The following is a 72,089-nucleotide window of genomic DNA, read 5'->3' as shown; positions in this document are numbered from 1 at the left end:
TAGGATTTTTTTTTTTTTTGAAAGTCTCTGTCACCCAGGCTGGAGTGCAGTGGTGCAGTCTTGGCTGACTGCAGCCTCCACCTCCTGGGCCCAAGCAACCTTCCCACGGCAGCCTCCCAAGTAGCTGGGGCCACAGGTGCACACCACCACGTCCAGTTATTATTAGACAGGGTCTCCCTATGTTACCCAGGCTGTTCTCAAACTCTTGGGCTCAAGCGACCCTCCCACCCCGGCCACCCAAAGTGTTGGGATTATAGGCGTGAGTCACTGTGCCTGGCTGAAAGTATGTTTATATCTATATATGTTAGTACTTGTGCTGATTATTTTAAGTGTAAATGTCTTTTTTTTTTTTTTTTGAGATTGAGTCTCGCTGTCGCCCAGGCTGGAGTGCAGTGGCGTGATCTCGGCTCACTGCAGGCTCCGCCCCCGGGGTTCACGCCATTCTCCTGCCTCAGCCTCCCGAGTAGCTGGGACTACAGGCGCCCGCCACCTTGCCCGGCTAATTTTTTGTATTTTTAGTAGAGACAGGGTTTCACTGTGTTAGCCAGGATGGTCTCGATCTCCTGACCTCATGATCCGCCCGCCTTGGCCTCCCAAAGTGCTGGGATTACAGGCGTGAGCCACCGCGCCTGGCCTAACTGGAAATTTCTAAAGCACAGGGCTTCTGTCCCTTTGGCTGGTTTTGAATAACCCTGAGAACTCCACTATACATGAACACCTTCTTTATTATGAAACAAACATCAGCTACACTGGGTCTCAAGGTAACATAAGGATTTCCAAAATCAATTAAATGCTTAATTAACAACAAATGGTACTTGGTATAACATATTCCACAATAATAAAAATAATGTATCCAGGCACGGAGGCACATATCTGAAGTCCCAGCTACTTAAGCATCTGAGGCTGGAGGATGGCTTGAACTCACGAGTTTAAGACCAGCCTGGGTAACACAGTGAGACCCCCACCTCTAAAAATAATACTACTTTAAGAAGAAGAAGAATTTAGACAACACTGCAGTTTGTCATAATGAAATCTGATCTCTGACACTATTTGAGCCAGTCCTTCCACAGTGACAAAGAAAGAAAGGGACAGATAAATTCAGGGAACTGAAGCTGAAGAAACTTTATTTGTTTATGAATAACTAGATTAATCACAGTTCACCTAGGAAAGGCTCCCTCAGAGTCTGTCTGTATTTAGATAGGGGTTCATGCTAGAGTATGACTCATGGAAAGCCCCAGGGCCTCAGGAGAGTGAGCTGACTCAGATGTTGCTAGTGTTGGAATATGGGACAAGAACTGTTGTCCGATGGTACGTTATGAGACGGAATGTCACTGAACAATCTAAGTTAAGGTTATTTCATCAAAGAATAAAATAGAGGTAGGTTGAAAAGGAGAACAGAAGAAATAAGGCTTTGCTTCTTAAAGTGGCTTTTTCAATGATCCCTCTGAAGGTCCACTTTCTTTTGCTAGATAGTATTGTACTCACATTTCTTTTTCTTTGTTTTTTGTTTTGTATTGTTTTGTTTTTTGTTTTTTGAGATGGAGTCTCATTCTGTTGCCCAGGCTGGAGTACAGTGGCACAATCTCCACTCACTGCAACCTCCACCTCCTGGATTCAAGCAATTCTCCTGCCTCAGCCTCCCGAGTAGCTGGGATTACAGGCGCATGCCACCACGCCCGACTAATTTTTGTATTTTTAGTAGAGACAGGGTTTCACCATGTTGGCCAGGCTAGTCTCTAACTCCTGACCTCAGGTGATCCACCCTCCTTGGCCTCCCAAACTGTTGGGATTACAGGCGTGAGCCACTGTGCCTGGCCTCACATTTCGTTTATAGACGAAATAATATAAACTCCTGGGGCATAAACACAGCTCATTATCCTGAAACTCCAATAATCCATAGTGACAGCATGATAAAATAAACTAGACCTCAGTGCAGATGGTAAACATGGTGTGCTGCTTATTAAAACATAGGCTGTCGAGTCTAAACCCATCCTATTGTCATCGGCTTCCTGAGGCTGGGTGGCGTTTATCCTTTGCCAGCTGACTTTGTCTGAGGCTCTGCCATTAGGGGGCGGTAGAGAGGGGCTGTGAGGCTGGATGAGGGAGAAGAGAAAGGCTGCTTCCTGTTTGCGTCTTTCTCTGGGCAGTAGCAGTTTGTTCCAGTAGCAGACACTGATTCTAGTCGGCAGCTTTTCCAGCACTCCCAGAACAAGCTTTATTATGCCTTCCGAGCAACACCTGACAGGCACTGTCCTCGGAGGCTGAGTGTCAGCCCCTGGGGCCCCTCAAAGTTCCCGAGGCACCAGCATGGCCCGCTTTTCACAGGTCTAAATTTTCGCTCCATGGACTCTTCCTCCAAACTTCTATGTTTTAGTCATTTCATCCTCTTTTCTTTGATCTTCCAGCTTTAGGGGCTGTAGCTGCCACGAAGCAGTTGATACCTTAGTATTCCCTTTTTGCCTTTAGAATTCCTCAATACCTGGCTAACAATTGCTTCTATTAAATCCTCTCTTCTAAAAAGCTGGTGTGGTTCCTACCTCCAGCATGGACCCTGATGACACAGATGGTCTCCTCTGTCCTCAGGTACATGAACATTGAGATCAGCACTGGCTTGAATCTCAGGACACAGTTTCTTGACAAACATACTGGAATTAGAGGCAGGCTTAATGCAGGCATGTTTGTCACTTTTAGTCAATTTAAACTTCCATGAGTTTAGGCTGGTTGCAATGGCTCACACGTGTAATACTAACACTTTGGGAAGCTGAGGAAGGTGGATTGCTTGAGCTCAGGAGTTTGAGACCAGCTTAGTCAACATAGTGAGTCCCCACCTGTATTTAAAAAATTAAATTCAATTTTTAAAGTTATAAATAAACTTCCATGATTTAAAGAACTGTGTTCTCAATGTATTATAATTTTCTCTTTGAAAAGTCCTGAGCCAAGAAATCATTGAATTTCCTGATGTAGAAGAAGAATGTCATCCCAAAAAGCTGAGGTTATTTACCCAAATGTATACTGTGTATTAGTACCAAGGACAATAATTCTATATAGTTCTTTTACCTATACCATTTATAGAACCTCAGAAAAAAAGTCTCAGTGGAAAGTTTGACAATTATATTACTCTTGGGATAATTTGGACAAGTTCTCTTGCCAAAGACAATCAGAAAATCTGGGGAAATTATTTTTTCAATCTCCTTGAAGGTACCAAAAAGCTAACCAAGATAAGATTTAGTTAAGCCAAATCATGAATAAGACGGAAGCCTCATGGGTCTGGGAGGACAAAAATAGGTGTTCCAGGCTCATGAAGTGTGGAACACTCTGGTGAGCCCTTGGATCTTTAATTGAGACCCAGAAAGGATGAACACTAGAAGAAAAAAAAGTCAGTCCTCAAATAGATTTCTGCCCAGTTTCAAATAGGATGACACAAAAAATTCCAGTCCCTGAAACTGGATTCAGGTGATTCAAAAGTACTAGCACACTGAGGTACCTGGAAGAAGAAAAAAACTTCATATAAAACATTAAACAGGGGATTTGAAAAGGAATCAAATAGAAATTCTAAAACTGAAAAATACAAAACCAAAATTATGAGCTCAATGAATAGACATAACAGCAGTTTAGACAGAGCTGAAGAAAGTATCAGTGAAATGGAAGATAAACCAGAAGAAAATATATAGCATGAAACACAAATAATCAAAAGGATAGAAAATACAGAAGTGAGGATGAGAAAGAAAATAATCTCCTAAAGAAGGTTAGAGATGCAGGAAGAAATGAAAAATGACATAGAATTAAGTGGGTAAATCTAAAGTAAAGTTGACTATACCAAGGTCAGAGGGGGAATGAGAAGATATAGATCAAAGTTTACAAAGTAGCAGATATGTAGGATTGACAAGTTGAAAGATCTAATGTTCAACATGAAGACTATAGTTAATGGTGTACTGCATTCAGGATTCTTGCTAAATAAATAGATTATAGCTGCTCTTGCCACAGTGGGAGGAAATGTGTAACTATGTGAGATGATGGATATGTTAATTTGTTTCACTATGGTCACCATTTACTTTCTTCTCTCTCTGTTATATATGTACAAACCATCATATTATATACCTTAAATATATACAATAAAATTTATTTTAAAAATAACTGAACAAGACAACACTGTTAAAGTTTTGTAGTCTTTAAAATACGTATAGAATTACAATTCCCACCCCCTCCTCATTTTCATTTTTTATTTACTTTTATTTTTTATTTTTTGAGACAGAGTCTCACTCTGTCACCCAGGCTGGAGTACAGTGGTATGATCTTGGTTCACTGCAACCTCCGCCTCCTGGGTTCAAGCAATTCTCCTGCCTCAGCCTCCCAATTAGCTGGGATTACAGGTGCCCACCTTCACGTCCAGCTAATTTTTGTATTTTTAGTAGACATGGGGCTTCACCATGTTGGCCAGGTTGGTCTCCAACTCCTGACCTCAGGTGATCCGCCCATCTCTGCCTCCCAAAGTGCTAGGATTACAGGCGCGAGCCACTGTGCCTGGCCTCATTTTCAAAAGAAAATAAAAATAAAAAGAAGAAGGAAAAGAAAATTATGCCTAAAATATGACCTGATCAGAAATTCCTTCGGGTTGTCTTCCATGGGGAGAGCAAAGGCTTTCCTTTTTTATCTGCCAGTGACTCTTTAGCAGAGTTTAAGATTAGGTTCCAGAAAGTCTGGAAAATACTCAGAAAGCCAAGAAGTAGAGGTGGAGATCTTTCTTGCTCCCAAGGAATAGTAAAAAGAGTTGCTATTATTAAGTGCTTACTATATTTCAGGCACTGTTGTAAATGCATGGCAGATTTTATCTCATTCAATTCTTATTGTAGTCTGATGAAGTAAGGTTTAATTTTCACAGTCTGTTTTATAAATGAGGAAATGGAAACAAAGTGTTAGTAAATTATTAAAGTGACAGCTAGAGTGAGTGGGGACTAGAGTCTGAAGCATCTTGTACTGCTGCTATTCACAGATCCCCTTCCAACTTCACTCCTTACAATTCTTCACATACAATACCCCTAGTAGTTTCTGCAACCTCAGACTATTTAGCACCACTGCTTCAACTGGAAAAGGGGCTCTTGTCTGGGTTTTCAGAGGCCGTGGATTCTGATTCACGTTAGTTTTCACGTTAGGGAAACTGTGTGTGGGTCACTAGCATTGAGTAGCTGGAGGTTGCCAGCATCCAACTGATTGGTGGTCATCAGGGTGAATCCTAGAGGCATTTGAGACCAGTCATGGTGCCCAGAGTATCATTCTTCTTATGCTAAATACTGCCTTGGCAACAGAAAGAAGTCATTCTTCCCTCTTTTCATGGGATGATAAAAGCCAGAGAGAGAGAGACTAAACTTCCATATATTTTTGTAGCAGGGGATGAGGTCTTCTAATTTCGAAGCTGAACTCCATTGGCCTCTGTTTGGAGACAAGACCTGGGCTACTGATGTGTTCTCTCCTGTTTTGCATTCAAGTATCCTAGAGATGTGCCCTTTGCTGTGATACCAGTAGTCATTTGTGCACATATTTACTAATACTTATATCTCAGCCTGTTTTGCATTGATAGAATGCCTGAGGCTGGGTAATTTATAAAGAAAAGAGGTTTATTTGGCTCACGATTCTGGTGGCCGGGAGGTTCAAGAGTGAGCAGCTGCATCTGGGGAGGGCCTCAGGCTGCTTCAACTCATGGCAGAAAGCAGAAGGGGAGTGGGTGTGTGCAAAGAAATCACACAGCAAGAGAGGAGGCCAGAGAGTAACTGAAGAAGCCAGACTTTAACAACCTGCTCTCTCAGGAACTAATCCATTCCTGTGGGAGCCAGAACTCACTCCCTTCATGATGAATGGGGAGGAGGAGGCATTACTCTACTCATGAGAGATCTGGTCCCATGGCCCAAACACCTTCCACTATGCCCCACTTCCCAACACTGCCACATTGGCGATTGAATTTCAACATGAGTTTTAGCAGGGTCAAACCACATCCAAACTATAGCACCTTATATCAAAACTGAATTGAACTTTATTAAAAATCGAATGCAAGGAGGAAAGAATAGGATCTAAAAGTTTGGTGGGGCCCATTCCCTACCTCTATCCTTTAATTCAGTTGCTTGTTGTGTTTGCGGTTTTGCCTGAGGACACACAATTGCCCTGTCATGGCCCTCACCACTCAGGAACTTCCAGATTCCTTCATTCAGGTGGATCTGCCCTGCCAGGATGAGGCTGGCCTCTCTGTCTTAGTGCTCCCACAAAATCCTGTGACCTCAAAGAGATAGGGGAGGTCTTTACACTGAGGGCCACTGCCAAAAAAATTGTAATTTTGTTGGGCATTTTAAAATGCATTTTTTTTAGGAGTGAACATCTGGAAAGCTCTTTCCCCAGAAAGCTGCATGGCAAGAGCTATTCCTCCCACTAGGTCTTTGGCAAATGCCTGTCCTAACCACTCTATCAAAAATTATAAGCACCCCCCAACTCTCAGTGGTCTATACCTGACCTTGTTTTAGTTCTCTACACAGAACTGATCTTGGGATGACACATACAATATTATACTTGATTATTCCCATCTCCTGCCTTCATAAGGGAAGGATTTCTGTTTTGCTTACTGTCATAGTCGCATAGCACAGAGGAGTGCCTGGAACTCTGTAGAAACTCTGCAACTATTTGCTGAATGAATTATTGTATACTGCTCAGAAATTAACCCAATATTATGCTCATTGAGACACACATGCACACACACACACTTTGAAGTGCAAGGATGTTTGTGCCTCAGCATAGTTTGGATGTTCTGTATGTAGATATATTTTAGTCTTGGAAAATGCTGAAATACTAAGGGTTTATCCATGTAACTATGGAGTCTCACGCAGGATCACCTTACCTCATTGGAACAACGTGGTCCCTCTCACCATGGCCCTTTGCTTGAGGTGAAATGTATTCACCTTCTCTTTTTCTTTCCTCCAACAATCTATTTTTTCCTCCCTCACACACACAGTCCTTGACCTTTTACCCTTGGTGAAAGCACTGATTCAGCCTTTACAGAGGATCTGGGTGCAGTGAAAGAGAGGGATGGCCCACCTCTCAGTCTGGGAGGTGCAACCAGGATTGAGTCTGAAGGTGTTTCGGAGATGTGGGAAGGTCTGTGATCATGCCAGACACTCAGCATGGCACTGGACTTGGGTCCAAATGCCTTCACATTAGTCTGACCACAATTCACACAAAGGCTTTGAGGATCTAATTCTGCATTCAGAGATCAGCCTTGTTTATAAGGCAGCTCACAGTTCAATGAACGTCATTCTTCCCCAGAGAGGTGCGTTGGGCACAGACAACCAAGTTTGGCAGCGTGCATCTCTCAGAGCAATAAATATCTGACACACAAACAGATGACAGCGATGAAAATGGTGCTCTCTTTGGGAAAAGAGCCAGATAGCAAAAGGACAATTTCGGAAGTGGCCCATTATCTGCTGTGACCAACTTTGAGCCGACAAATACATCAGTTGTTGCTATACCTTTTTCTTCAAAATTCTACCTAGCAGGGACTAAAATGAGTTTTTCCTTAATAAGGAATCAAATTCCTTAAGAATTTAGGAAGATCTAGAGGAATCAAATTTCTCCAGATTCAATGTAGCTCTTGAGGGAATAACACTCTTCTCTTCATCACGTGTTTTCTCACTTATCCTTGAAACTTCACATCAAACCCTCAAAACCTGTAACAAACGTGTTTGCTCCTACTGCTGTTGGCGCCCTGGGTATCTGGGGTCCCAGCCCTAAGACATCCCTCTAGGCAGCAGAAACAAGGCTGCCCTGGTGACGTGGGGGCATGCACTTTGTCTGGGGTTTATGGTTCAATAAGCAGAAGTGACTCACTGAAATAAGAAAGTGGCTCGAACCCGACAGGGGTGCAATCAATATGGATATTTTGGGCTGCCCTTCATGCTTCAGCAAGTGTCCCGGATGCCTGTTATCGTCCTCTTTGTTCACCCTTATTGTCCGGACAACCTCACAATAGAAACTGCATACACTTCAGATCCAATCACAGTTTAATAAACCCACTCTTCCCCGCTAGCTCTTAGGAAAATGTATACACTGGCACAGAAAGGCCTGTCTGTTCAGCTCAGTGATAGGAGACGGGAAGGGAAAAAATGCAAAGCCATTTTGCTTATCGTCTCCTTTTGCTCCTGTTTCTCCAGGCACCCTCCGGCAATCTCAGCTGAAATCTGGCTTTAGAGCTACTTAAGCCAGGCTCCATTTCCTCCTGGTGACACATTCCTGATAGCCCTGCCCCGATGGCAGTCAAACACTGGAGGGCTATGGGCTCTCCGCTAGGCCAGTTGACTTCAGATCTCTACCTTTGTGTTCTCTCTTTCCTGCTTTCATTTATAGCCCTCTCTTTTCAGGCACACATACAAACACACATACACACGCACACACACACACACAGAGAGAGAGAGAGAGAGAGGAAACTTTTTAGGAATATTGCAAACTATTTAACTCCATGGTCAAAATTTTTTTCTTCCTGTCCTTTTTTTTTCTTGTTCTATTATTTCCATCCCCTTCCTGTGGTTTTGCTCCTGCCTGGATCTGCATTATGCCGAGTGCAGGGAACATTCTGTGCTCTATAGTCTGTCTCCAGCCTTTATGGCAGAGCTGTTTCCTGGCTTCCGATATCACTCGCTCCCCTCACCAGCAGAGCCCTTTGAACCTCTCGTTAGCATCTATCACTTTCCCGCTCATAACTTTGTGATTCTGCACACTTGGCGATCTCATCTTCTAAACTGTAAGCTTCCTAAGGGAGGGAGCAGGATTGTACTCATTTTTGAATCTCCAAGTACCTAGGAACATGCCTTGCTTTTGCAAATGGTTTTGATGAATGACCAAATGAACATCTACAATGAAACCTGTTCTCTTCCATTTAGCTCTTTCTGTTGTTCTTCAGCATCGTCACCAGTGGAACATATAAAACGCAAGGAGGTGAGATTTGTGCTTGTTTAGTATAAATGCGTTTGCTGGTTAAATATATATACATATATATTTATATGTATATACACGTATATATTTATATATATACAAGTATATATATTTATATATACACATATATATTTTTATATATATATACACACACATACATACATACATATATATATAGAGAGAGAGAGAGAGAAAGGCAGAGACAGAGAGAGAGATCTCCCTCTGTCACCCAAGCTGGAGTACAATGGCACTATCATAGCTGACTACAGCCTCAAATACCTGGGTTCAAGCCATCCTTCCACCTCAGCCTCCTAAGTAGCTGGGACTGCAGGTGTGCACCACCAGGCCAGTTAATTTTTTTATATTTTGTAGAGATGGGGGTCTCACTGTGCTGCCCAGGCTGGTCTTGAACTCTTGACCTCAAGCAGTCATCCCTCCTTGGCCTCCTAAAGCACTGAGATTACAGCTGTGAGCCACTGTGTCCTGCTGGTGAAATATCATTGTGCCTGACTGTGTTACCCAGTGGCTCCATGAACATGTTAGTCGCTGCTGACCTTGATGGGGGTAGCACTTGCAGGCCTCGTGGAGCCAGACACTAACCGTGGGCCCAGCAGAGCTGGCTCTTGGCTCCCCAACTACATGGGAAGCCACCTACACGACCCTGGATAAGGCTCCTGTCTGTCTTCAGTTTTGTCACTTGTAAAATAGGAATAACAACAGCTATCTCATGAAATAGGAGTGAAGATTAGAACTGAAATATACAGAGTACCTAGTACAGTTCTTGGCACAAAATTGGCCCCCAATAATCCAAATGCATTTTTACTTTACTTATTTGTGCTGTCTCCTTCCCCATGACCATGGGCAATGACAGCACTACCAAAATGCCAGAGAAAAGATACAGAAGAGAGGTAGAAATGGACAGAACTTCCCGCCTGCCTCCTTTTTGCCTCTGATATCCAAGTTTTGTTAATAGAAAGAAAATGTTGACTCTTCCAAAAAATGTAGGTGAATTCCTAAATCTTCAAATATAGACTTGAAGGTGCATTTTAGAATTGTCAGATAAAGTCACATGTTGAAGGGTTTTGTGGAAATATTTTCATTCATCAAACATCTTGCAGAAATAATAAGTACTCTGAGGAACTTCAAAGAAGGGAAAAGATACGGCCCCCTACTTTTGAGTTTGTATTAATAACACGTGGCCAAACTAGCTTTTCACTTCCCTGAAAGACTATGACCCAGCTCAAGCACTTGCTCTCAATGGCTACCTTTCTTGCTAGAAGGTTCCATGATTGCAGGTCAGCACTTGGGCCAGGGCTCTATTTCTCTTGGCTAAGCTTCCTATAGATAATCAGACCATTGGGTTTACATCATCCAAAATAGAACAAGGATCATTAATCCCTCCCACCAGAGAGTTTGTATCTGACTGGCTTTCTGCACAGCAGAGGATAATAAAAAAGAAAAGCAAAAAGGAAGGGAGACAGGAATGAAGAGAGAATGAATGCAATTTCTTTGTTCAAGCATCTATTAAGCACCTGCTACGTGGTAGACACTTCCTAGGGCAACACTTAGAGAGGTAAAAGAAAAATGAAGAGAGCTTGGCCAGAGAAAGCCAGGGAATGAAAGTCTTCCAAGAAGGAAGGGCCATTAGTTATGTGAATATGAATAAAGTTGCCACTGGATTCAATGGTAAGACAGTCACTGCTATTCTGGGGTAGAAGAATTTCAATTAAATGGTGGCAGCAGAAACAAAACTGTGATAGGACAATGAGACTCTCTGGTCCGCAGCTGTATTCCCACACCAGCACTGTGCCTGGCAATGTACTTGTTGACCGGCTGATGGTTGTGATGGTGACAGCATATGATTGAAATTCTCCCAGGTCACCAAGAAGTGTGCAGAGGCCAAAAATATATGTACTTGCTTTACCTAGCAGATGGAAACTGTGGTTTCAGCTGCAGCATTTTATTGAAACTCTTCTACCCTAGAATAGTGTAACTGCCCCATGGGGTCACCTTGCCCGCTGGTGGGTTCCAGGTTGGCATTTTATTAAGTAAATGTGACCTAGGGACAGAGCAGTAACTTTCACCAAAGGTAGCAGGCACAGGCAGAAAGGAAAGTTTCTCACAATAGCCTGCAGCACTGCTACATGATAACCTGACCCCGAATTGTCTCCCCAGGGGTAGGAAGTTTTCTGGAAAACCTAGGCAGCAATCAAGGATGGCTGCTCAAATTTCCTGCCCTTCTTTTCCTACCATCCCAGGAAAATTCCCACCAGGACACAGCATTTGGGGTAGGAGATTGATTCTGTGCTAATTAACAGTCCAAATTCACAAGCACCATGAGGTAAAGCTTAGGTACTCTTGGGCTTGTTCAAGGCCAAGTTCAGACTATGAGTAAACCAATTTAACTCTATGGCTAAACCCACCACGGCACCAGTGAACCAGAGTGACCTGCTGCTCAAACATTTTTCCATCAAAGCACATTTGCCACTTAAACTATTCAACCCCATGGAGGCTGAATTTTGTTTCTTTTTTTTCCAAGTGTCAAAAATACGTTACTCACTTAGAAGAGGACTGCCATTACAATCTCTAAGATTTCCTTGATTTAGGAAAAGCAGAAGGAATTAGCACAAGCAGGAAAGAGGCAAGAACAAGGGAGCGAAAGGCCACAGGAGGCAGGAAGGGCCATTTGTGGTTAAGCAGGTATCACATAAAGACGGTCCCGGACTTTGATAATTGAGTGCGTCTGTGATGTGTGAATGAGGCCCTACAGCCGGGGACTGCACTCCAGCTTTGGTTTTTGATCTCTGTCAGTAATGAGATGCCAGCAGCCCCTACTTCAAAGCCTTAACTGATACCGATAATCTCCTGAAAGACTCCCAGAATTTCAAGTGATCTCTCAAACTAAAGTTTGGAGGATTACATAGACAACAGCACAGATGATGGAAGAGGCATTGCTTGTTTGATATTTGCTCTTTGATTTCTTTTAAATGTTTTATTATCAGTTTCCCAAAGGGCTAGTCTGTAGTTTCCAAACCCTTAACGCTAAAGATTAGCATTGTCAGATTATCGCTGTCTGGCTACTGGGAAGACCACGGGATATCCATAAATTTTATCTTTCCTTTTTTTAAAAAAAATCCCAATTGTCTGTAAAAACACAGCCACTCCAGATTCAGTGACAAATGTCGTGCAGAGTAACACTATCCAGCCTGCAATGGAGACAGAGCTTTCCTGAAAAATCTGTAGCCACTCCAAGGTTACTCTCAGATTCTTTTGAGGTTTAATCTCTTTTCTGAAACAGTTGTGCCCTCATGGAGCGGGAGGAGTTGGGACAAAAGGCCACAGGCTATGAGAAACATGTTATAAAGCAGCACGAACATTTGTTTCTGGTACCCAATTATGCTTTAAGTTGAAAGCATATAATTTTCAAGACATGTTGTACCAAGAAACATATCTGGAGTATTTTATAGCAGACGACCTTACACTCTGGAAGCAAAATAGCAGGGCGAGGTCATGCCTCATGACCTGGTCTTCTGTTACCCTCAGGCATGAAAAAAAAAAAAGCAACATTTCAGTGCTCCAAGAAAACACATGCGACCCAGAGGTTAGAGGCAACCATGAATTCATCTGCTTAAAGAAAGGTATAAGAACTTTACACCCTCAATATACATAAAATTCACTCTAAAGGATTTCTCAAAGTTAGAATACCAAGAATCCTGCAATATGTCATATTCTGGTCTAAGGATGTGATACCTCTCAGCTCTATCAGGCCAGGGACCCAACCTCTCTGGTCCACAGCTGTATTCCCACACCAGCACCATGCCTGGCAATGTGCTTGTTGACCGGATGATGATTATGATGGTGACAGCATATGATTGAAGTTCTCCCAAGTCACCAAGAAGTGTGCAGAGGCCAAAAATACATGTCTTTGCTTTACCTAGTCAATAGAAACTGGTCTCAGCTTCAGCGACAGCATTCAGAATTCACAGAGGTTTGGTAACCTCACTGATCTGATATGGCTGCTGTGGCAGAGGTTGCTAACACTCACTAATATCCCCTTCCTGGGCCCACAGCTATACTGCACTTCTAGTCCCCTGGCATCTAGGCAGGGCCATGTGGCTGGTTCTCACCAATGGAGAGTGAGTGGGAGAGATGTAGGCCACTTCTTGCCTGAGGCAGCTTAAAAGCAAATGGGTCTTCTCTACCATCTCCCCCTTCCCCCATCTATAACTTAATGCTGAAGAAGATGAGGCCCTAGAATGGGAGAAAGCATAGAAGAAGCGTGACTGCCCATATGAAGCAGAACCCCACTGCATTGCACTGGACTGTGTTATGAGCAAGAAATAAGCATGCCCTAGGTTAGCTCTCGAGGGCTGTTTGTTACAGCATGTAGCTTACCCTGACTGATGCAGACAGTAAGTGGTGGTGGAGGTGTTGTCTGAATCTAGCTCTGTTTCTCTTGAAATCTGGGTTCTTCTGCATTGTCAATGGCCTTGCAGGTTAAAAAATACAACTGCAGAAACTCAGTCAACTTCAATGTCAATGTCACCTCTCCAGGTAGCTTTTCTGTTTCTCCTGTCTGGGTTGGGAACCTGTTCTCCTTGTCCTATTGCTCCTTGTGTACTTTTTTTTCTCTAGTCCTTGCCACATAAATGTTGAATGTATGTTTGATTCATATCTCAATCCACAGAGGCAACATAAGTCTAGCAAGCAGTAGTTTGCTCATTTAATGTTTATTTATCCATATCAAACTAAAGGGAATCATCTTGTTCCTTGAATTTTCTGCCTAACAAGGTGAAACAAAGCTAGTCAAAGTAAGACAAAGCAAAAAATAAGACTAGAAAAAGAAAACAAAATGAAACACTCTGAGTCTGATTCCATGGTGCTGAAGGTCCCACTACAATGCATTGGTCTACAAGTGTAGTTCAGTGAAATAAAGTTCAGTGTTTCTTTGAGGACTCAATAAATTGCTTGGATTTTGGTTCCCAAGCCCAGCTCTGATCTGGCTCTGGAGTCAGCTCACCTGGCTGTGTTGGACCTGGGCCCCACCGAGTTCTCTGAGTTAGCACCTGTCAAGAATGAAGGACTTGAACGTGCACCAAGATGACCCCGACACTCAGTCCAGGCTATTGGTACAAATGTGGAAAGAAGAGGAAATGTGTTCCGTTTGCCTTGTCTCAATGGCAGGACTTGAGGACCTGGTCCCCAACAGCTGGCCTTAGAGAGGGCCCAGCATGTCAACTCAGACCTCTGCTGGGTCCCAGCTTCCTCTCTGGCACTGAGAATATTTAAACACTGTCCCACAAGGTGCCTCTCTCTTTGTCTTCTGAGACATCTAGCTCACTTGTGGCCCTCATCCACAGCACTTCAGGGCCACGGATAGAGTGACACGGGTGTGGGTACACCACTGACAGAGGTGCGGTTTGTAAGACAGGCCCACTGTGGTCTAGACAACATTTCAAAACCATCTCAGAACATCATCGGGTGGGATATGGGAAAGAAGTCATCTGTTCTGTTGGGCACAGTGACAAGACAGCACATGTCTTTGCTGGTGCCATGGTGTAAGAACTTCAAGCTTTGATTTTATTTTATTTTTATTTTTTTGAGATGGAGTCTTGCTCTGTCACCAGACTGGAGTGCAGGGCACGATCTTGGCTCACTGCAACCTCTGCCTCCTGGGTTCAAGCGATTCTCCTGCCTCAGCTTCCCGAGTAGCTGGGATTACAGGCACGTGCCACCACGCCCAGCTAATTTTTGTATTTTTAGTAGAGATGGGGTTTCATATTGGCCAGGATGGTCTTGATCTCTTGACCTGGTGATCCACCAGCCTTGGCCTCCCAAAGTGCTGGGATTATAGGTGTGAGCCACCACGCCCAGCGCAAGCTTTGATTTTAAGTTGAGAAAAGAAAAAGACTTTTAAAAGTTTGGAATTGATTGCTCAATTGCCATTGTGCTGTTATAACAGTAATACCAGAAAGGAGAGATCAGTTATTGTTCTATTGTCTCCCTTTCTCTCTTCTCTTGTCCCTTCCATACCCCACACCTCTCCGATGAGCAAAGCCAGCTGATATTTACTGTGTTCTGAGGACAGATGAGAAATGTGGGTACAGCACACATCACACAGTTTCCTGTGCAGCCAGCAAGCTGAAGGACTGTTCCGGGAACTCTCCGTGCATCACTCGGTGGAGCTATTAGACTTAGTTCCTCTCAGGGCCTTTACATTCTTTGGGCTCTGTGATTTTGTAAGAGATTAGACCTGTTTCCAAGCAGGTTCTGTTTACCTGGGAGCTACTCTACCTTTCTTAAGTCCAGGAACTTCTCACTAAGACTTCCCCCACAACCCAACACAACACACACAGGAAGAGGAGCATCTAGAAAGAGGGACATGTTGCCTCTACTGACACCAGTAGTATTTGATACTCACAGGTGAAAGGAACGTAGCTCATGATCATCCCTAGATAATTCAGTCACATAATCTCCTGAATTTCTTTTTCCTCTACTTGGGGGTTCTAAGGGTGAAATGCATTCATGCGTGTAGAACAATGTGAATAGTGTCTGGGTAAATACAACATAAGCATTTGCTATGAATGCTATTATTGGTTGCATTTTAGATGAAGTAAAACCTTCTGGGTAACTAGTCCCGGGAAAGCTAACAGTAGGTTGCATTTAATGTTGAAACACTTACTCATAGTCATGCATGTAAAGAGGTTGTCCTGGAAAATTTGGGAGGTGGTAAAGATATTCTAGTGTCTTCCACTTCCCTCTCATCTTCTGCTGTAGATTTTCTGCTTCTTTATCCCCATCTGCCTTGTGCCCCTCACTACCTCCATGGCCTCCTAGACAACTCTTCTGGCGTGGACCTCACCGTGGAGCCCTAGGGCCCCAAATACCTTCTTCCCCTTCCAGTGAAACAACATCAGCCTGTCACATAGCTAACTTCAGCTAGTTCTTATCACTAATTTAAATAAACTCACCCTCAAGGTTTGCATGACTAATGGATTTAAAATGTTGGCCCTTTCAGGGAGGGCTGGGGTTGCAGTTTTTTTCTCCTCAGTTTGGCATCAAATCTCACCATTTATTCAGTCCAGAATTATTTACAGAGTGTCTACTATGTGTCAGGAACTGTTTTATGCACTGGAGATATGATAATAGGCAAGATGGGCCTTCCAGGAATTTCTATTGTATGGATGAGATAGACAGTAAACAAGTCAACAAATGAATAAATATAATTCAGCCAGTTATTTAGGATCTTACATGCTGCTCTCTTTCCAGCAGCCTCTAAAGCTATAGGGCTTGGTCTTGAATTGCTGTGGATAATTCACGTGAGAATATTTGAATGTTGAGAGTCAAGCGTTCAAAGCAGCAGCCAGGCAGAAGGAGAAAAAGAGATGTTTTCAGATACGTCATGAACAGGTTGCCCTCTGATTTGACCTTGTCCCTTCCTCCCACTGGTGCTGTGCCCAGCTCCAAACATACTGGATTCCTACTGCAGCCTATCAAATATTTACACTGACATTACAAATATATATATTATTTACTTTAGCTTCTATAAAATATTTACACGTCATGCTAAATATACACAATATATTATATTGCACTGTGTTTTTCCTGCTGCCAGTCAGAGAGACTGTCTGGAACTTTCCCAAAATCATGAGAAAAGACCAGGGCGAAGGGAGAATGCAGGGTGGGCATATTAGGAGAAAGAAGTTGTGTCTACCTGCATCCAGGGAAAGTGCTCCCCAGGGAAAAGCAGGACGTCGAAGATCTGTCCAAGAGAAAATAATTGTGCACTTTGTCCTCCATACTTTTCCTCTACATTTAGTTCCTGGTTCAAAATAAGCACTGAGACTGAGGTCAGGCAGAGTTCAAACAAACAGAAGCTCTCACTCACCTCTGACATTGGAGATACCAGTTAGATAGGTCCATTGGATCAAATCCCAGGGCAAGGAGCTCAGAACCCCTTGTAGGGGCTCACAGAATGGTCCACAGAATGCTTTAGAAAATCTTGGCAGCCCTGCTCAGGTGCCCAACACATCACTGTGCTTCCCACCCATAGGAGGGGCCACCCATACCCACTGTCCATCTCACACCACAGGTGAGGTTAAACCATGGTGGCTGTGAAGCTGATGCCTCTGAAATAGACTCTTTTTCAATTACATTATAACACTGAATGTGTATTCCTGCACAAAATACCTCTCAACCTGATCTTGCATCTCCTTTTCTGCTTCCTGATGATCTGAGTGCCTGGCAGACAAGACTGTCTTCAAAGTCTTCGCTCATTCCACTTGTCCCTTTAAAAATGTCCCGATGGGTACATAGATGATCATCTTCAAGCTTTGTATCAGCGATATTTCCCTCTGCGTTGTGTCTTGAAGTCAAGGTCTGTTTCTCCTCCAAGCCTATTGTCTTCTTCAGGGTCCAAAAACATGATCTTGGCTTAATAACTTTATGATGGATCCAATGTTTATAACCAAAGGTGGACCTTGCTTAGTCAGGGCATAAATTGTATCATTTCAGAATCAGTAATGTTCCACGCTTCAGAATCTCCTGCCACAGGGGTCTAGATGAGCCCAAGGCAAAGAAGAAAAGGTCTTACCTTGTGGATGTCACTGATTCCATGTTCATCTGCTGCATCAGTGTTATGTTATTTATGCGAGATGCTGATGGAAGCCTCATCTCAGTCCATACAAGTCAAGATCTCTGTGGTTTTAATAACTTGGTAATGGCCACAGCCACCTTTTCCTGTAAAGATAATACCAATAATCTTGGCACACATAAAAAGAAACCAGTCAGCTTCCAAGCTCTCTGGATTTATTGTATGTCCTTATAAAAGGGGTTTCCCACAACATTCAGCCCTTTTTTGTCCTTTCAGCCTTCTACCATATAGGGCACAGTGTTCCTCCTTGCCTCTCAGGAGGATGCCACGTTGAAGGCGCCACCGTGGAAGCAGTGTCTGGGCTCTCACCAGACACCAAACCTGCTAATCCCCCAGCTTAGACTTCCCTAGTCTCCATAACCCTGATTTCCCGGTTTGCATAGTTGTCAGCAATAAGTTTATGCTTTTTATAAATTACCCAGTCTAAGATGTTTTGTTATGGCAGCATGAATAGACTAAAACAATATGCCTATCTTTTCCGTTACCAGTCTGTAAATTCCTCTATAGAATATAAAGCCTCTGTATTAGTGGTCTTATTTTTCTGGAAAGACTCTCCTAGAAATCAAAGAATCTACCTGTTGTTGTAACAATAACCCAATGTCTTAGACTATTCAGGCTACTATAACAAAATACCATAAAATGGGAAACTTTAAATAACAAAAATTTGTTTCTCACAGTTCTGGAGGCTGGAAAGTCCAAGAGCACGCGATCAGCAGATTCAATGTCTGGTGAAGACCTGCCTTCTGGTTTATAGAAACCAGAAGCCGGTGCCTTCTGGCTGTGTCCTCACATGGGGGAAGGAGCAAGCTAGTTCTGTGGGGTCTCTTATAAAGGCACTAATCCCATTCATCAGGGTTCCACCTTTATAATCGAGGCTTCGCCTTAGGGGTTAGGAATTTAACTCATGAATTTTCACACCATCACACTGCACCTTTGCATTTTCTCCACATTTAAAATGAACGTATAGAAACTTGGGAAGTTAGAAACTCATTATTTCTCCCAGATGTCAGGCCATCCTTATGCATTCATGGTAGCACTGCTAAGTTGTGGTTGTCTAACCCAGGCCAGCTGGAGTGGGAGCCCGGACAGGCCTGCGGTGCCCTCCTCTCATCTCTCCTCACCATCACCCTTAAACAGCTCTCCTTGTCCAGAACTCCACCCACACAGTAACCCAATCCCCTTAGTCCCTGTGACCTAGCCAGGTACTGACTCACCCTGCTAGGTGTTTAGGTGTTACTGCATTTCTCTGGGGACGGAGATTTTTATGGAAAACTCTGAAAGACTACAACAAGGCTCAAAAGAATAAATGGTTGAAAGTCAGAGGTGGTGACAATTCATTAGAGGACACAATTGGGGATAGATGGCCCTGCCACACTCTCCATATAGCCAGCCTCCTCTGGAGAGGGGGTGCCCAGTTGGACGAATGCCTCTGTCAGTGTGTCAATTGGAAAACAGAACTCGATTTCCCCATGGCCCCTGGGCTCCTGCCAAGGCCTTCAGATTTGCTGAAGAATGGCACCATTAACTAGTTACAGAGGCTGTCTGCTTCAGCGTGGGGGAAGGAAGGGATGGTGTCTGAGGCTTTTAGATTGGGGCCAGGATTGGAGAGAAGGAAGAATAAAAGAAGCAGATGCTGTCAAAATAGTTTATTGGCTTGATTCATTGGGTTCAGCAGCTGCCACAAAGAAAACAGATTCCTAGAGAACTACCAGCCAGACAGCGTGCTCTTTCAAGGGAGCTTGATGGAAAGAGAAGATAAGGCTTTGCTTTTAAGGTATTATGCTTACCTTAACTGGGATTCCTTTTAAAAATGGCTCTGAGTGTGTGTGTGTGGGGCGGCGAGGGGGGTGTGTGGCGGGAAGGAGTCAGGGATGCAACAATACCAGGACACTGGTATACAATGCTATCGCTTTTATGCACTCCTCCTTCCCCAAACTCACACCACCAAGAATTCGGCTAAGGATTGTGATTAAACAGAGCTTTTCTATGTCAGCCTCATTCATACTCAGCAACTTAATTCCAGAGATAAGGGTCCGAAACACACAGCACAAAGCTTCTGGAAACCACCCAGACATCACCCTTCCCCAGGAGTCCCACCCCAGCCCAAGGTTATGGGGCTGCAGTGTTCCCATTGCTGGGTGAAACAGGGTTTAAATGTCCACTAAGTGAACTGCTGCTAGAACAATTTGTCTTTTTTTTTTTTTAGATGGAGTCTCACTCTGTCGCCCAGGCTGGATTGCAGTGGCATGATCTCGGCTCACTGCAAGCTCTGCCTCCCGGATTCACGCCATTCTCCTGTCTCAGCCTCCCGAGTAGCTGGGGCTACAGGCACCCGCTACCACGCCTGGCTAATTTTTTCTATTTTTAGTAGAGACGGGGTTTCACCGTGTTAGCCAGGATGGTCTCGATCTCCTGACCTCGTGACCCGCCCGCCTCGGCCTCCTAAAGTGCTGGGATTACAGGCGTGAGCCACCACACCTGGCCTTGTCTTTTTCACTCTCTAAGTTCTTTTTATTTTCTTAATTAAGCTAAATAAAGAAGAGTGCATAAAATATAATGGATTATATAAAGAATGATAATAAAGCAACTCCAGGGTAATCACAACTTGGGTCAAGGAAGAAAACGTGGTCAGCTCCTGGGAAGGCCTCCTGTGGCTGCTCCATCCTGACCTCACAGCTTACATATCCAAGGGGAACCTGGCCATTCTGACCTCACAGCTCCTCCCACCCAAGGGACACCTGCCCCCTCCTGACCTCACAGCCCCTCTCCTACCCAGGGGAAACTGCCCTTCCTGACCTCACAGCTCCACACACCCAGGGGACACCTGCCCCCTCCTGACCTCACAGCTCCGATACCCTGCCCCTCCTGACCTCAGAGCTCCCTACCCTTTGACTTTGGATGGTGGCATTACCTAAATAGTGTCTCCAAAGTGCAGTGCATATCCTAGTGGGTAGCATTTGACATGGTTTTTGTTGGAACTGGGGCGAATATTTAAATTTGAATTATGTATTTATATGACTGTATATGAGGAGGAAATAATCCTCAAAACAGAGATTTTGTACATAATAGGCTAAAGAAGGTGGTTTTTTAAAAATTCAGAACGATTTAAAGAAAAGCATAAAGGCAATAAGGTCATGGCATGTATAAATATGGCAAAATTGTGAAGGTGGCACACAATGACCACTATGTGGAAATCCAATTTTTAAGGAATTCGAGCAAGACCCTGTCGGGGTCAGCAGCAACTTGAGAGTCATGCAAACCACTGTTCCCCCAACTTCCCTGATAAGACTTGCCTGTTATCTGCACTGATTCCTGGCTCCTCCCCTGGCCCACTAATCCCAAATCCTCAAGAGGGGGCCCAGGTATCCGAATGATTTGCAGGAATCTCAGGTGACTTGTGACCTGTACAGATGAGAAAGTTTACATGGGGTCCAATTCCTACAGTTTTAGATAAACCCTGACACTCGTTCATATCTAGACAGGAGCAAGTCCCAGAACCTGGATTCTGACTCAGGGGCAGAACCAGGGTCTTTTCCTCTGTGCTGGCTGAGCAGAGAGCTCTAGCTTCCAATGATCACTCTCCAAAAGGTTAGGACAGGAAAAGGCAGAGACCAGGGATGGAATCTGAAAGCCATAGTCACCTGAGGCTGAGAAAAGCAGAGTCCAAAAGAGGGGTGGACCAATGACCTTAGACATGTGAGACAGCAAGGAACCCAGGAGTGAGAATGGGCACACCTGGCTCTCCTTGATCGTGGCAGTGGGGGAACTTCATGGCAGTTTTGGAGGGCTCGGCTTCTGGCCTCCTTTCTCACTGTCTAGCTTAGTTGGAGTCCCTTCTAAGCCAGCACTGTGGTTCACACCTGCAGTCTCAGTGCTTTGGGAGGCTGAGGTGGAAGGATCAAGAAGAGGAGTTTGAGATCAGCCTGGGCAGCAAAGCGAGACCCCATCTCTAAAATATGTTAAGAAATTAGCTGCGTGTGGAGGTGTGCACCTGTAGTCCCAGCTGCTTGGGAAGCTGAGGCAGGAGGACCGCTTGAGCCCAGGAGTTTGAGGCGCAGTGAGCTATAATCACACCACTGCACTCCAGCCTGGGTGACAGAATGAGACCCTGTCTCTAAATAAATAAATAAATAAATAAAGCAGGGGAGTAAAGTCTCAGGGGGATTAGCTTCTGCTTTCACAACAGAACCAGGTAATGATGCAATTAATCTATTGACAAATTTTTATTAAATTTCTACTATGCTCAGTGAGGGGTGGTAGGGATGGGGGAGTGACAAGAAGAGAATGCCGTCCTTTTCTCAAAGGGCCCACTGCCTACCTGGGCACACAATGATGACCAGGACATGCCCCAGCCAGCTTCTGCCTGCATGCCTTCTTCCTCTGCAGGTGATTTAAAAGCAAGATAATTGCAGGCCCGAGTGCCGGATGTACACGAAAGAATTCAAGGGAGACTGAGAAAGATTTTAATAAGGTATGTGTTGGCGGAGGGGGTGGCTATGCCACCTTTATGGGAAATTGAGGGTGGCCCAACAACTGCAAGGCATCCTCAAGGATCCTGGCCATCTTCAAAGAAGGGCAGGAAGGGTATTCTGAAATCTCAGGCAGGAATTGGAATCCTGTAGCCAAGCACAAATGCTCCTGCCATCATCCAAGTTTGCAACCACGGTAATGAAAAGAATCATCTCTCATTATGTGAACGCTTCCCTTCTCTTACCTCATAAACTCAGCAGGTCCATGGGAAACTGGATTTGCAAGTTCAGTTATTTCCAAGTGATCCATGTATGACTCTGACTTTTTGGAAAGGCTGTGGTGTGTTTTTAATCCTGGGCTGGGCCTCCTGGTTTCTGTCCTTGTTTTCCTCCCTACCTGCACACACACACACACACACACACACACAGAGTTGAGTTAAAGTAAATATTGAGATGTCCTGCACTTTTCAAAAGAAGATATACAAGCAACTAGCAAACATATGACAAAATGCTCCACATCACTGGCCATCAAAGAAATAAAAATCAAAACCACAATGAGATACCATCTCACACCAGTCAGAATAGCTACTACTAAAAAGTGAAAAAAAACAACAGATGCTGTAGAGGCTGCAAACAAAAGGGAATGCTTATACACTGTTGGTGGGAGTACAAATGAATTCAGCCCCTGTGGAAAGCAGTTTGGAGATTTCTCAAAGAACAGCAATCCTATTATCCCATTATTTGGTATATATCCAAAAGAAAGCAAATCTTTCTACCAAAAAGACACATTCATTCACATGTTCATTGCAGTGCTATTCACAATAGCAAAGACATGGAATCAATCTAAGTGCCCATCAATGGGGGATTGAATAAAGAAAATATAATATGTGTACACCATGGAATATTATGCAGCCATGAAAAAGGATGAACTCATGTCCTTTGCAGCAACAGGGATGCAGCTGGAGGCCGTTATCCTAAGCCAACTGATGCAGAAACAAAACCACTGAATACTGCATGTCCTCACTTAGAAGTGGGAGATCAAGATTGAATACACATGGACACAAAGATGGCAACAATAGAAACTGGGGACTAATAGAGGGGGAGGAGGAGAAGAGGGCAAGGGTTGAAAAACTATTAGGTACTATGCTCAGTACCTGGGTGACAAGATCATTCATACCTCAGACCTTAGTATCACACAATATACCCAGGTAACAAACTTGCACATGTATCCCTTGCATCTAAAATAAAAGTTTAAAAAAGAGAGATGTGCCAGCGTGGTGGCTTACGCCTGTAATCCCAGCACGCCTGTAATCCCAGCACTTTGGGAGGCTGAGGCGGCAGATCACCTGAGGTCGGGAGTTCGAGATCAGCCCAACCAACATGGAGAAACCCCGTCTAACCAACGTGGAGAAACCAGCCTAACCAACGTGGAGAAACCCTGTCTCTACTAAAAATACAAAATTAGCCAGGTATAGTGGTGCATGCCTGTAATCCCAGCTACTTGGTAGGCTGAGGCAGGAGAATGGCTTGAACTGGGGAGGCGGAAGTTGCTGTGAACCGAGATCGTGCCATTGCACCCCAGCCTGGGCAACAAGGGCAAAACTCTGTCTCAAAAAAAAAAAAAAAGAGATGTCCTGGTAGGTGGAAGAAGTGATAAAACGGTAGCTTAATGTGGGGACGTGGGGATGGGTGAAAAAGATCGCATGAATGTGTGCGTGCGTGCGTGTGTGTGTGTGTGTGTGTGTGTGTGTGTGTGTGTGAATCTGTCTTCTTTAAAGGATGTCAGCCATTTTCAGGTTTCTCCATTGAGAGAGCCATCATTTTGAAGCAGATCTTCTTTGTCTGGAAAAGAAAAACCTTAGTGTCATGGCTGTAAGGTGAGTAGGTCTCCGTTCCCCTGGTGGGTGGTTGAAACTGGAACTATTTTATGGCTTAGGAAAGTCTGCCCCTTCCTGGAAGCTGAAAAGAGGATGGTGATTTAGAAAGGAACAGTTTCGATAGTGTAATTAGACAAAAATAAAGTCTTTTAGGAAATTGAAACAGAAATTTAAAAGATAAAGGAGAAAGGATTGAGGAAGATTTTGTGTTACCTGTTTGTTTCATTTGGGTGAGCTAGGACTATGTTATATGTTCAGAGGCCATGGAGAGCACAGCTGAAGGAGGAGATCTTCATCAGAGTGATGCCTTGAAAAGTGGAAGGCGAGATACAGAGCATAGACTGGTGCTTCACATATGATCTGGGAGAGGGATAAAGGACATTTGGTGAGAAAGCAACTACCACCACCCTCACAATGAGTAATGGCACATATTTATTTCACACTTATTATTTGATGGTCCTTGAGCTAAGTTCTTTGCATTTATTACTATTTCACTTAATCCTCAATAATTCTATGAAATAGACAATAATTTTGTTCCCATCTTCAGCTGCGGAAACTGGAACTCAAAGAGGTTAAGTAATTTGTTTCAAGCCACACAGCTGTAAATAACATCATCTGGATTCAAGTTGATGGCGCCAGACTCCACAGCCCCCAGTAGGTGATGGATCATGACTAGTATGAATTTAAAAAAAACGAATTTCTGCAGCAACAAAGGTGTCAGAGGTTGAACATCTTGACAGGATTGAAGAAGGAAGACCATGAAGGTCAGTAAGAGAGTAGACAAGAAGGATGGGGATGGGGATCAGATGGGTCATGGAAGATTATAGTTAAAGGTTCCAGTGGCAGAACAGTTCCAGGTGATGAGTATCCCATGTGGCTGTGGATAATGTTGGCCAAATGGGAAGGAAAGTGGTAGTTGTTGGAGCTGGAATAGGAGCAATCAAGGGTCTATGAGCCTAAGGTGTAGGATAGTGCATGGGACATTTCTCTTTCTGCATTATCTTTCTCCTTTGAGGTTGAGACAGAGTAGGGACTGTCCTAGAGGCCTGCAGGAATCCCCCACCTAGAAGGGAAATAAGGGAAAATCTTGAGTTCTTTCAAGGGAAATTCCAGGCACCTAGCTAGCCCTAAGAAGTAAATGAGCAACTTTGTAAGCAAGAAGGTAATAGTAGTTTAAAACAATAGCCAACAAAGTTAGAGTCACGGGTGTTTGGTTCCCTATTGAAACTAAAGATAACATCTTAACATATGCTTCTGAGTTGTTTTTCAGAAACCTGGAACCCCATCAGATGAATCCACTGGCACACAGACCTCAGATAAGGGGAGACTGAGGACTGAACGCTGACCACTGTCCTTTGTTCTAAATTTCTTCCTGAGGGTTCTAGAGGAAGTCACACCCATGAGCCAGAGCTAACATTCTTTATCTGCTGACTCCAATTTTTAAAACAAAGCCTCTTTTCCTTAAGCAGTTGCAAACCAGGAAACCTTTGAATCTACATATGTAGATTCAAGCCCCCACTGTAAGCCCCCACTTCAGGATAGTCCACCTTCTTAAGCCAAACCAACGTGTAACTTCCATGTCTTGATTAACAGTTTTGTCTGTAACCTCCGCTTTCCTGAAATTTACCCCTGCCTTTAAAATCCTTAGTTACAAGCCATCGAGGAGGTTGGGCCTTAAAGGTAAGCTAGCTGCCTGATTCTCCCTGCTTGGTGCCCTGCAAATAAATGCCCTCCTTTCTCCAGCTGCAAACCTCAGTGTGGATGTGTGGCCTCACTGCGCTGGGCTAGTGGACTCCAGTTCAGTTTCCTAACAAGGTGTTCAACTCTGCTAAGTTGATGAATTCAGAAGTTTCTGAAATTACTGAGGCACTTGGGGTACAGGAGGAGACAATGTATGAGATGTGCTGAAGAGTGATGAATAGGAGAAAACGACCAGGAAAACCACAGATTACAGCCGTGAGGGATCAAGAATGGTGGTGCGGCCAGGCACAGTGGCTCACGCCTGTAATCCCAGCACTTTGGGAGGCGGAAGCGAGCGGATCATGAGATCAGGAGTTCAAGACCATCCTGGCCAACAAGGTAAAACCCTGTCTCTACCAAAAATACAAAAATTAGCCAGGCATTGTGGCACACACTTGTGATCTCAGCTACTAGGGAGGCTGAGGCAGGAGAATCGCTTGAACCTGGGAGGTGGAGGTTGCAGTGAGCCGAGATTGTGCCACTGCACTCCAACATGGGTGACAGAGCAAGACTCCGTCTCAAAAAAAAAAAAAAAAAAAAAGAATGGTGGTGTGGGTGGATGCCCAAGAGTTTGAAAAGAATGGTGATTTCTATGTGATGGTGAAGGAATCATGGTTTGGAAGCTGATGGGGAGGGCAAAAAGAGACCTACTGGCCTCTGGGCTCTCAGGAGGATGAGTGCCTTCCCCGCGAGGTGTTTGCCAGGCAAGTGAGCCCTTAGAAGAGAGCCTTCCTTGTTCTATAAAATACAAAACTAGGGATAGAACACTCTTAAATGTTTGTTTCATAAAAGAAAAAAAGTCAATGATCCGCCCATCTGCTCTATCTGGAGCCACCGTGCTGGATGATAATAATAATGCAACGATCAATAAGAAATGCATGCTTCCTGCTCTCATGGGTGTCCAATTTAGCAAATGCATTCATTAAGCCAAAAAAATGACCAATGCAGCTATTTATTGTTGTGACAAGTGGTATGAGATAAACTTTAGTGTCAACTGTGGCTATGTATACAAAATATGAAGACTTAATCTGGCCTGACGGGTCATAGAAAGCTTCCTCATGGCATATGATTGTAGCAGAATGCCCTGATCTGCGGAAAGAAGATGATACAGTTTGAGTATTTGTCCCCTCCAAGTCCCAGGTTGAAATGTGACTCTCAATGCTGGAGGTGAAGCCTGGTGGGTGGTGTTAGGGTCATGGGGATAGATCCCTCATGAATGGCTTGGCACTGTCCTTGTGGTGATGAATGAGTTCTCACTCTATTAGTTACCATGAGATCTGTTTGTTAAAAAGACTCTGGCATCGGCCAGGTGCAGTGGCTCACGCCTGTAATCCCAGCACTTTGGGAGGCTGAGGTGAGCAGATCACCTGAGGTCAGGAGTTCGAGACCAGCCTGATCAACATGGAGAAACCCCATCTCTACTAAAAATACAAAATTAACCAGGTGTGGTGGCAGGCACCTGTATTCCCAGCTACTCGGGAGGCTGAGGCAGGAGAATCGCTTGAACCCGGGAAGCAGAGCCCGCAGTGAGCTGAGATAATGCCACTGCACTCCAGCCTGGGCGACACTGCTAGACTCCATCTCAAAAAATAAAAAATAAAAATAAAAAGAACCTGGCATCTACCCCTCTCTCTCTTGCTTCCTCTCTCGCCATGTGACATGACTTATCCCCCTTCACCTTCCACCTGAGTGGTAGCTACCTGTGGCCTCACCAGCAGCAGATGTTAGTGCCATGCTTCTTGTACAATCTCCAGAAATGTGAGCCAAATAAACCTCATTTCTTTATAAATTACCCAGACTCAGGTATTCCTTTATAGCAACACAAAATGGAAAATGCAGAAGAACATTCCAGAGAGGACACATATCTAGGAGGCAACTAGGAATACAATAGTTTGTCTATTATGGAGCTTAGAGTTACAAAGATGGAGAGAGATGTAGGGGGATAGGCATGGAGGGAGGCTGGGGCATGGGAGAGAAATAATAGAATAGTATGAATAGAAAAGTACAGGAGAAATGAGATAGCCAAAGGAGCTTATGTTCTTCTTGAACAAACATGGAAAAAATGTGGAGCTCAGAGAACATAGCTTGTCTAAGGATTCTAGGTAGGACCCTGGGGTCACCTGGCTTCAGGTGGTTCTGGAGGCCTAGTCTTTAAATGCAGAGCCCAGCAGAGGCTGAAACCAGGAATGGGATCCATGTCCTGGTCTGACTTTATCTTACCTTTCTTGGATCTATGCATTCCTGCTTCTGAAGACTTCCTCCTGACTCTTGTTGCTGATGTGGGATCATCACCTTTGGTCTGTCTGCAGAAACCCTGGACAATTCATCTATTTATTGAGAGAAGAAGTCAATATGCTTACTACAATTTAATGTAACAATTGTTTTGTTTACATGGTAGGTAGCCTCTAAGATGGTTTCAAGGGATCCATGCATCCTGGTACTGATACCCTTGATAATCCCCTCTCCTTGAGTAACTTGCTTCTAACCGATAGAATACAGCAATGTTGACAGGTTCTCACTTTAGTGATGAGGTTCCAAAAGATTAGGACTTCCCTCTTCCTAGCAGATTCTCTCTTGCCTTATTGGAGAGGCCCACATGGCAAAGAACTGAAGATGACTTCTAGCCAGAAGAAGGAACTGAATCCTGCCAACAGCCATAAAGGTGAACTTGGAAGCGGATCCTTCTCCACTTGAGACTTCAAATGAGACTGCAGTCCTGGGCGATATCTTGATTGCAGCCTTGTGAGAGACATGGAAGCAGAGGACCTTGCTAAGCCATGCCTGGATTCCTGACCCACAGAAACTAAGATAATAGGTGCTTTTAGCCACTAAGTTTGAGAATATTCTTCCCTTTTTTTTTTTTATGATGGAGTCTCACTGCAACCTCTGCCTCCTGGGTTCAAGTGATTCTCCTGCCTCAGCCTCCCTAGCAGCCGGGACTACAGGCACGCGCCACCATGCCCAGCTAATTTTTTTGTATTATTAGTAGAGACAGGGTTTCACCATGTTGGCCAGGCTGGTCTTGAACTCCTGACCTCAAATGATCTGCCCAGCTTGGCCTCCCAAAGTGTTGGGATTACAGGCGTGAGCCGCTGCACCCAGTCTGGAATATTATTCTTATACAGCAAGAGATAACTAGCAACAATTAAGTACTTAAAATACATTCATTATCTATAGGGCATTATTTGGAAATTAATGCATGTAAGCTTATAGTCCTGGATTAACAATATAAATAATTTGTACCCTGGAGGTTTTGATCCTGTGATGTGCTGTAACAGAAAACATTATATTTGGCTACCAGCATTCACTCACTTTCCTAACAATGCTCTGATTTTCTTAGGGATGAATCTATCCTCCATGGGGTGGAATAATGATAGCAAACTGCTTTTTCCATTATCCAAATCTGATTCCAGCTCCTTCCTCTCACCACCACTGTCCATACCAGCAACAAGAGTCTCTAGGACTTTAGACTTTGAGAATGAGGGCAGGAAAAGAAAATTTTGGAAGGCCATCTATTGTAGTGGTGACCTGCCCAGACATGTTAGACCATGAGATTATTGCTCTGGTGTCTGCTTCTTGTCCCTCTGGGGCTCTTTTGGTTTCTCTGTGCTCCCAATCTTAGGCCTTTAGTCCCTCATGGATTGTGGGAGCAAAATCTTCCTCATAAATTTCTTTTCACTGAAGTGAGCCAGCTTTGCCTTCTGTTGAGTCCCAAGAGATACATGCATACAATCTTTGGAATCTGGTAGGTGAACTTGTCTCTCACAAATGGCATACTAGTAGTCTTTTACTTGGTGGCAAGGTTACAGAAAAACTTTCTGGAGAATTCATCAAACAGCATCTTAGTGGGTTCTAATAGGATTCCATTGAAAGACATTCTTCTAGCAGAAAATTTTTGAGACAACCTCTCAGAAAAATTACTGCTGCCACAGTCAACTGGAAATTGAAAAACAGTCAACCAAAAGGCTATTTGGGTAATGAAATTTCACACAACCACTCTGGGTAATCCTTACACTGAATTGATTGGTAGTTTGAGCCATTGTAGGCCCAACTCACCCCACATTTGCAAGTGTTGCAGGAGACATTCTTTAACACCAGGGACAAGCAGATCCCAACATGGAAAAATGTCATTTGGAGTGGAACTGGGACAGGCCAGGTAGCAGCCTCCTTCTGGGACTGTATCACAGGTATAATGGTACTTTTTCAGGTTTCCATGGAATCTATGCCCCCTCATTCTGAAATCTGAGTGAAAAGATGTTTGTTTCTCCTACCCAAAATCAAACCTTTTAATTGCTTTTCTGCTACTCAGCCTCCTCTTTTTACAAGTACACAATATATTCACTGTTTTCAAGTGAGGATTGACAGTCTGGATTGCTAGAGGGGAGTGAGAAAAATGATCTATGAAAGTTCAGATCTGAATTATTGATTACCTTTAAAGATTATTTTCAAAATAATTTCATCAGTCCATTTAGATTGGCATAATAAAGTTACTGCCAATGAAAATGGCACTGGAAAATATGTTTGCTGCGGAGCACCTCAGCCAAGATCTCATACCCATACCCCAAACAAACTCAGAAGGCAGAGAAACCCATTCCTAGATGGACATATTACATAAACAGACACAGTCAATTTGCATCAAATTTTCCTTGTGGAGTTTAAATATCCATAGACCAAGTTTATGAGCACTGAATAGGGTTTTTGAAGCCATAGAAAAATGATTCTAGAATTGCATAGAATAATTTGGAGCCAATTTCTTGTCTAGAATGTGATTTGGAAAAGGAAAGGAGCTACAGGGATCATACTCTGGTTCCCAGAAAGAGTCTGAACACAGGAGTCTTATACTTGTGAAACTGAAACCTGGGAGAATCCAGAAGAACAATAAATGAAGTCTGAATCTCCTTTAAATAATCCATTTGAAAGGAGTTTAGTTACTTCCTAATTTTTTAAAGAAAAAAGCAGGGGGAAAGTCCATTGGCTGACTTGATTTTTGTTAGGTTTCCCCAGTATACCAGCAGCTGCAATAACAAATTTCCGTCTTTAGATTTTACAAAGATCTCATTCATTTGATCCTCACAAAAATTATGTAAGATAGTTAGATATTTTACGTACGTTGAGATGGACACTAAACAAGATAAACATGGTGCTATAAATACATAAAACAGATACTACCTTAGATGGAGCTGAGTATTAAGTGGAAAAATAAAGCATGCATACAGCTACCTTCTGTGTCCTCACATGATGGGGAGAGAGAGATAGAGCTAGAGACAGGATAGAGTTAGGGATGGAGAGATAGAGAGAGAGATGGAGGTGGAGACCGAGAGAGAGTGAGAACAGGCTGTGGTCTATCTACCTCCTCCTTTAAGAAAAGTAATGCCACTATGGGGGGCCCCATTCTCATGACCTCATTTAAAACTGATTACCTCCAGCCAGGCACGGTGGCTCACGACTGTAATCCCAGCACTTTGGGAGGCCGAGGTGGGTGGATCACAAGGTCAGGAGATCGAGACCATCCTGGCTAACACGGTGAAACCCCGTCTCTACTAAAAATACAAAAAATTAGCCAGGTGTGGTGGCGAGTGCCTGTAGTCCCAGTTACTCGGGAGGCTGAGGCAGGAGAATAGTGTGAACCTGGGAGGCAGAGCTTGCAGTGAGCTGAGATCGTGCCACTGCACTCCAGCCTGGGAAACAGTGAGACTCCGTCTCAAAAAAAAAAAAAAAAAAAAAAAAGCGCTAATTCCCTCCCAAAGGTCCGGCCTCTAAATTCCATCACATTGCAGATAGGAGCTCCAACATATAAATTGTGGGGGGACACTTTCAGTCCATAACACAGTTTAGAAGAAAGGGAGAGGAAATGGAATTGGGAAATGTAGTTTGATTACCTGGCTATTCTGAAGGCCTATGTAAGGTTAGTGATCACAATTTTCAAGTAAGAGATGTCAATATGCTGGTATTTTTCACCATCAATGTTTAGCTCAACAGGGGCGGGCACAGGTGGGAGAAGAGCTACATTCAACCATGTTTGTGGCTTAGCCAAGACAGTGGGACAAAGTGAGAGCTGGGAAAGAAATTTGGTGGTCCCCAAAAGGGAGTGATCATGGCAACTGATATGGAGTTCACACTGGGGATGGAAGGATGTGAAGATAAGAGGGTGAGAAGAGATATGAAAAGGTGATGGATCAGTGGAGTGTAGTTTCTATTGGAGCTGAAAATGGTTGGAGATAGGAAACTAGATGAAGTGGTCTGGAAGATGGGAGATGGCAGTTGGAAAGTGGGATGCCTGCAACTGAAATAATGGAGGGGTTTTAGTGAGTGGTTATGACATGGTCTGGGGACAAGAGCAGGGGAGAAGAGGTGGAACAGAAGAGGTGGAATGGAGAATAAGATGATTGCAAGAGATGAGCACAGAGGAATGAGAAGCCTCAGTGTGGAGAGACTCATCCATGGTGAATGTTCAGAAACATTATCTAAAACTTGGATTTTAGGTGAATGGAGGTGACAAACCTCTTCAATATCATACTGGAGCATGTTTTACAGGCCCACCTGTGAATCATTTCATTTTCTAAGAGAATGTACCTGGTACCGTTGTTTGACTTTATTATTTATCATCGATTAGGGTCCAGACACTGTAAGGTTACACATTAACTTGTAGAGTCTGTGCAGTAAAAGAGATAGCCCCAAAGATCATAGTTTTATGGCCTTGTAGGACATTAACTGGTTTTGTATCTAACCTAGCAATTCTATTCTAATTTTTTTCAAAATGTATAAAAATCACCAGTTTCTCAAAGTACTCTTAGAATCAGCTTTACCATCTTAGTGATTTCTTTGTCCATGAATTAATAATCTTTGATGTGTGTTCATTCAATATTTTTATGAGTCATGTTTTTAACTTTTCTTTTTCTTTTTTTTTGTGTGTGTGTGTGTGAGATGGAGTCTTGCTCTGTCTCCCAGGCTGGAGTGCAGTGGCACGATCTCGGCTCACTGCAACCTCCACCTTCTGGGTTCAAGCGATTCTCTTGTCTCAGCCTCCTGAATAGCTGGGACTATAGGCACCTGCCACCATGCCCGGCTAATTTTTGTATTTTTATTAGAGACGGGGTTTCACCATATTGATCAGGCTGGTCTCAAACCCCTGAGCTCAGGTGATCCACCTGCCTCCCAAAGTGCTGGGATTATAGACATGAGCCACTGTGCCTGGCCATGTTTTTAACTTTTCAAAAAATTATGGTTGGAGGAGTATTAAAATTGTCAACAATTAATGAGAGTAGTGATGGAGAAAGTAATGGTGAGTCAGGATCTAAAATTTTTAAAAAAAAATGAAAGGAGGCCGGGTGTGGTGGTTCACACCTGTAATCCCAGCACTTTGGGAGGCTGAGGCAGGCAAATTGCCTGAGGTCAGGGGTTCAAGACCAGCCTGGCCAACATGGTGAAACCTCATCTCTACTAAAAATACAAAAATTAGCCGGGCGTGGTGGCAGGTGCCTGTAATCCCAGCTACCTGGGAGGCTGAGGCAGGAGAATCGTTGAACCCAGGAAGCGGAGCTTGCAGTGACCCGAGATTGTGCCACTGCACTCCAGCCTGGGCGACAGAGCTAGAGTCAGTCTCAAAAAAAAAAAAAAAAAAGAAGGTAATAGTAAACTATGGGTTCATAGATAAATGCAGAATATATAGTAAGGTATGATACGATGGTAGTATGGTAGAATTCGGAGGTGGAGGATTTTGTGGAGGAGAGAATGAGAATAGATTAACAGTGGCAATGAGAGGCAAGGAGGATCTCTACGCTATCCCAAAGCCTAGTCGTATGCAGAGTGGACATCTACTTGAAAGGACTGCAGAAGAAGCTATGTACTCAGGGAAGTCAGGTTTCAGTAACAGTAGAAGGTGAAGGGACTACTCAGAGAGAGTTTGAGGATATGGTGGATTTTGCTGATTATGTACTGTGAGTTCCAGAGAGAATGTACAAACATACCACATACACTGTAGCGGAGTCCTCTCTTGGGGCAAGAACATATATGCATCCTTCATCTTTTCAGTTTAATTGGCCTCTGTTTTGGGCTGAATCATGTTTCTTCCTCATCCCAAAATTACATGTTAAAGTCCTAACACCCAGTACCTCAGGCTGTGACTGTATTTGGGAATAGAGTCTTTTTGTTCATTTGTAGTGCTGTAACAAAATACCATAAACAGCATAACTTATAAATAATAGAAATTTATTTCTCACAGTACCAGAGGCCAAGAAGTCCAAGATCGAGCCACTGGCAGGTCTAGGGTCTGGCGACAGCCTGTTCCCTGCTTCCAAAATGGCGTTTTGTTGCTGCGCCCACGTGGCAGAAGACAGGAGGGGAAAAGGAAGTAAGGCTGTGTCCTCACGTGGTAGAAAAGATGGAAGTCCCTTTAAAGGGGCCCCAATCCCATCTAGGAGAGCTCTGCCCTCATGACTTAATAACTTCCTAAAGGCTCTACCTCAATGCGATTCAGTTTCAACACATACATTTTGGGGGACACATTCAGACCATAGCAATTTTTAAAGGGGTAATTAAGATGAGACTACTAATGTGAGCCCTACAGTATGATAGGTGTCTTTTTTTTTTGAGAAGGAGTTTCGCTCTTGTCCCCCAGGCTGGAATGCAGTAGTGCGGTCTCCACCCACTGCAACCTCTGCCTCCCAGATTCAAGCAATTCTCCTGCCTCAGCCTCCCAACTAGCTGGGATTACAGGCGCCTGCCACCACACCCAGCTAATTTTTGTATTTTTAGTAGAGACGGGGTTTCACCATGTTTGCCAGGCTGGTCTCGAACTCCTGATCTCAGGTGATCCACCTGCCTTGGCATCCCAAAGTGCTGGGATTACAGGCATGAGCCACTACGCCAGGCTGATATGTGTCCTTGTAAGAAGAGACAATTTGGACATGGGCACAGAAGGAGAAAGGTGTGAACACACAGAGAGAAGAAGGCTGTCTACAAACCAAGGAGAAGTTCAGAAGAAGTGAATCTCAGATTCCAGAATGACAAGACAATAAAATTCTGTTGTTTAAGCCACCCAGTCTGTGATACTTTGGTAGAGCAGCCGTAGCAAACTAACACAGCCATCTCTTTTTGCTTTCCATGGTCAGGATGATCACTGTGGGAATTTGGTGAGGCGGATTTTTTTTTCATGGTGTAACCATTTTATCGAATAAGCTGAACTTAATAGGGGCAAAAAGAAAAAAAAAATGTATGATTTCTCACCTTTCTCCTCCCTTAAAGTCATCCCGAGGATTAGTTCTTAACTGTCTCTAGATGAAACCATAAATAGATCTTATGGCTTTTCCATGCCCTTGTAATCCTGTGATTAAAAGGATTTTAATCTCATTTCAGCAATTAAAATATTCAGACTTGCATAGTTTGGTGCAAAAGTAATTGCGGTTTTTGCCATGATGGCACCAACCTAATACATTCTAATAATCAAAACTCCGAATTTCCTCCAAAGCTAAAATGTTTTCCCTCCTGAAGTCTGCAGTGAAGGAGGTGGGTGTGGTTAGCTTTATTGCAGTTGATCTTCTATTCCTCCTTCTTCTCTCACCAGCTCTTTTCTGACCCTTTCCAGAGCTGGGTCAGTAGTGAGAGGATGAGGCTTTAGGGCGGTCTCATACACAGGCATCCTCTGGCAATGGGGCTCCCCAGGTGTCAGATGATGCTTTTATAATCTGCCCACAGAGCCTCCAGCTGAGAGCTTCCACCTGAGGTTCCTGCGGTGCAAGCCAGCCCCTGGGCCTTCGGACTTCCAGTCCTTTCCCAAGTCCCAGAAGAATTCCTTTCTTCAGCAGATTCCTCTCAAGATGTTTCCCAGTCCTCCCCTTCACATGGATCCCCTGGACCCATGGGGAAATGTAGGGGCTTTTATCATGCTGTTGATGGAAATAAACTCATATATCAATGAAAGCTTCTTTGTCAGTGCTGCTGGGCATTGCAGTTCTTCATGATTGACTAAGGGCGAGAATCAAATGCCAGCCCACTCAATTCCAGGGGACATTTGTCCAACTCCACAAGAGGTCCTCTTGAAGCCCTGCTCTCTCATTTGCTTAGATTTTAGGGGGAATACTCCTTCCTTTCCCCATGGCTGGGGGATCTGCAGTAGCACACCAGCACTTTTCTCTATAAGATCTTCCTCTCTCAGGCCAGGTGCGGTGGCTCACGCCTGTAATCCCAGCACTTTGAGAGGCCAAGGCTGGTGGATCACCCGAGATCAGCCAGTTTGAGACCACCCAGGCCAACATGGTGAAATCACGTCTCTACTAAAAATACAAAAATTAGCCAGGAATGGTGGCAGGTGCCTGTAATCCCAGCTACTTGGGAGGCTGAGGCAGGAAAATTGCTTGAACCCCAGAGGCAGAGGTTGCAGTGAGCTGAGATTGAACCACTGCACTCCAGCCTTGGCAACAGAGCAAGACTCCATCTCAAAAAAAAAAAAAAAAAAAAAAAAAAAAGATCTTCCTCTCTCAACCCTTTAGTTCTCCATCTTTCATAAGCTGGAGTATGGTTTTACCTAATGCAGTTTTACAATCTCCTAAGATATGGGGGACACATGACACCAATTCCATTGTTAAGAGCCTTCGTGACTTCCACAGTAGATCCACATTTAACATTCTCTTACTCGAACTCTATACTACATGCCTGGGTGTAAATGCCCAATCTGAGGGTCCAAATTGGATCTTAGCTTGTCATAGCTGCCTGGCAAGGCCAGTCATTTTTGTAACTGGCACTTCCCCAGGTTTCAAGAGCCTGCAGGTTCAAGAGAGAAACATAAACAATAATGACCCACAGCTCATTGACCCTGCCTCCACCTCTTCAGGTAGGGCCCTCTCCTGCTGAAGAGCCTCCTCAAACATTTGAGGGGCTGGTGTCTCCAAGAGGTCGGTATTTGTGAAAGAAAGCATGCCTGGTCCTGCCGGACCCCACACTGCCCTGCGGCTTCTTGGTAAGCATTTACTCAGTACAGCACTGTCTTAGTCCCTTTTCTGTTGCTTAAAACAGAATACCTGAAACTGTGTACTTTGAAAAAAATGGAATTTATTGCTTATCATTCTGAAGGGTGAGGAGTCCAAGGTCGAGGGGCCATATCTGGTGAGAGCCTTCTTGCTGGTAGGGAGTCTGTAGAGTCCTGAGGCGTTTCAGGCATCACATGGAGATGGCATTGAGGATGCTACTCAGATCTCTCTTCCTCTTCTTCTGTTTTTTTTTTTTCTGTTTTGTGAGACGTAGTCTTGCTCCGTCACTCAGGCTGGAGTGCAGTGGCATGATCTCGGCTCACTGCAACCTCCACCTCCCAGGTTCAAGCCATTCTCCTGCCTCAGCCTCCCCAGTAGCTGGGACTACAGGTATGTGCCACCATGCCTGGCTAATTTTTTGTATTTTCAGTAGAGATGGGATTTCACGGTGTTAGCCAGGATGGTCTCGAACTCCTGACCTCAAGTGATCTGCCCGCTTCAGCCTCCCAAAGTGCTGAGATTACAGGAGTGAGCCACCACACCTGGCCTCTTCCTCTTCTTATAAAGCCACCAGTCCCTACTCCCATGATAACCCATCAATCCAGGACCGGATTAATCCATTTTCCTGAGAGCAAATCTCTCAAGACCCAATTACCCTTTGTTTTTTTTTTTTTGTTGTTTTTTTTTTGAGACGAAGTCTCACTCTGTCGCTCAAGCTGGAGTGCAATGGCATGATCTCTGCTCACTGCAACCTCCACCTCCCAGGTTCAAACGATTCTTCTGCCTCAGCCTCTTGAGTAGCTTGGATTTCAGGTGCATGCCACCACGCCCAGCTAATTTTTGTATTTTTAGTAGAGATGAGGTTTCACCATGTTGGCCAGGCTGGTCTCGAAATCCTGACCTCAAGTGATCTGTCTGCCTCGGCCTCCCAAAGTGCAGGATTACAGGTGTGAACCACTGTGCCCAGCCATCCACATCACCTGTTAAAGGCCCCACCTCTCAATACTGCCACACTGAAGATTAAGTTTCAACATGAGTTTTGGAGGGGACAAACATTCAAACCATAGCAGACATTTTGCACCCACACATTTCAAGATAACAACGCGCACAGAGCTGTAAAGAGACACAAATATCTCTCTTCCCTTCGGGGGGCTGCAATCTAATATGCGAATCCAGTGTAGCTTGGACCCCATTGTTCAGTGGGACTTTTTACACCTATATTCCACTGCACACACTCGTCATACACTCAGACACGAGTTTGACATCTCCCTCAACTTCAGCATTGTGAAATTTGGTGTAATCCTGAGTTTTTTTCACCACTCTTTACTCAGGGCCCTGGCAACACTTGATCCACCTAGCTCCAGTCCCTACAGGGAGCACTCCTTGAGGAAGAAGCTTTCAGTGCAGGAGAATCTGAGGGACACTCAAGACCGCTACAGCTGCAGAGCCAGCGAGGACCACGCATGTGCACCCTCAGTGCTCTGGCCCTCTGGCCAGAAACTCACCCCCTCTCATCTTAGCTCTGTCACTCAAGCGTGCTGCAGGAATCATCTTTGAATGATGAGCTCAAAGCAGTGGGAGCTGCCAGCCTCGGCGGCTGATGTGGTGAGGCAGCTGCCAGGCAAGGCTTGAGGCTCTGAAATGGATTCTGAATACAGCTCTGTGCTGGGCAGTCAGCTTTACTCTCCTAAAACATCAAATCTCAGTGTTCTCCAGTTGGAGACATCCTGAACCTGACACAGCATGTCAGCGCAAAGGAAACCACATGAAAAGAACCTCCCTTTAACCGAGGCTGGGCCGGGCTGAGTTGTTTGTTTGTTTTGTGTGTTGTTTTCTTTTAATGCTTTTCAGGATCAAAGCCTTTTACTGGATTTTTTTTTGGTGAGGTGGTGAGAAATTTTGTCTTCAAGCAAAGGTCATTGGACCAGACTTTTGGATTTAGTGACGGTGGAGGCTATAATTTTTCCTGCTGGCAGCATGAGGACCGCTGGAGAAAATTATAAAGGAGACATTGTGCCTCACTGGTGCATAGGCTGAGACCAAGGAAGTAGATTGAATGGAAAGTGACGCTTATCCTACTTTGAGTGAGAGGTGTTTGCCCAAATGAGGGCAAAACAACTTTCAGGGCCAAGGAGAATCATCAGGGCAATGAATCAATGGTGCCGGAATTTTTAACCAGAGCCATAGAATATTTTCATGCCTCTTCATGCTAAAAATCGGCCCTATGTTAACGTTTTACATAGAAATGTCCTTCAACAGGTTGAGTAGAATCACTTCGCAATCTCATGAGCCCTTAAATGGTGACCCCTGGATCCTGAGCTGGCCTGGACACAGCTGGACTGGACCAGGTTGGGTTGGGCAGGCCCTGCCTGCGAGGGACTGAACAAAAGGGACTCAAGTAGCTGTTCTCTGGAAAGCCAGGGTGCCCAAGCAGAGTGGCCTGAAGAAATATTGCCGTGACAACTGCAGCTAAACCTCAAAGGGCTGCAGGGAGCAGCATGGAGACTCCGGCCTGGCCTGCTGCCTCTCAACATGGGCACTGGCATGGAGCCCGGGTGTAGACGGGCAACAATGCAGCCCCAGACACAGGCCCTGTGAGAGGACTGCCCTCCTAAACAAATAGCAGTCCTGTGCATCCTTAGCCCCCCAGCTCCCCTGCGATTTCAGTGGCAGCTCTCACCACGAGAGAACAAGTCCCAGAGTTTGCTTGTATCTGATTTATAAGCTAGAAAACAGATCTGGTGCCTACAGGACTTCAGAAGCGACTTTCACAATTGCTTCACAGCCCCCAGCCCCAGGATCAAATGACTTCCTCCAGGCCAGACAAATTCTCATGCCAAGAGCTGCAAAGGATTTTTTTCAAAGGCTGCCAGCTATCGCATCGCTGGAGGCCTCTTCGAGGTGCCAAGGAGTAGAAAATTGCCCTCTTTCCTGATGTAACGCTAGTTTTCCTCCCATTACCAATTCAGTGTTAATCCTAGCTTTCCGACAATGAAATTGAAGCCATGAGGACTTTGTGCCCTCAATGCAGTGGCTCCAATGATGCTATACACCAAGCTAGAAAGGGTGGGAGCCTGGAAGCCTGGAGACCCAGGCCCTCCTTCTGGACATAAAATTAGCATTTCACTGCACAGAACCGTGGCTTTGTCCCCTCACCTTGCCAGGCCTGGAAGGTGCCCTGAGCCCTGCCCTGAGTTGCTAGGGAATGGGCCGTGTGCTCCAGGTCGCTTGCAGCTTCACGTCTGGTTATGAGTGGCAAGGAAGAATCTCGGGTTGACATCCAGCATCCAGGCCCACATGTCCTGCCTGCAGGGATATAGGGCATGTGAGAATGGAGGAGGTTGTTGGTTTGCACTGGCTGGAAGGCCGTGAGGTGGGGCTCAGGTGAGATACCATGTCTGAAAGTCCCCCAACTCTGAAGGGATAGTCGTTACTGGTAATAGTAACATTTACAGGGGCCTACACCAGGGAAAGTGGGTGTGCCTGAGAACTCTGCAACTTCACAGCTCACTGCAGCACGAGGGCAACTTCACAGCTTGCTGCACCACGAGGGCTCTTGAAGTTGAGTGACCACAGCCCCTACTGGTTCTGGGCCTTATTAAGCAAGAAGGGTGACCAAAACAGCAATGCATCTTGAGCCTGTTGCTTCCTCAGCTGCCTCAAACATCTTCGTGAGGGCATTGGTACAATCCTATCATCCTTACTGGACAGATAAAAACATAAATGCCAAGGTCTCTGGCCACGTTGTTTGGGAAGTCCAGGCCACAGACCAATAGCCTACCTTCCAGTTCCCAGCCCTCTCTCCTTCTCTATCTCTCCTCCCTTGTACCCATGAATCACCAGGAACTTGGTCTAAGTAACATCAAATATGCCAACTTTTTGAAGCACCCAGAAGATAGGCAAGATTTTTCATTTTTTACTCCCATCTTACTCGCTAGGAAGCCATAGCCAGAAAAGAATAAGTATTCTAAGACTTTCTCTTCTGAAACTGAAATTTAAGTGTGTGTGTATATATATAATATATATATATATGAAATTTATGTATTTATTTATTTTATTTAAGATAGGGTCGCTCTCTGTTGCCTAGGCCAGAGTGCAGTGGTGCCATCACAGCTCACTGCAGCCTTGACCTCCTGGGCTCAAGCAATTCTCCCGTCTTAGACTCCCGAGTAGTTGGTACTACTGGCACACACCACCACCATGCCCAGCTAATTTTTAAATTTTGTTTGCAGAGAAGAGGTCTCATTATGTTGCCCAGGCTGGTCTCAAACTCCTGGCTTCAAGCCATTTTCCTGCCTCGATCTCCCAGAGTGCTGAAATCACAGGTGTGAGCCACTGTGCCCGACCTGAAATTTATTTTTAGTTTAAGTTCAGAATTAAAACACTTGTGGATGACATTACTATATTAATGATAGGTCTTAGATTCTGATAATCTGATCTTATTATCACAGTCCTTCTTCTATAATTAGAGACTTTTTGAAGCCAGTGAGTAAAAATAATAGGAGTCTCTGAGTGCTGGAGAATGAATACAGCTCAAGGGAATACTGAGAAGGAACACATATTTTGGGGGTAGGTAAGGTGATTCCTGGGGCTGGAGAGAGGTCAGATGGTGGCTGCAGCTTTGCTTCACATGTTGGTGGCTCCGGTCTGGGCAGGGCAGGTCTGGGAAGGGCTGTAGCTCTTCCCTGAACATCTTGGAAACTTCAGGAGCAGAGGTGTTCCCAGGCTCCTCTCTGCTTCACAGCTTAATTGTTATATGTAATATTGTTTGGCTGTGTCCCCACCCAAATCTCATCTTGAATTGTAGCTCCCATAATTCCCATGTGTTGTGGGAGGGAGTCGGTGAGAGATAATTGAATCATGGGGGCTGTCTCCCTCATACTATTCTCATGGTAGTGAATAAGTCTCATGAGGTCTGATGGTTTTATAAGGAGAAACTCCTTTCACTTGGTTCTCATTCTCTGTCTTGCCTGCTGCCATGTAAGACGTTCCTTGCTCTTCCACCATAATTGTGAGGCCTCCTAAGCCATGTGCAACTGTGAGGCCATTAAACCTCTTTCCTTTATAAATTACCCAGTCTTGGGTAGTCTTTATTAGCAGCCTGAGAACAGACTAATACAATATGTATTTTTCTGCATCAAATGTTCCACTCTCACACAGATAACAACTCCTCCAGCTCCTTATTTCCAGAGCATTAGGTAGAGAAAAAAATAAATTGTATGCAAACATTGCTCTTTATATATTCAAAGTCTTGCCTCACAGATGCAATTGGATGCAAGTCATTTTCCTGTTAATCTACAGGTAAAATTCCTCACTATCTCCTATGCAGGACTGACAAAAAGAGGTGAGAAGGGACATCTTACCTTCATTCTCATAAATGAAGAAATGAGCCCACGACCTTTCAGGGCTTCTGTTCAGCTTGTCATAACTCAATCCCATTTTCCTGAATGGCTTGTTTAACTTTCGGAGAGTATCAGATGTACTGTGGTGAAAATAATATTTGAACAAGAAGGAGATTATTAAGTTGCCAACCAAAAAGGCATTTTAAAGATACCCCCATTAAACTGTTTAAATACCCCTGACATTAATGCACTTGGAAACCTCTTCATATTAAGGAGTCATTTTAAAACAACACACATTGTTCAGCCAGAGATACCCAATTCCAGCTTGACATTTAGCACTTAAAGGAGTTTAGAGACTCCAGGCGGTCTTATCAACTCACAGACAAGGGCACTAAAAGTCAGATGGGCTGCTTTTGCCTGGAAACCACAAGCTAGAGCTCAAAATGAACCTAGGCTCCAGTTAAGTGCTTAAAGTATTAAGAGAATCTGAAAACAAAGTACACACCATTAGCCAAATTGGTGCCGGCTTTTGATGATCTGCAGTATGTACTTGTGGCTTGGTCTTTGTCAAAAGTCTTTTAAAAGAGAGAGGAGAGGGAATGACATACTTATAACTCTTCTACCGGATACAATAGAGTAAGGAGGGCCTATTAATGAGTCGGGGCCAATCAGCATTTCTAAACATCTAATTTCCCCCCTTAAATACAATTAGCTGTAAGAGGCAACCAGCAGGGGGAAAAACCAGCTTTCCTGTGAAAAAATTCCTGGCATATATTCATGAGACAATCAGAAAGTGCAAATAAATAGGCACTAGACCAGTAAGTGCCTTTTTTCAAATTTAAAACTACAGAAGTCAAGCTTTGATCTCGTCCAAGAATAAGGGATGGAAATTTAATTATGTTTTTTCTCCAATTAACTTAGAAAATTATTTAGAAGGAAGGAAAAAATACTCTTTTGTTCCCACTGTCTTAATTTCAGCCTCATGAGAGTGCCGTGAACTAGGAACGACTGTGTCCATTTTACATATTAGAAAATAGGGAGTTCAGTGCCCTAACCATCTGCAGGCTCCCTAAATTTCGATTTCAAACTTACTTCTTGGGGTTAAGCTAGTTAGAGATAGAATGGGCATTAAAACACAGGCTACCTAGTAGAATTGCAAAAATACCTAGTAGAATTGCAAAAATTCAAAACAAAGAAAATCAAAACAAATACCCCAGATATTCTGTGGAGATGCTTTTTATTTCTTGTAATCCAATGGTATGGATCCCCCAACTGGTGCCACTTAATACAAGTCAAGTCAAAGTTCTGGGGTCACAGAACCTTCACTTAATCCCATGGTGGCCTTGGGTAGATGGCAGTGACCCTCAGTTCCCTACCTTGAGAAATGGAGATAGCACCTGCTTATTGGCATTTTCATGATGATTAATTATCATAAAAGTGTTAGATGTCATAATGCAGTTGCTCACGCTTGTAATCCCAGCACTTTGGGAGGCCGAGGCGAGCGGATCCCAAGTTCAGAAGTGCGAGACCAGCCTGATTAACATGGTGAAACCCCATCTCTACTAAAAATACAAAAATTAGCTGGGCGTGGTGGCACGCATCTGTAATCTCAGCTACTCGGGAGGCTGAGGCAGGAGAATCGCTTGAACCTGGGAGGTAGAGGTTGCAGTAAGCTGAGATCGTACTATTACACTTGAGCCTGGGGGACAGAGCGAGACTCCATTTCAAAAAAAAAAAAAGTGTTAGATGCCCGATACATACTACGGATACTATGGGCTTAATGACGAATGGTGTTTCCTTAGTTCCATAGTGCACATCTCCTCAGAAGAGGCCCTAAAAAGTACAGCATGGTTTGCTTGTGCCTGGAACCCCTTTCATTAACAGAAACTCCCTCTCTTACTCAGATGGGGCAGTTTGTAAAGCAATCATGTTATACTGCCTGCATTCTGACTGTGTGCTCCACATACACCATGCCCTAGTTAACATGGCTTCAGTACCACAAGAAGTAGACATATTCCCATAATCTCTCCATAACGCTACATATGCCACCCAAAGAGATAATATGAGGATTTTACTCCCACGTCTATTCCTATATTCTAAATAATCATATTGAAATAAATATATTATATTTAAGTTTTACCTCTTATTGGTGAACTGATCTAATCTTTATCTTAGAAATCAGTTTATCTGGTATCTTTCCCTTTTCAGTTCTTCTTTCCAGAGTTTAACACACTATTACAGAGCCACTCTTTTTATGTCTGTCTCATCATGATCACTAATTCAGCAAGTATTTATTGGTCACCTACTACTGTATACAGCAAGTACATTCTGCTAGGCACTGGGGATAAAATTATGAACAAGGCTGCCTGCAGTTCCTATTTTCATAGAACTTTCTTGCATGGTAGAGCAGGAAACAATTAAAAGGACAAATAAGATAATTATAGGCTCTGATCTGGTATGAAGAAAATAATATAGAGCTGAGAGAGGATTAATGCAGGTGTCTAGTTAAGACTCTATGAGAAGAAAGTGCATGTCTGGAGAAGAGACACTTAAGCCGAGACCTAAAGGACATTTAGGAAAATTCTCCTTTCAAGACTGAGCCTAATGCATATCCTGAACAATTGGCTTCTGAAATCCAGAAAGGATTTGCTATTATTTTAACTTTTTACACACACACACACGTGCACACACACACACGCAGCCTTTTAAATACTCAAATACTGTTTCTCCTTTAAGTAATGGACTGATGTTTCTCTGAGATGGTATTTTTTAATGTAAGACAAATGTGCATTAGAGCTCAGGACTGCTGAACATCAAATCTTTCCAAAAAGCCATTTCTGGAAAACATAAATCCTCCCATTGGCTTTAATAATGGATGTTAACATGGCAAAGGTTCATTCTTTACCTAATGCTCAAGAATTCTCAGCAGCCTCTTCACCACGCAGCTGCTGTAACTCCAGGCAGGTTTGAGACACTCTAGAATACCCCTTAAGTCATTCAGAAACTCCTTCCCTGCTTAGAAATGATTTGTCTAGCTACTTGGGAGCCTGAGGTGGGAGGATTGCTTGAGCCCAGGAGTTCGAAGCTGCAGTGAGCTATGATCGCATGACTGCACTCCAACCTGGGTGACAGAGTGAGACCTTATCTCTAAAAATAACAACAATAATAATAATAGAAATGATTTGTCAAGGGTCTGTCCAAATGGAAGGAGGAAGCTTCTAGCTCCCCATGGCTCTGACCAGGGAGCCAGAAGGAAATTCTCTCAAAGCCATTTTCCTAGAGTAGATTCCACAGGACTCGACTGGCTGGTGGTAGGGAGTGGGTGTCATAGGATCACAGATAAGGCCACAGGGCCAAAATCCTACAGGCAGAAGTTTCACCAGGAGCTGTGCTCTGAGATTAGGCAGATGTTTTTCTTTTTAAAATTTTTTAAATTTTAATTTTTGTGGGTACACAGTATGTGTATATATTTATGGGGTACCTGAGATGTTTTGACACAGGCATGCAATGTGAAATAAGCCCATCATGGAGAATGGAGCATCCTTCCCCTCAAGCATTTATCCTTTGTGTTACAAACAACCCAATTACACTCTTCTAGTGGTTTTAAATGTTAGGCAGATGTTTTTCTATCAAGACACTGAGTGAAGGAAAGAGCCAATAAAAATTCTATTGCTAGGGTGTCTGCTTCCATTGCTATTAGTGCATTTACTCCATGAGAATTGTTAGCTTTGGGGTGATTATGCACACACCCTGACATAATTATGGCCATGCTTACATACGAAATATTATCAATCTCCATGTGCCCTTTGAAAAGACCAGCCAAACTGGTGAAAGGCCCTGGTTTAAGAAGAAACCAGTATCTCCAGGAGTTTTTGCAATTATTTGACTTTTCCACAGGGAGAAGAGATGCTTGGCTTTGGTTGCACATTGACCGAAAGGAAAAGATACTGCTAATTTTGGTGTAATATTAGATTTTCCTGGGATTGTTTATTTTCCATTGCTTCTCGGACAAGTCAAAAAAGATCTGGAATCCTGGGTTTCATTGACTGTGTCCATTTTCAATTGCTAAGTCTCCATCATCTGTGAATGCTGTCTTTGCAGAAGTTTGCATGGGAACTGGTTGGTGTATTTTGCCCTAAATGGAATTACGACATTCCAAACAAGGATCGAGATCCTTCCCAAGACTGTTTCTCAGTGTTCAATGCATGTGACATAATCAATGACCTGGGCATTTGATTTGATTTTCAGCTCTTCCAGGCCCCAAAATACCAATTCCAGTTCTTGCAATACACAGACACTCAAGTTTTGATGGGCTTGTTCTGCTGTCATATCTAAGCCTGGAATCAAGTTTGACATTCAAAACAAAGCAAGTCACCGTAACTCCTATAGAACAACTAAGGCCATTTAAGGTTGAACCAGGAATTCTGCCACCACAAAGGGCAGAAAGTTTTTTTAGGTCTCTTTTTCAGACAACACACTTTTTGCATGATAATCGGAACATGGTTTATTTAGCTAGAGGTGGTGAAGCACTGAGTCATCTCTTGCAGCATAAAAAACCTGGGGTTGGCCAGGCATGGTGGCTCTTGGCCGCAATCCCACCATTTTGGGAGGCCGAGGCGGGTGGATCACCTGAGGTCAGGAGTTCGAGACCAGCCTGGCCAACATGGTGAAACCCCGTCTCTACCACTTAAAAAAAAAAAAAAAGTAAAAGAAAAAGAAAAAAAAATTAGCTGGGAGTAGTGTTGGGTGCCTGTAATTCCAGTTACTGGGGAGGCTGAGACAGGAGAATCGTTTGAACCCGGGAGGCAGAGGTTGCAGTTAGCCAAGATCACACCACTGCACTCCAGCTTGGGTAACAAGAGTGAAACTCTGTTTCAAAAACAAACAAAAACCTGGGGTTTGGGAAGGCCTGGTACAGGGAAACTGACACTCCACAGCCATTGAACTCCGGGGTCACCTCAGTTTAAACCTCACAGGCACATTCCCTGAGGTGTATGGACAAACCCCACACCTCCACTGATTTCTGGTTGTTACAGTTATGTGATAGGGGGGGATTTAATCAAAGCCAGGATTACTCCAGGAGTTGAAAAAACCCTGTGGTTGGGAAGTAAAGGAAGTATTTTTCTGGTTCTTAGCAACTCTGTAAATTCTAGATGATAAAAACACTTGTCTCACAGGGATATTGTGATTTTTAGATAAGATATCTTTGTGGGTTTTTTGTTTTGTTTTGTTTTTGTTTTTTGAGACGGAATCTCTCTCGTCACCCAGGCTGGAGTGCAATGGTGTGATCTCAGCTCACTGCAACCTCCGCCTCACAGGTTCAAGTGATTCTCTGGCCTCAGCCTCCTGAATAGCTGGGATTACAGGTGCCCACCACCATGCCTGGCTAATTTTTGTATTTTTAGTAGAGACGGGGTTTTACCATATTGGCCAGTCTGGTCTCGAACTCCTGACCTCAAGTGATCCACCCGCCTCTGCCTCCCAAAGTGCTGGGATTACAGGCGTGACTCACCGCGCCCGGCCTAGATCAGATGTCTTAATACCTACTTTCCTTCCTTCTTCCTTCATTCTTCCCTCCCTCTCTTTCTTTCTTCTTTTCTTCTCTTTCTCCCTCTCTCTTTTTCTCTCTTCCCTCCCTCTTTCTTTCCTTTCCTACTCCATTTCGAAAGAGGTATTTTGGAAAGAGATTAAAAAAAAATGCATCTTCTAGGGCTAGAAGACAGATGAATTCCTTAGACACTGTTATTAGATAACCCTTCTGTGTTAAATATCTGCTGTGTGTTTCACCCTTTGCGTACAATTTCTCATTTGCTACTCTCAGTGCTTCTGCAGTCTGGGTATTGCAATCATCTCATTTAATGATGAGAAAATGGAAGTTCAAGGAAGTTTAGCGACTTGCCAAAAGTCTTAACCTTTGATCACTACTGGATCTGAGATTTGAAGCTAGCTTTGTCTCATTTCCTAGTTTATATTCTTTCTAGAGGACCAAATTCCAATTGGTAAAAGCAAATTGTATATTCTAATCAAAATCTAAAAGAGAAGCAAAGTCAGATGGCATTGATTAGTGATTATCAAATGTACTGCATGTAAGAGAAATGTGGGATGCTTATGAAAAGGAAGAGCCCCATGACCGAACCCTGGAGATTCGGACTCAGCACTTTCAAAGAGCAAGGAGGGCCTAGGAATCTGTGTTTTAAGAAATGCCCAAGGGGTTTAAGTTGATCCAGGCTCACAATTTAACAAACACCAGTGGAGATACCATTTGTTAACATTTCCCCTCATCCTACTTCCAAGATGCAAAAATAATACACACCCGAAACAACAGCTTGCTCCTTGAGAATGACGCTAATGCTAAGGAGCCATCTGAACACGCCTACCTCACAGGTGCTGCTGAAAGGCAGGGCGCCGTCTCTAACCCACTGCAGCCATGGAACTTGGGAAATCATTTCCATAGTGCAATCACTTATGCTATAAATCACTAGTAACACTCAATCAATGCCCAATAAGGAAGTGTTGAACTGAAGAAAATAGCTAGATTCAGACTTTGATGAACTTTGTAAGTTATTGGATTTTTCTTTGTTTTCTAGAAAATGTCTGGAAGACTGTTAAGTCACTTGAACTCTGGAAGCTCTGATCATGAACAATAGTAATATTTCTATCATCAAGATATCTGGGCATAGGCTAACTTCACTTCTGAATCAGTGATGTCATGAGACCCGCCTGCAGGTGAGGCTTCCGCACATCCACCTGCACGTGCCTGCAGCAGCTCCAGACCCATCCTCTGAAAAAAAATCTGCTTTAAAAGGGGTGCTAAAGACCCACTTCTTCTGGACTGCAGTTTCTGAGGACAGTGGTTCTCCAATTTTGGCTGCATTAGAATTCCAGGGAGTCTTGTTCAAACACAGACTTCTGACTCTACCCTTCCAGATTCAGTCTCAGTAGGTCTGGGGCAGGGCCCGGGAATTCACATTTTTCACAAGCTACCAGTCGATGCTGATGCTACTGCTCTGGGAACACTCAGAGAATAATTGTCTTAGGCATTAATTATGCTTCAAATCAAGACCTTTGGATTTCCACAGCCATAGGGAAATACAGGTCCTTTGCGTCAATTTTACCTCGCGGGGAGAAAGGCTTAGTCAGTTAACTTCTGTTATATTCCTAGAAAAGTAAACTAAGAATTCGCAGTAATAGCCGGGCATGGTGGCTCACGCCTGTAATCCCAGCACTTTGGGAGGCCAAGGCGGGCAGATCACTTGAGGTCAGGAGTTCAAGACCAGCCTGGCCAACATGGCAAAACCCTGCCTCTACTAAAAATACAAAAATTAGCTAGGTGTGGTGGCGGATGCCTGTAATCCCAGCTACTCGGGAGGCTGAGGCAGGAGAATTGCTTGAACCTGGGAGGCAGAGGTTGCAGTGAGCTGAGATTGCACCACTGCACTCTAGGCTGGTGACAGAGTGAGACTCTGTCAAAAAACAAACAAAAACAAAAACAAGCAAACAAAACAAACAAAAAAACCAAGAACCCCAAAAAACTTGGGATAGGTATAACAGGGTTTAAAGATTTTAAGATTCTAGATTTTTGGAAAACTTTTGGCTACAGGCCTACTAGAAGTATAACTGCTTACTACTGTGAGGCTCAGTGGTAGATAGCCTGTTTGGCCCTGGGCATAATAAGCATTTTCTGCTAAGGCTGGTTTTTCACTTAAAAGAAGTACTGTGAAAACCAGGTATAGATTGTGACCAGACATCCTATAGAAAGGTGATCATTTCAAACCTTTAAGTCAGCTCTTTGAAATGCCATGAGGTGGCCATTGGTGGAGCAGATGGTTCTGCTTGAAAACTGCACCAAAAGGCCACATTCCCTACACATTTGTAGCTACTGGGGACACATTCAGAAGCTGGAAGATGAACCAAGTAGGGAGTCAGCATTTTGTCTCATGATGTAAAGCTCTGTTCCCATTGCAGGCAGAGGCTTGGGGACATTATGCATTTAGGAAAATCTCTCTCTTCATTTGCAAACAGCCTAAATTGTCCCTTAGAAGTAATATATTATCAAGACATTAGTGTGTATGCATGCGTGTTTGTGCTAATAATTTAACAGTTAGAATTTCCTTGCAAGTGACACAAACCACTCTGCCCTGTTGACACTGGATCAAGAAAGAAAACAGAGGTTATATTTATTAATCCATGGATATGGTTTGGATGTGTCCCCACCCAAATCTCATCTTGAATTGTAGCTCCTATAATTCCCTCATGTTGTGGGAGGGACTCAGTGGTAGACAATTGAATCAAGGGGGGTTGTTTCCCCATACTGTTTTGTGGTAGTGAATAAGTCTCATGAGATCTCTTGGTTTTATAAGGCAAAATCTTTTTCGTTTGGCTCTCATTCTCTTCTCTTGCCTGCCGCCACGTGAGACGTAGCTTTTGCCTTCTGCCATGATTGTGAAGCCTTCCCAGCCATGTGGAACTGTGAGTCCATTAAACCTCTTTCTTTTGTAAATTGCGCAGTCTTGGGTATGTCTTTATTAGCAGCATGAAAACCGAGTAATACATCTATGTTACATTATCATTCACAAGTATTCTGGCTTCCAATTTGGCTTGCTCCAGAGCTCAAATAAAGTCAGCAGCATAAATAAAGTCAGCAGCATGAAGTTTCTCTCTTTTCATTTCTTGGCCCTACCTTTCCCAGTGGAAGTCCCAAGGAGTCCTCTGGAATAGTAAATGCCCAGCTCTTAAATAACCTCTGAGGCCAGGAGCACCTGAACTACAAGCTCACCCAGGCAGCCTGGGCTGAAAGGAAGCAGAGGTGAACTCCACAGTAAAAGTGAGAGCTATTGCTGGAAGAAAATGAACAGAGAAATGCAAATAAAGGATAGCTACTATAAATGGATAACCATGGATGGATGATCAGAAAGAATGAGGAGATGGGAAGAGCTCAAAGGGAACTAGATTTGAAGAGTCCTAAATACCCTCGACTCTGAAGCTTTTTGGGCATCTATGATGCTTAAGCAACTATGATGCTTTTTTTTTTTTAATTGAGGTGGAATTTCGCTCTTGTTGCCCAGGCTGGAGTGCAATGGGGCAATCTCAGCTCACCGCAACCTCTGCCTCCCAGGTTCAAGCGATTCTCCTGCCTCAGCCTCCTGAGTAGCTGGGATTACAAGCATGTGCCACCATGCCCGGCTAAATTTTTGTACTTTTAGTAGAGATGGGGTTTCTCCATTTTTGTCAGGCTGGTCTGGTCTTGAACTCCTGACCTCAGGTGATCCGCCCACCTCAGCCTCCCAAAGTGCTGGGATTACAGGCGTCAGCCACTGCACCCAGAGCGACTATGATGCTTTTTAACCCCCCATTTTTCCAGTATTATTGGGGGACTGAAATTCTCAGCCTTTGGCAAATGTGAGTCATTTTGTCTTAAGATTTCATTGTTGGTTGTAAGGAACAGGAGAGGATACAAAGGTCACGTTTCAGGGTATTACCTTTATAAAGTTAGGTTTGGCTAAGCAAATTTCCTCCTGTCTTTCCTATCTTATGTAGTGAGATAATGTCCCTTGTTTCCTTAATACCATTTTCTTAAGGAATTTCAATGTGTGTTATAATTCCTTGATTGTAGCTCCAGTCATGAGATCCTGCTGCTTGCTCAAAGTTGCGACCTTAGTTAAGTCATTGAAACTTTCTGGACCCCAGATTGCTTTTATGTAAAATGGAGGAGTTAGTTAAATAATCTGAAAGTCTCCTTTTCAATAAATAAATGCAGCAGAAATCCCAGCCCCAGCCTAAATTGTGTCCATCCTGGGGATTCAAGTATGACCCACTGAATCTGGGAAACTAGGAATACAAGTCTTGGAAAATCCTAAGGAAAAAAGTAGCCGGATAGAATGAGCCAGAATCATGATCTCTATCACCTGAATTTTCTCTCAGTCCCCATCCCCCAGCAACTCCTCTGAAATCCTTTGTCAATGGTGACAGCTGTAAGTAAAACTCAAAAGACATGTCCCACTAAATTGCTGTAAACATGCCTAATTCAGAAGGGGAAGAGACACTTTCTTTCCTCTGTCCCATCACAACATACCAGGCAGAGTCGGCATATCGAAGGCTCTGGAATATCCTCTCCAGTTAAATATGCAATGGAACAAACAAAAATCCCCCTCATTGGAAACTCACCAGCCACCTCTGCCAACCAACTTTTCAAAAATCTTTAAGATCTAAACTTCAGGTTAAAGATAGTGAATTAAAAATATACATTTAACTCTGTTCCTTCCTAAAACACCCCTAGCCTGACAGAAGGGAATTTTCTAAAGGGTCACAAGGTTGGGAAAGGAGATGATAGCAACTGAACTTTGCATGTGGAAAAGTTAAAGAATGACTGGAGATTGATTCCGAAGACCAAAGAATGCTGAACCCTCAGCTCCTGCTGAGAAAGATGAAGATAACCACATTTGCACCGAAGACGCCCCCACAATGGCTCTGATAATGATAGCACCACGTACCTCTGGGAGTGGGGGTGAAGGAGAGACTGAAATAAGAATTGGTTAAAAGTGGTTAAGACACAAAAGCAGATTCCCTCTTTCATCACATACAGCTAAGTAACCGTCTTTTTCCTATCCTGCGGAACACTGCAGGTTTATTCTCTGCATGGAGTGAAAGTTGAAGGGACATCAAATCACTTGAGACCTGGGGGACAGGGGGCAATGGCTCACACACTGTGGGAGGCCAAGGCCGGAGGATGGCTTGAGCCCAGGAGTTCAAGACCAGCCTGGGTAACATAGCGAAGACCCCACCTCTACAAAAAAATACAAAAATTAGCCAGGCATGGCAGTGCTTGCCTGTGGTCCCAGCTACTCGGGAGGCTGTGAGGTGGGAGGATCACCTGAACCCGGGAGGTTGAGGCTGCAGAGAGCCATAATTGTGCCACTGTATCCAGCCTAGGAGACAGAGTGAGACTGTCTCAAAAAAAAAAAAAAAAAAAAAAATTCAGCTGAGACCTGGGGAACCCTTCTCAATGTTAAAAACCCACAGCTTTCTTCACACATTCAGCTTTAAGGCCCAGACTTGCCATCCAAATAGAAGAACAGAATCTGACCAGACCAAAAGAAAAGACTTACAGATACAGCTATTGTTCAGGCAGACCCTCCCACAGTGAAGCCCACAGTGACAGGCTCCTCCAACAGCCACAGACCCTCCCATCAGCTTTGTAATAGCCCAACTTAAATAGGAGCAGAAATCCTAGGCTCGCCAGACAACTGAGCCTAGCCCACTCAATACAATATATATATATATATATATATTCATTTGTAAATATTTGTTTTCTCTTCCCCTCAGCTAGGTATAAATCCATGAAAATGGGCCAGGATGCATCAATGTATATTTGGGTAACACAGAGCTGCTTAATCATAGGTATTTCACACACAGAGATGAATGAGTGATAATGGCTGAAATCTGCAAGAAACAATGTAGCAGAAGCTGATTGGTGAAAATAAGAAACTAATTTAGGTGTACTTGGGGGCCTCCCTGAAATATTCAGAGGAGAGTGTACTTTACAAGTTGCATCAGAGGTCCTGTGTGAGCAAGTGGTGGGCAAGGACATAAATTTATTGATACTGATGTTAATGAGAGTCATTTACATATTACAGATAGCCTAATGAGTCTCAGTGACATTTGGGTGACTTAAATAGCATTGTTGATTTATTGAATGTTTTCTACATGTTAGGTCCTTGGCAAAGCACTTTACATACAATCTCTTAATTAAACCTTACAACAGGCCTGTTAACATATTATCCCCATTTTACAGATGAGGAAACTGAGATTCAGAAAGGTTAAGTAATTTTTCCAAGTTAATTTGCCGATCAGTGAAAAGGTTGGAATTCAAACACCTGTCATCTGACTCTAAAACCCATTTCTGCCTTTCGCACCTCACGCTGTCACAAAACACATCAATTTTCACTTAATATAATGTGATCCTGCCCCATAAATCAAGAAGTCTCTGACAATGTGATTTTATATAAAATAAATTATATAACTAGATTCTCTTATAAAAATAAATTATTTAACTAGATTTCTAATATTGTGCAGCTAATGATTCCATTTTTTCAAGTATTACAAATAACATTGCACAGAACATCCCGGCACAGAAAAGTTTTTGCATGCTTCCCTAATTATTTCCTTAGGATAAAATCCTGGAAGTGTTCTTACTTCAAAGACCAGAAACATGTTGAAGGCTTTGATAATGCCCCAGGCTAAGTTTGTACACATGTAGGCTCCCAACAGCCGCCCCCGACATGCTCATTTCATCACACTCTTGCCAGCATGAGTAATTATAATCCTTTTCAGCCTTTGACATTCTGATATGTAAAAAATGCTGTCACTCTTTCATTTGCATTCCATTGACTGAAAATGAGCTTGAAAGTATTAACTATACACTTATTGAATTTTTCTGCTTTTTGGCAGAGATTTTCCCCACTTGTTCCTTGAGTTGTCGATCTTATCCTTGCTAATTTGTGTTAACTTTTCATATAATAAGAATACCTTTTGCTTGGAAATGTTATCGCCCCATTTGCCATTTGTCTTTAAAGTCCCTTTAACTCCCCAAGAATCTCTGCTTTACATATCTGTATTCCTACAAATTTGATTCTCATTTTGTCTGGATGGTAATGGCAGTGTTGAGATTGAAAAGGAACATTTTATCAGTGAAAGGGCAGCATGAGCTTCTGGAATCTGGAGTGGGGACATGGATCAAGGAGAGACATCAAAGGATCATGGGTTCATGGGTTCAAGACAGAAGAGAGATCAGAAGGGTGTGTAACTGAAGAAGATGGACAGGGGAATAGAGAAACAAATAAAGGATGTATTCAAATAGCCATGAATAACCTTGTAAAAGCTTTATATCTACCTGGTAAGAAAATGTTGGCAATGAATTCAAACATAGGATCCCAAGAAAAAAAAACAGGTATAACAGTTTTCTTCTTTCTTTCTTTAGAGACAGGCCATCGCTCTGCCACCTAGGCTGGAGTGCAATGGCACAATCATAGTTCACTGTAACCTCAAACTCCTGGGCTCAAGTAATCCTCCTGCCTCAGCCTCCTGAATAACTAGAACTACAGAAGCATGTCACCACACCTGTTTATATTTTTTCAAAAAAATTTATAGAGATGAAGTCTCGTTATGTTGCCCCAGCTGGTCTTGAATGAACTCCTGGACTCAAGCGATCCTCCTGCTTCAGCCTCCCAAAGCATAGGGATTACAGGTGTGAACCACTGCACCCAGCCAAGGTATAATCGCTTTCTTCACTTTTAAAAAAATTGGATCAATATAGAAGCAGTTTCTTTAAAAGGATCTTTAAAAGGGGGCCTCCTCCCTCTGCACTACTTGGTCAGTTTATAAGTGCATCTGTGTAACCTTGGAACAGAAACAAACAAGAGCAGGCCCTGTATACACCCAATCTGATGTCAACTAGCTTGTTTGCCAACTTGAGGGTCCAGATTCTCAGCTACAAAAATCATTTGCCTCAACCCATTTCTGCACCCCTGGAAGACTTGTACTTTTTTTTTTTCAAACTTACAATTTTGTTTTTAAATAAAGAACAAAAAATTAGTTTAGAAGAACTGAACCATGTATAGAATGAACTATGTACCATTTATTAAGTAACCACAAATGATAGAAAGGCATAGCATGCTTGTTATGAACCTTTGCAAAATACATCAAGAAGGCCTGGACCATGTTCTTTTCCTACATCAACATCCCAATATTTCCTTCATCTATGTAACTGTCTTTATGTCTGTTCCATACTTGTCTATTTCCTCCTTTGATATGAGTTTGTACCTTAATGTGCCTTCCTATAATCACAGAGGATATGTTAGTAGCACAGACTTCTTAATTCCCATAATCAAAACTTTGTCTTAAAATTTAAACATATGTTATTTATCCTAGTTTTCATTGATTTGGCTAATACTCCTGATATTTGCTGCTAAAATACTGAAATTCTGGAGATTCCCTTATTTTATTTTATTTTATTTTATTTTATTTCATTTCATTTCATTTCATTTCATTTCATTTCATTTAGAGACAAGGTCTCACTCTATATCCCAGGCTGGAGTGCAGTGGTGCAGTCATGGCTCACTGCAGCCTCAACCTCCCTGGGCTCAAGTGATCCTCCCACCTCAGCCTCCCAAGTAGCTGGGACTACAGGCATGTGTGACCCCAAGCCCGGCTAATTTCTGCGTTTTTTTATAAAGATGGGGTCTCACCATGTTGCCCAGGCTGGTATCAAACTCCTGGGCTCAAGCGATCGCCCTGCCTTGGCCTCCCAAACTGCTGGGATTACAGGTGTGAGCCACTGTGCCAGGCTAGATTCATTTTCTTCTAAAGCAAATACACTCTTCCTTCTAAAAACTTTAGCTGGGCATGGTGGCACGTGCCTGTAATCCCAGCTACTCAGGAGGCTGAGGCAGGAGAATCGCTTGAACCCGGGAGGCAGAGGTTGCAGTGAGCAGAGATCGCGCCATTGGCACTCCAGCCTGGGCAACAAGAGCAAAACTCCATCTCAAAAATAAATAAATAAGTAAATAAATAAATAATAATAAAATGAAAACTGCAGCCTTCCTTGTACTAAATAAAGGAAAGAGTTTTTAAAATCTTCCTAATTTTTGGAGGGAAGACATCACATTTTAGTCTAACCTTCACCCCATTAATCATGTAAAAGTTATTTAGTTGGTTGTTTTGCAATCCCTACCATGAAAAGTTTTCTCCCCTAAGGCAAATGGGAGCAAAGGCAGTTTGCTTGCTGCTCACTGGGTTTTACTTTTTAACTCTTCAAGTTGCACTCTGTGGTGTCTACGTGTACGATTTTATAGAGCAAAAAATATTGTTTACCTTGGTTTACAGATTTCTAACTTGCCAAGTTGATACATTAGAGCACAAATTAATTTTCTAAAACCAAAATCCTTCAGACAAAAGGACGTTGAGATATGAATAGATGTCTGATTGCTCTAGTTCCTATCCAGACTGAACCTTTCTTATCCTGTTAGGCTGTGCAGTACCAAGGGTTAACGTGACTGTGATGCAATCTCTCAGACATTCTCCACTCTCAGACAAAAGAAGAGAATGAGAGTGCAGGGGCAGAAATGATAAGTATGGAGTCAGACAGTTCAAAGATTTGCAGAGTTTGAACAACAGTGGCGACCCAAGGAGGACAGATAGTGAGTCAGGAAAAGTGTCTGCAGTTACAAAGCACTTCCAGAAGGATGAAGTGTTATATCGCCCAATATTTTGTGGACTTGATCCATTGCTTAATCACACTCTTACAAACTGTTTTAAATTCAGACTACAGGAAAATGTGGGGAAAGCTTATCATAAAATAAATCAAAGGGAAAATTAGATTCACTTCACCAAAACTCAGCTTATAGTTATGAGTCAATGTGGGGGAGACCACACCATGACATGGATTCCAGTTGAAATCAGATCTGAATCCAGAGGTGTTGAGTTACGGAAAATCCAAGGCAGGGCACTTGCACCTTTTTTTTGATGATTCATTTTAATTATTACTGACTTTGCCATTGAGACCTATGCTCTAGGGTCCCTCTCCAATATGCATTGCCCCATTTCTTTCTTGCTAACAGTACCTCTGTTTTGCTCATCCTTATCTAAACAGTCACTTCCTTTCAGGGAGGCTGAGCTCTTTCTCATTCTTCAAGGATGAAGTTGAGTGATGTCAATAATCAAAGTTTTCTAGGTCCCCTTAACATTCTAGTATTTCGGGGGTTTTTTGTTTTTGTTTTTGTTTTTGTTTTTTGGAAGCAGAGTCTCACTCTGTTGCCCAGGCTGGAGTGCAATGGCGCAATCTCGACTCACTGCAACCTCTGCCTCCTGGGTTCTAGCAATTCTCCTGCCACAGCCTCCTGAGTAGCTGGGATTACAGGTGCCACCACATGCCCAGCTAATTTTTGTACTTTTAGTAGAGATGGGGTTTTACCACATTGGCCAGGCTGGTCTCGAACCCCTGACCTCAGGTGATCTGCCCGCCTTGGCCTCCCAAAGTGCTGGGATTAGAGGCGTGAGTCACCACGCCTGACTGTATTTCCAAAGTGTGGGGCCAGGGGATATCTGAAAGGCATGTGAGAACATACTCCAGCAAGGCACTCTTGAGGGGTGCTCATGACCCTAGAACTAAGAAGCTATCTGGCAATCATGAGATGCCACACCTAGAGACCTGGACAACACATTAAAGATGTAGAAAGAGTGACAGCACCCAAGTCCTTGATGACAGTGTTGAGACATCCAGACTTTTGGTTATGTAAAAAGAGAAAAGTCTGTATACTTTAAGATATTTTAATTGGGTTTCAGCTACAAGCATCCTTCTGCTACAGTTAGCGTTCAGTTTAGACACTGGCAGTGGGTAGACCACTCCATTATTTTATTGTCTGTACATTTTGTGGTAGAAAAAATTATTCAAATGTATCCTATAGCATGAGATTTTTCAGTGATCTAATTAACAACAGAAAACCTAGCTTGGCATCTCTATGAGACATTCACTCAATTTCTCTCATCATACTTTCACTCAATTTCAGAAGAGCAGAATTTGTTCTCTTTTTAAAAACAATTTTTTGGGCCAGGTGTGGTGGCTTATGCCTGTAATCCCAGCACTTTGGGAGGCCGAGGCAAGCAGATCTCCTGAGGTCAGGAGTTCAAGACCAGCCTGGCCAACGTGCTGAAACCCGGTCTCTACTAAAAATACAAAAATTAGCTGGGCGTGGTGATGGGCACCTGTAATCCTAGCTACTTGGGAGGCTGAGGCAGGAGAATTGCTTGAACCTGGGAGGCGGAGGTTGCAGTGAACCAGGACCACACCATTGCACTCCAGCCTGGGCAACAAGAGTGAAACTCCATCTCAGAAAAAAAAAAATTTTTTTTTGGTAGGAAGGGCAGCACTTCATTCCATAAAATAGAATAAGTAGAACTTATTCTCTATTGCATATTCAGTCAAAAATTTATTTTTTTTTATTTCAATAGGTTTCTGGGGAATAAGTGGTGTTTGGTTATATGAATAAGTTCTTTGGTGGTAATTTCTGATAATTTGGTGCGCTCATCACCCAAGCAGTGTACATTGTACCTAACGTGTAGTCTTTTATTCCTCACCACCTGCCACCCTTTCCCCCAAATCCCCAAAGCCTCCAAATTAAAATTTTGATTTTATGTTTAACTCTGAAGTTGTTAGCACGCTGTGACCTAACATTGCTAATTGAATTCATTCAGCGTATTTTTAAAAATTAAAAAGATATTTGTAACATCTGATATCATAATATATTTAAGAGCTATTTCTTAGGTGAGGTGCCCTTATTGGCCAAAGGAATTTTTATGTGGAATTTACTCCATCACCTTTCTATAAGCAACCAATGAACTTCCAATTTCCTAGATTGACCCATACAAAATGGTCAATTTTATAGGTTAAAAATAGTTGAAGACCTTCAATTTTATATGATTCAACCTATAAAATCTGAAACTTATTCTCCATAACATCACATACCACTCTGAAAAGTCTGAAATGTAAAGACCATGCTTTAATACAATTGATCATTTCTATGCCATTCATCAACAGAATTTTAAAAGGTTTTGCCAACAAATGACTAGTTAACCTGTGGTCATTCCGCTGTTGAGTATCTCCCATTGGCAGGATGTTTGCCTTGGTCTGACCCAGAACTAAGTTTGAACTATCTATCAAATTAAAAATAGAAAGTAAGTAAATATAAGATTAAATGGTAGGACACATCAGTGCTCTTGTGAAGATGTTGGAAAAACTCAATGAATGTCAGTGATCTCTTTCCTGGTGAAAAACTTATAACTATATTTTTTTATTTGGGGAAATTCTAATATTATAATTGATTACTATTAAGATAAGTCTTAAACTTATAATATTTGACTTGACCTGGCATGGTGGCTGACGCCTGTAGTCCCAGCACTTTGAGAGGCCAAGTCAGGAGAATCACTTGAACCCAGGAGTTCGAGCCCAGCCTGGGCAACATGGCAAAACCCCATCTCTACAAAAAAAAAAAAAAAAAAAACACAAAAACAAAAAAATGAAGCAGGCTTGCCAGTAGTCCCAGCTACTCAGGAGGCTGAGGTGGGAGGATCCCTGGAACCTGGGAGGCAGAGGTTGCAGTGAGCTGAGATCATGCCCCTGCACTCCTGCTTAGGTGACAGAGTGAGACTCTGTCTCAAAAATAAAAATAAAATAAATAAAAATAAGAATAAATAAATAAAATTGTTAAAAATTTGCCTTAGTAATTTAACTTTTAGAAATTTATCCTAAGAAAACAACCAGACAGGTATTAGATAGATGATAGATAGATAAATAGATAGATAGATAGAAAGACAGACTAAGTCCAGTGGCTCACGCCTCTAATCCCAATACTTTGGGAGGCTGAGGCGGGAGGATCATTTGAGGTCAGGAGTTCGAGAGCAGCCTGGCCAATATGGTGAAACCCTGTCTCTACTAAAAATACAAAAATTAGGCGGGTGTGGTGGTGTGTAATCCCAGCTACTCAGGAGGTTGAGGCAGGAGAATAGCTTGAACCCAGGAGGCTGAGCTTGCAGTGAGCTGAGATTGCACCACTGCACTCCAGTCTGGGCAACAAAGCAAGACTTTGTCTTAAAAAAAATACATTGATAGCTAAATAGGCATAGATAGATAGATAGATAGATAGATAGATAGATAGATAGATAGGCAGACATATAAGGATGTTCATTGAAGCTTTATGTATAATAATGAATTTGGAATAAATTTAATTGGTAATAAACTATGGTGCTTCCAAATAATGAAATTCTTTGTAGCCATTAAAAATGTTGCTATAGATCCCTATTTATGCTGTAACCTGCTCCATGCTGAGCCACATTCCTGGTTCCCCTCCCTGCATTGCTTTTTCCCTAGCACGAATCCCTCAAATGTGCTCTGTAATTTATTCCTTCAATATCTGCATCCTTATCTGTAACTACCCGCTAGAATGTAAGCTCAGAGAGGACAGTGTTAAGTGTCTTTCTTCTTGGATGTATCTCAACTGCCCAGAAAAATTCTTCACAAGAGTTCTTGAGTAGGCACTCAATAAATATTTGTTGTAGGAGAGCAACTTAGAACCAGAATTTCTGTGCAAAGAAGTATAAACATGTTCAAAACCTCTAGGGCATCCTATAAAATTGTTTCTATGGAGATATATATACATTCACACTTTAAAAGGGACTTTTTAAAGCACCATGAAACATGCTCAGAGATGATAGATCATCAATATCTCCCCCCCGTTTTAGGATCTTCAGCAAAGCATAATGTGTTTTTTTCTATCAGAACTTAAAAGAACACTTTGTTCTTCCACAATCTTTTTTTCACTGTATGAACTTAAGACTGTTTTTTAAAAGTAAGCTCCTAGGATTTCCCTTTACAATCCAAATAGTTCCCTGACCTAGTCTAAAAGTCCTAATAAAGAGTTATTTTGAGATTGACTTTTCTTTTGTAGTTTTATATTTATTGCGTTTTAAGAAAGCATCTCCCAGAAACATTGCATTAACAAAATAAAATCTAGGCCGGGTGTGGTGGCTCACACCTGTAATCCCAGCACTTTGAGAGGCCGAGCCAGGCGGATCGCTTGAGCCCAGGAGTTTGAGACCAGCCTGGGCAACATAGGGAGACAATGTCTCTGCAAAAAGATATAAAAATTAGCCGGGCATGGTGACACGCAACTTTACTCCCAGCTACTTGAGAGGCTGAGGCAGGAGTATCGCTTGAGCCCGGAAGGCAGAGGTTGCAGTGAGTTGAGATCGCACCACTGCACTCCAGCCTTGGTGATAGAGGGAGACCTTGTCTCAAAAATAAATAAATAAATAAAATAAAAATTAAAAAGTAAAATATACTAGCAATATTGGTTTACAGAGGATAGTTTGTATATAACTTACTCATAATATTCCACTTGGTCCTTTGTCATTAGTGACAAAACGCCCTGTTCTCTGTACAACTAAAACAGTCCCCCAATCAGTAGCAGAGGGTCTCTCATAAGGAAGGAGTGCCAGCCCAGGAGTGAATATCACTATGAGACCATCTTTAAGACAGAGCTGGAAGGCCAGGGTTCCATGTCCACAGGTCTGGTAGAGCTAAAACTCAGGAAAATGCCAGTTTGAAAGGCTGTGAATGGAGAACCAAACCAATAACTTGGAGAGTTCCAATGTGAGGAACACACAGAAGTCGATTCCTGATGCTACTCGAAGCCAGACCTGCACCGGGCTGAAGGAGCTAGAAGTCCTGTTCTGAGTTAAGCTCCCTCTCCCACTATTGCTAGGAGCTCCCTAAACTTGAACATTTATTTGCAGAGAGCATCATTGGTGGGTACAGAGCACATGCCCCATTGTTCAGACCTGAGGTTTGGAGCCTGCAATAGTTTTTCTCACATATTAAGGTTTTTTAAAGCCTTCTTCTTTTTTTGTTTTTGGTTTTGAGATGAGTTCTTGCTCTGTCACCCAGGCTGGAGTGCAGCGGCACAATCATAGCTCACTGCAGCCTCACACTCCTGGGCTCAGGTGATCCTCCCACCTCAGCCTCCTGGGACTACAGGTGTACGCCACCACACCTAGTTAATTTTTTAATGTTTTTGTAAAGACAGGGTCTCACCATGTTGCCCAGGCTGGTATTAAACTCCTGGTGGTCTTCTTGAAGTTGGTTTCTGGGACTCCTCAGGCCGGATCTATGACAAAAGAAATAGTCATGTATTTTACTTTTACTGAGCTTTTATTTTATGTTATAATTGTCTTGTACCAGGTGGCTTTACAAACACAGCCTCATTAAATATTTACGACAGAGTTCTATGAGGTGGCCATTATGATTTCTCTCTATTTATACTGGAGGAAAAATAAAACACAGAAAGGTTGATTAACTTACCCAAAGTCACACAGCTAATAAAAGATGGAGCCAGGACTTAGAAGTCAGCTCTGACTTAACCATTGTGGTATTCAGTGTGTCCCAGTTAATGCATCCCACCCAGAACTGATGAGCATTTTCTCCTCATTCAGAAACAAGAATAGGAACAACCACCCCTCACTCTGCAATAACCAGAGGAAGCAATTTACATTTTATACGCTTGCCTTTAAAACTCTGTCTTTTGAATGTTTTAAAAAAACAGTCCTGAAATTTCAGTGAAATTAAGACATGTTTAAAATAGGTTGGCTCTCATCCTTGGGACCCTGTTGTTGGCAAAGTGGTTTCACGATTGCCAGTTGTTGAGAGAGTTATCTTTTATGTCCTAAAAGAAAAGACTCTTTTTCAAATGTAACTTCACTTCTCACGTTCTGCCTAGCCAAAATGTATTGCTATTCTGTTAGTCACTAGTGAATTGAAAGGGTTGTTTAAAAAAGAACCAAAATCTGCATAAATACGCAGATAAGTTTAGAGATCAAGTAAAAGCTCTCAGAATCATTCATTGTGATGCCTGAGAGCTGAGATTTCCCCCATAGGCAATCCAATAAAAGAAACTTGACTACTGAGATAAAGCCCAGACCTGTGTCCTGTGCCGGCTCCTGAAATCAGTGGGACTGGCATTCTCACTCTCTGGCATTGATGGGAAAGAGAAAACTCAACCTAGATTATCATGAAATTATTCCTGATGCCTGGTCACATGAACTCCTGAGCCAACAGATACCGTTAACAAAGAGGGTTGCTGAAGCTGGGACTTGTGCCATCAGTCTGGTTTCAGAATACTTTTTAACAGTAGATTGGGTGTGGTGGAGGAGGGAAGGCTTGGAAGGGAAGTTAGCAAGGTCAGAGAATGAAGAGGCTGTATGCTGCAAGCAGCGAGTGTTCTAATACTCTCAATACACTTTGAGACTTAGTCGTATCATAGCATATTTATTTTGAGTTTTCCATAGTGCATTTTACTGAGGTCCTTTGACAACAGAATATTTCAAAGGTGTGTGTACAAATATGGTTTTGCTGTTGCTGAAAATGGTGCCACAACCTGAGCCAATGGGATTATTCTTTCCCATTGTCCTTTTCCAATGTCATATATATATATATGTGTGTGTGTGTGTGTGTGTGTGTGTGTGTGTGTGTGTGTGTATGGAGTGGGGGAGGGGGTGGTCTTACTAGGTCTTACTAGCAGGTTCTACTTTCTAAATCCTCTGGAAAAAAAATCTCACAGTCAGTTGAATTTGGTTACACTTAAAAGCTGTTTAAGGACTTCTCTGTTATAAGTTGATTTGGCCAGGTGCAGTGGCTCATGCCTGTAATCCCAGCACTCAGGGAGGCCAAGGCGGGCTGATCACTTGAGGTCAGGCGTTTGAGACCAGCCTGGCCAACATGGTGAAACCCCGTCTCTACTAAAAATACAAAAATTAGCTGTGCGTGGTGGTGTGTGCCTGTAATCCCAGCTACTCTGGAGGCTGAGGCAGGAGAATCACTTGAATCCGGTAGGAAAAGGTTGTGGTGAACTGAGATTGCTCCAGCCTGGGTGACAGAGTGAGACTCCATCTCAAAAAAAAAAAAAAAAAAAAAAAAGGTGATTCAAACATCTGTCCAAGCCTGTGGTCTTGTTACTGTACTCTTGTCCCACTTCCTCATCCAAGCAGGCTCCTAGAAAGAAATATACTCCAGCTGTCTCAACTCCTTCATGTTCCATATGACACCTCTGCCCACTGCAAGCCAAGCTTACACTGCAGTTACTCTGTAGAAACAGTCTGGCAAAGATCCCCAGAGACTAATGTGACCATATGTCCTTGTTTGCCCACGAACACATGTTGTCCTGCTGTAATTATTAATAGCCCCTCTCTGTTCACTCTCAAATGTGTCCTAGTTTGCAGATAAATTAATTGATCTCTCTACCAATTGCCAAGTCCCAAAGACTCTTTCCCGTTTCCATATTGCTTGATCACTGCAGCAACTGGCACTGTTATTCAATCCCACAATAATAGAACTCTTCTCCTTTGGCTTCCACAGTGTCTCTCCCATATCTCTGTTCCATCTAGGTTCTTTTTGTGAGCTTCTCTTCCTTTCCAAGCCTCTTAAATGTTGGTGACCCTAAAACGTTATATTATAGCCTCTTGTCACTTTATGTAATCATCTTAAAAGATCATCTATTCCCGCATCCTTAGCCCCAATGTACAATCTTATGACCCTCTAGTCTCTCTTTCTCCCTCTCTCTCTCCCCAAGACAGTTCTCTTATGCTCCATTTCTTCACCTGATTGTTCCACTAGCATCATAAAATCAATGTCTTGGCCAGGTGCAGTGGCTCACGCCTGTAATCCCAGCACTTTGGGAGTCCGAGGCAGGTGGATCACCTGAGGTCAGCAGTTTGAGACCAGCCTGGCCAGCACAGTGAAATCTGTCTCTACTAAAAATATAAAAATTAGCCGGGCGTAGTGGCAGGCACCTGTAATCCCAGCTACTTGGGAGGCTGAGGCAGGAGAATTGCTTGAACCCAGGAGGTGAAGGTTGCAGTGAGCCGAGATCGTATCATTCCACTACAGCATGGGGGACAGAGAGAGACTCTCTCAAAGAAAAAAAATCATTGTCTCCAAAGCTGAGCTCCTTACCTTTCCCTTCAGCTCTGCTCTTCCCCTTTTTATAAACCATGGTGAGCAGTAGGCATTCTGCCTCTGCATCTTAGCCATGGCCTCACTGTGTCCAGCCCAGCACTGCCTGATCAACCCTTTGCCAGACAACTCTCAGATCCATGGGGATAAAAGCGTGTTGTTTTAAGTCCCTGAGTTTTGGAGTGACATTTTTGCAGCAATAGCTAACCAAAGCAGAAATTTAGTCTGGGAGTGGAGTCCTTCCATAAGTAAAACTTGACATATGTAGTATTGGCTTTAGGACTGGGTGGCAAAAGGTGAAGAAGTTATTATAGGCATCTGGAAGATGGTTATCAAAGTATTATAAAGGGCTGAAACAATGCTGACCTATTGTATGCGATGGTAAAAAAAAAATTGGTAAAACCTATGATAACTTGGAAGATACACAGGGTACTTAATGAATTTATGGACTTGGGCAAGGTAATTTTTTGAAGTGTTAAAATTATGAAATGGTTACATTTAGCTATATATGAATAAAGATCTAAAGGAAAGAGCTAAAGGATTAAAAAGGGACCAAGACTTATCCAAATTAAAGTCTCTCACCTTCTCTGGAAAAGATGGTAGTCTTAAAAAACAGCTCAGCCACCAAAACAGGACGTTTCTAATGCTCTCTTCCAAAATGGTCAAGAAAGATGATGGAAATGAAAAGGCATCCTAGAATGGGGAACCAAGAGCCATGACTACCAAAGGAAGAGGAAGGAAGCAGAGCTCAGTCTCATCAGGGAACATTCCTGACTGAGAGCAGGAAGCCCTGGCAACACTTTCTAAGTGAGATTTCAAAACTGCTACAAGTCAGTGCTATGTGCCTTCCCTTCTTCCCTTTTCTGATGAGTGTGTTTGTTGTGTTTATCTTGTCCCTGTTTTCACAGGACATGTATGCAGAAGACAACGTGTCTATCTAATTCATATAACTCTAAGTTCAGAAAAGCCACATTTGGACTTGATATAGATGATGGAATCTTGGACTTTGTGCCTCATGCCATGATTTGGTGAGATTTTCGGGGTTCTGGGATGCTGGTGAGTACATTTTGCATATGAGAGGGATGTTATTAATGGTGGCCAGAGGGCAGACTATTGCAAATGGCATTACTGGCCTCAATTCTCCAGCCTTCCTGCATCCACAGCACTGTTGTAGATTCCTTGTGGGAGGTATGCACTTCCTTGCCCCTTGACTTTGGACGTATTTACATAGCTTTCTTTGGCCAATGCAAATGGGTGGAACAGACAATGTGCCCACTCTGAGCCCAGTCATTAGGGCTTTGTGTGTTTCTGTTTGCCTCTTGCCCCTCTGTCACTGCAATCAGAAGTATGTGTCCTCTGTAGCTCACTAGTTTCAGAAGGATGAGGGATGCAAGGAGCAGCACTATTTCATCCAGACCAGAGACCTTCAGTGAGAAGCACAGCTGCATGGCCTGAAGCAGATCCACCCAGCTAAGCCCAGCCTGAATCAGCCAAGCCATACCCAACCTTGGGTCCATAAGAATAAGTAGTTATTTCAGACTGAGTTTCAAGGTGGTTTGTTACACAGCATAGTCATGACAGGAGATAATTCATTCTTGCTACTGCCTATTCAGTGCCCCTTCCCAATCCAACCTTTCCTCTTTAAAACTTAAGTGCTGTTGATCCTACTGCCTCTCCTCTTTGTATCCACTGTCCTTGTCTTGATCTACATCTGAATCATCTCTCACCTGGTTAATACCAAACTCTCCTTACTAACTCTCCTCACTCTCCTTTAACTCATCTTCCTCATTGCCACCAGAGCAATTTTTCCACAATGCATGTGATATTAGGATATACACCATCATCACTTACAAAAGTGTCTTGAGCTTGTAGTGATTATGTTGAGAAATAAAGTTTATATATTTTATTTTTAATCTTTTAATTCTATTTTTCTGTGAGCCTTTTGAAGTCCCTTGCACACACCTGCATTGCACACACGTGGGTGCGTGCGTGTGTTTCCTTCTACTGCAGGAAAAGCCTGCAGTTCCTGGCTCTTAACTCCCATAGCCTTTGTTACAGTCTTTTGTTATAATATTGAAGCACTTTAGGCCTCAGAAGCACAACTCAGAAAATAGAATCTCTCACTCTGAACTTCTTCTGTTTTCCTCTCACCTGCTTCTTGTTCTCCCCAAGACAGGACTCAAATCTTCTCCCACCTTTCCATAAAGAAATTCTGTGACCTACTTTGCCTGATTGTAGGTCATAAGACCTCCATTTCAGAAGGGGTCCTGTCCTATACCTTAAAGGAAGGAATGCTGTACAGATAGGCCAGGAGGAATCTGGACAGGCCTGGCTGGGTTTCCCCACTCTGTCTATTACTATGAGATCATACTCTTTTATCCAGTTATATCTCTACATGGTTGTCCATGTAATAGATCCAAGAGGCTGGGGTTCATAGAGCTTCCTGATAGCTGAACATGTGGAGGTTCCTGGAGGGTGGAGCTCCCAGTAGGGCATGAATGCTCCACGTCCTTACCTTCATACCTCACCCTATGCATCTCTTCATCCGTATCCTTTGTAATACGTTTTATAATGAATGTAAGTAAATGTAAGTATTTCCCTGAGTTTTGTGAGTCGATCTCACAAATTACTGGAACCAGAGGAGGGGGTTGTGGGATCCCTGATTTATAGTGGTTGGTCATAAGCACAGGTAAAACAACCTGGGACTTGTGATTGGTATCTGAAGTTGGAGGAGGTGGTCAGTCGTGGGGACTGAGTCCTCAACCTGTGGAATCTGATGCTATCTCCAGGTAGACAGTATCAGAATTGAATTGGGCTAGAGGGTGCCTCACTGGTATCTGCTGCAGAACTGATTGCTTGCTTCTTGGTGGGGACAAATCCCCATACATTTGGTTACAGAAGTCTTCTTTGTTAATTGCTGTGGTGTGAGAGCAGAGGGAAAAAAACCCAAAAACCTCTTACAGTCTGTGTTTCTTCTACTCAATGCAAAACTAATATCAGCATTTAGCTTAAAACTCTTGAATTCCTCCCAATGTGTAGTTGAAGTCATACACTTGGGAGCTGATGGGTCTAATTTGGTCCACAGATCTTTTGTTTGCTGCAGGTCCTGTTTTGACAATATTTGAATGTGAAGATGAATGCAAGTTCTCTAGTTTGCCACAACGCCTCCACTTCCTATTGTTTTACCCTTGGCTCGCTTTATACAGTTACCCAACAATCCTTGTCCATACAGGTACTTATGTAAACACATAACAAAATACTAAAAATTAGGTAACTGAAAGCAATTGAAATTTACTGTCTCCCAGCTCTGGAGGCCAGAAGTTCAACATCAAGGTGTAAATGGGCCCATGCTACCCCTGAGAGTCTTAGGAGAATCCTTCCTTGCTTCTTCCTCCCTTAGAGTTGTGGCCTCAATCCTTTGAGTTCCTTGGTTTGTGGCTGCATCACTTATTCCAGTCTCTGTCTCTGTCTTCACTTGGAGTTTTCTTTTTCTTTTTAATTTTGTAGAGCTGTGGTATTGCTATGTTGCCCAGGCTGGTCTCGAACACCTGACCTCAAATGAGCCGCCCACCTTGGCCTCCCAAAGTGCTAGGATTACAGGTGTGAGCCACTGCAACCAGCCCAATATTAATATCAACAACCAAGCATTGAGGGCTGGCCTTGTGACATCCACCTGGTGACTACATACTCACTGACTTTATTATCTTTGCTCCCTGCTTGTCATCCCCTCGATCCTCTTGTTAGCAACTGTAGGATGGATTACCAAATTGGCTTGGACAGACTCGTGAATAAATGATTAGGGGCGATTTCTTTTAATAGAGACGGAGCCTCACTCTGTCTCTATTCCAGCTCAGGCTGGAGTGCAGTGGTGCAATATAACTCACTGCAGCTTAGAACTCTTGGGCTCAAGAAATCCTCTTGCCTCAGCCTCCCAAGTGGCGGGAATTACAGATGCATGCCATCATACTCAGCTAATTTTTAAAATTTTTTGTAGAGATGGGGTCTCACTATGTTGCCCAGGTTGGTCTTGAACTCCTGGCCTCATGTGATCCTCCCATTTTGGCCTCCCAAAGCATTGGGATTACAGGTGTGAGCCACTGCACAGGGCTGCATTTTCTTTTTCTTATAGGGACAACAGTCATACTGAATTAGAGCTTACTCTAACAACCTCATCCTAACTTGATTACATCTGCAAAGACTTTATTTCCAAATAAGATCAAATTTTCAAGCACCAGGAGCTAGAAATTAAACATATCCCTTTGGGAGTAAAACTTTACTCCTAAAAGGAACTCACTCCCAGTTTATAGGATGAAGCACAAAGTCCTTGGCATAGCATAGACAGACCTTTCTGATCTGTTCTCCAGCTGTATCTCTACCTTGTACTCTCTAACAAAATCTTTCTCCTTGCTCACTCTGAATGGACTAAGTGATTCCTCAGTCGCTTTCCTTGTGCTTCTCCTTTTGCTTTGAAAGCCTTTTTTTCCTCCCCTACTTCACTTGTGAATTTTTATCCCACCTTTAAGACTTACTCAAATCCTAATTTATCAGCAAGTCTACTAGCTTTCTCTTAGTCTTTCGGAGAACTGATGACCAATTCTGCATTCACTCTGACTTCATAAGAGATCTCAATGTGCTATGTTTCTACATTCTCAGAATCTTCTCTCAGCATCATTTTTCTTCCAACTTCTTCCGCAGGACATATAGTTCTACTAGGATGGGTTTCACCGATTTCTTTTTGGAGAAAATTTGCCCTTAACATGCCAAGAGTCTATTTTTTAATGATGCCACTTGTCAGCTGGTTAACCACATTGCAACGTGTTCAGTCCTCTCACATATACTGTGGGTATTCTTCTTATTAAAAAAACAACCAGCCTGACCAACATGGCAAAACCCCATTTCTACTAAAAATACAAAAAAATTAGCAGGGTGTGGTGGTGCATGCCTGTAGTCCCAGCTACTCGGTAGGCTCAGGCAGGAGAATCGCTTGAACTCGGGCAGTGGAGGTTGCAGTGAGCCAAGATCGTGCCACTGCACTCCAGCTTGGGTCATTAAAAAAAAAAACATAAGCTTTATCTTCCATGGGAGAGTAATCCAATTAAATTAAACTTAGTGTACACAAACTAAGGTGTACTTTTATGAGCAGAGATGTCTTCAACCCTGACTTCCGCAGGACCTGCCAATGAATCTAGAAACCATTTTCATGGCCATGCTTAAAAAAGATTGAAACATTAGTCAACATTGGCTGTTTATCCTGTGACATAATGGTCGATTTCAAAAGTGTAGATAGTTTTTATCAGGTGGCTATGCAGGTCCACTTCCATCAAAGTGTTTAATAAATTCCTGTTCATTGAATGTCAAATGCCACACGTTCTCACTTATAAGTGAGAGCTAAAATAATGTGTACACATGGAGGTAGAGTGTGAAGGAAGTGTGGGAGGATGGGAGAGGGGTTGTAGGATGAGAAATTAATTTATGGGTACAGAGTACATCATTCGGGGATGATTACACTAAAAACCCTAATTTCACCACTCCACAATATACCCTTATATTTTTTTCACAAATAAAAAAAAAATCCTGTTTGTTGAATATCTAATTAATTTCATAAAAATTTAATATCTAATCAATTTCATAAAAAATTGCAGCTGGAAAATTTCTCAGAACCACTCTTCTGCCAAGTGTGTAGATGTAGCCTACCTCATTCCTCAAATGGAAAATGGTGAAAGAGAGTTTAATGAATGACTTCTTTACAAAGATGGGGGCAGGATGGAGACAAACCAACCACAAGAGACGGGAAAGCCCCACAAGAGTAGCAACAGCAGGAAGCCAATGTCACTCCTGGACCTAAAGAGAAGAGTAGCAGCAATTCTCAGAGCTGTCGTTACAGCTGAGGACCCCTGGTAGGAATTGTGAAAAGGAATAGAGAAGTGCAGCCCCTTCCCCCAGAAGGCTCCAGTGGAGACAACGGAAGGTAGTGGAAACCTTGACCTCTCTCTCTCTCCCTCTCACCTTCTCATCTCCTGCTGGTGTCTCCCAAGGGTTAAACCTAACTGAAAGCCAGAGGGTAAGGGAACTTAGTGATGCAATCTTTAAAGATCAGCCTCTGGGGACAAAGAATAAGGTGAAAAACCATGAAAATGGATATGAGGTGCATGCAGAGAAATCCAGTACAGATACTTTAATCCAAAGAGATTGCTTCTATTAGACGGTCAGGCTAAACTGTTCTGTCCCTGCTCAAGAGTGGAAATGAACCAGGTTAAAGATTTATAGATTGTGAGAGCCAAAAGAGTATTTAAAGTTCATCTAAACCAGTATTCTCACTTTACAGATGGATGAAATAGAGGTCCTCAGGGATGAATGACATGCCTTAGATCACCTTTGAGTTAATAACTGCACTTCTACTAAGACCCAAGGTCTTGTTTTCCTGACCAATGCTAGCTGTCCTGTTCATGAGGCTCAAATTCTTTCTAGCCTTGTGAGTTTCCAGTAACAGTTTTGTTTTTTTTCCCAGAAGCATCCATAAGAGCAC

General features: G+C 43.1%; 2 long non-coding RNA genes across 3 annotated transcripts; both read right to left on the bottom strand.

Moving 5' to 3' along the window:
- Positions 1–16,947: 16,947 nt before the first annotated feature.
- On the bottom strand, positions 16,948–28,011 carry LOC107984171 (uncharacterized). Of its 2 annotated transcripts, XR_001747285.1 has the most exons (5): positions 27,924–28,011; positions 24,177–24,323; positions 22,332–22,483; positions 17,558–17,703; positions 16,948–17,370 (listed from the first exon to the last, which is right to left on the bottom strand). It is a non-coding gene; the product is annotated as an uncharacterized LOC107984171 (long non-coding RNA). The 2 variants fall into 2 exon arrangements; XR_001747286.1 differs by lacking the exons at positions 16,948–17,370; positions 17,558–17,703; positions 22,332–22,483 and adding an exon at positions 23,753–23,928.
- Positions 28,012–42,052: 14,041 nt separating this feature from the next.
- On the bottom strand, positions 42,053–63,586 carry LOC107984174 (uncharacterized). The gene is made up of 3 exons (XR_001747284.1): positions 63,534–63,586; positions 62,651–62,723; positions 42,053–42,149 (listed from the first exon to the last, which is right to left on the bottom strand). It is a non-coding gene; the product is annotated as an uncharacterized LOC107984174 (long non-coding RNA).
- Between the last annotated feature and the right edge of the window lie 8,503 nt (positions 63,587–72,089).

The sequence above is a fragment of the Homo sapiens genome, chromosome 10 (genome assembly GCF_000001405.40).
Source record: "Homo sapiens chromosome 10, GRCh38.p14 Primary Assembly".
In the NCBI taxonomy this organism is placed as follows: domain Eukaryota; kingdom Metazoa; phylum Chordata; class Mammalia; order Primates; family Hominidae; genus Homo; species Homo sapiens.
Note: the sequence above shows the minus strand (reverse complement) of the source record. Positions and strands in the feature narration are given on the sequence as shown.